The sequence below is a fragment of the Helianthus annuus genome, chromosome 12 (assembly GCF_002127325.2).
Source record: "Helianthus annuus cultivar XRQ/B chromosome 12, HanXRQr2.0-SUNRISE, whole genome shotgun sequence".
NCBI lineage: Eukaryota > Viridiplantae > Streptophyta > Magnoliopsida > Asterales > Asteraceae > Helianthus > Helianthus annuus.
The window spans coordinates 154,739,712-154,810,614 of record NC_035444.2 but is presented as its reverse complement, the minus strand read 5'-3'; the positions used below and the strand labels follow the sequence as shown (position 1 = coordinate 154,810,614).

Genomic DNA, 70,903 nt, shown 5'->3' with positions numbered 1-70,903 from the left:
ATGCTCTTCGGTCCCGAAATGTTTATGCCGGTGATCTTGGTTGTGTCATGTGCGAGTTTGGGGAGGAATCTTCTAACCATCTGTTGTGTTCTTGTTTTGTGGCGGCTGTTGTTTGGTCTCGGATCAATAACTGGTGTAAATGCAGCCCTATTTATGCATATACAGTCAAAGATCTTTTAGTGGTCCATGACTTCTCAGGCCTCGGTGGTCAAGCTAAGAAGATTCTAAAAGGTATCGTGATGGTTTCCTGTTGGTGTTTGTGGAACGCGCGTAACAAGAAGAGATTTGATAACACGGAAGTGAAGGCCGAGAAGATTGTTCAGGATATTAAATCGTTGGGTTATAAAAACAGATCTAAGAATGGTGGTGTTTGTAACAGCCCAGCGTAACCGCACCATGATGTTGTCCGCTTTGGCAGCCAGCACGCCCTCAGCGCCTGCCCCTCACGGTTTTAAAAACGTGTCATGATGGTGAAGGTATCCAGCCCCTTATAAGGAAGCCTTAGTTCCCTTCACAACCGATGTGGGATATCACGGTGTTAGTTGGGAGTCTTGGTGTAATTTTGATTTCTTGTAATCTAGTTGTCGTGGTGTTTCTGTCCCCATTTTGGGTGGCCTTGTAAATAATATACACTTTTCAGAAAAAAAAAAAAAATTAATAGGATGGTTCGATCATTTCAGTAAAAAGAAAATAATAAATGAAATCTTAACTAATATTTAAGTGCATTCCTTTGTTCATTTATTTATGTAAAGAGATGACAATTTTTTAAACAAGAGTAAATTACAAGTTTTGTTCTTTATGTTTACAACAAATTGCAGACGCTGTCCTTTTTTTCAGAAGTTTACAGGCGGTGTCCTTAACCTTCTAAAATCTTGCACGTTATGTCCTTTAAGCCACATCCAGTTAGATTTTTTGGGTTTGTCCTAAAGAACATAACGTACAAGATTTTAGAAGGTTAAGGACACTGTCTGTAAATTTTTGGAAAAAAGAGGACAGCGTTTGCAATTTGGTGTAAACATAAAAAACAAAACTTGTAATTTACTCTTTAAATAATTAAAATTATGTAAATCTCTTAATAAACATAATACTGAGTGATGCAAATTCAAGTATGATGTATATTAATGATCAAACATATTTTAAAATGCATGTCCAGTGGATCATAAGGATTGTGCTACAAAACTCAGTGGTTTTTTTTACTTTCTGGAGGTCTAACCAATGTTTATTGTGGTATCATGGTCTTAAGTTTTAACCATTAATAATTATAAGTAAAAGGTTAATGTGTAAAAACGTAGAAGAAGTGAATTAAAAAGATTTATCATATTATAAATAAAAGGCTAAAAACGTAGAAGAAGTGAATTAAAAGGATTTATCATATAAAAATGAAGTTTAACATTTCTAGAAAGTGAAGTCCATTAAGAAACATATATTTATGGTAGAAAGTAAAGTCCATTAAGAAACATATATTTATGGAAATATACATTTCCATAGCATATCTAGTCCAGTGGGTGCAACAACTATCAAAGTAGATTCATTGTATAAAATCTAAAGTAAAGCATGTAAAGTTATATGCTTGAGAAAAAGAACTCATCTTGTAAATAAGTGAAAAAAAGTTTAATCACCTAGATTGGTACGTAGAGTCAAAATGATATCAATTTAATCACTTTCAACAAGTGTCGATTTTGTCACTTTCAACGACTCGATTTTTTTATTATTAATACTATTATAAGGGTAGTGGGTGTGGTCATTAGTGATAAAATTCTATCACTCACAAGCATCCAATCAAGTTCCATCTTGTCATCAACCATTTTTCCATCACTCACAACCTTTTTTAGTGGCGTTGGTTATCACTCACAACACCCACAATAAACCCTCACAACCCCTCACATGTTCCATCACTAAAATCCCATAACGCGTTGAAAACATCACGGTCATTTGCTATCACTCGTTGAAAACTTCAGTGGCGGTGGGTTGTTTGTTCCCACCACGCGTGGAAGAATCACTATCACGGACAAAAGGCCACCGCCCATAGTCCCCTAAAAGGGTGTTGCTAAATGCATTCTTATTTTTTTTTTAAATTTTACGGTTTTACTCCCCCCTGAAGTTTGTAAATAAATACAATCAACCCTTTGTATTTTCTATTTTAAGTTGTGCTTAAGTGGCTGTAAAACAAAGGGAGCCACCCAATCATATCCATCTCCACTAGGCTATAATTCATATACACTAATTCAGGAGGAAACCCAAAAATCTCAGAAAAACCACCTTGTGGGAATCGAACCAGGACTTCGTGATCCCTAAGATTTATCACACCCCAAAATGACACTATGTTATATATCGAGTGAGTTCCATTTAAACTACTACAATCATAAGATGGTGACGTAAGAATTCAATAGTTCAGGCTTTCAATTGGTCAAAAAGGGCGGCAGGGGGTAATAGTGCCATGAAGTTGTCTGGCACTCCCCTATTGGCCCAACAAAATTACGATTTTGTCCCCCTTTAAAATTACGATTTTGCCATCATTTTAAATTTATGTTTTCGCCCCCGCTTAAAAATAAATTTACGCTTTTGCTCCCAGCTAAATATTTCAATTTTGCGCCCGGTAAAAAATTACGATTTTGACCCGTTTCAGTTTACAGTTTTGCCATTAGTTTTTTTCCCTTAAATTTACGATTTTGTCATCAGTTCAAAGTTATGTTTTTGCCCACGCTTACAAATAAATTTACGCTTTTACTCCCGGCTAAAAATTCTAATTTTCCCATCGGCTCAAAATTACGATTTTGCCCCGTATAAATTGATATTTTCGCCATTAGTTTTTTTTTCTCCCAGTAAGGTTACGATTTTGCCCTCAACTTAAAGTTACAGTTTCCCATCGTCTTTGTTTGTTTTCCTGGTTAAATTACGATTTAGCACCTAGTGTAAAATTACTGTCATGCCGGCAGCTTCCTGACACTTCCCCATTGGTCCATTTAGTTTACGATTTATCCTCGAATTAAAATTATGATTTCGCCCGTAGTTAAAAATTACGTTTTTCCCATCGTTTTTTTTTCAAAACTATAAAGGTTTTTTGTTTTAATTGGTTCACTACGGTCTTATCACCCCTAGCAAAATTATAGTAGTGTTTTTTAATTGGTTGAGAATTATTCGGCCATCGTCCCGCAATGCGGACGAGGAATTTACTAGTTGAAATACAAATTCAAGAGTATCATAAGAACACTTTACAAGTCATAAACCAATCACGTATGATCATTTTTAGCAAGGGAATAATATCTATAAGAACTTAAAGGTACACAACTTTACTTTTGGTTCCATCACGTATTTAGCGCTTTTACTTAGACTGGAAGGTATGGAGGAGGCAAGTCCTCTAAGGATGGGCCGTCACGTCACGTCACCGCCATGTAGGAGTGGCTTGGAGGGGATGGACCTAGGGGGTGGGGGATGAACCCCTTTGTGTATATATATGTATGTATGTATAGGTATATGTGAGAGAAGGAAGGAGAAGGAGGGCCGGCAAGAACGGCCGGGGGTTGCTGGTCAAGCCGGGACGGGCCGGGAGGGGCTGTGTGGGGGACCTACACCGGGCCTCGCCGGGCCTAAGCCGGCCCCCATACCTTCTAGTCTTAAAGTTCAAATCAAATCACAACTTTACTTTTGGTTCCACCACTTATTAATTTGTCACGATGAGCTCTGTGAAAACCACTGAACCCTGCATCCTTACCTAGCCGTTGTTGGTTGTAAACCTCCCCCAAGCTAAGCTACTGGTTTGGCGATAACTAACACGTTCGTTGGATTGTTTAGTTAATCACCATAAGATAAGGTAAAGCTACAACATCCTATATATATATATATGGTGTTCTAGAGTGGTGTATGCACGCCAACTGTTTGTGTATTTGCTTAAGTGTTTTATATATGTATTTCTTTGATGGTTTCGATTACAACTTACACGCCAACTGTTTAGTTGTTGAATAATGCATGATTGTTATGATTTTGGCCTTTGGTGTATTGGATTATAACATGTACGCCAACTGTTTGTGTTTATGCATCAATGAAAATTTTGTTTTTTATTAAGGCCCAAAAAAAAAAAAAAAAAAGAGTTGAGAGAGGCTGTGCACATAAGACTTCTCATAAGACAAACATTGATGTTAAGTGCATTTATGGTGATTACATGTTGTGTACAACCTATGCATTAATCAAGTCTTATTACACCTTGATTGGTTCTGGTCTTCTTACATAATCTAAACCATTAACGTAATCTTATTTAACCCAATTGGTATATAATAAGGGGTATCGAACAATCACAAGTTTCCGCACAAAGATTATGTTTGTTATGCTAATAAAAGACCAAGTAATGAAACCAATAATGTTTGTGTATTAGAGATGGGGAGACGAGGGGACTTCCGGAGGGGTGTAGATAACAGGCAGCTTTCGGCGGAAGACCAAGAACTTCGTAGACGGAAACAGGAAGAGGTCAGCAGAATCAAGGAAGGCAAGTATCATCAGGAAGAAAGGTGGCAGCGGATCCTTAGCAAGGTCGAGAAGAGAAAAGAGAAGAGATTCATCGAAAGGGAACATAGGCTCCGTAACACAACAACGTTTTTTGTCTCAAACTTACCGGAGGGATGTTCGAAAGAGAGATTGTGGGACGCCTTCCAACACTTGGAAAACCTTGAGGATGCCGTCGTCCCTTCTAAAAGAGATGGGGCGGGGAACAAATTCGGTTTCATCAGATTATCAAAAGCATGGGATGTAGATAAATGGTTGGTGAGACTGAAGGAGGTGAAGATTGACGGGGCAATAGTCGAGATCGATGTAGCTAAATTCAACAGGTATGGTTCCAAGGCCTCTGGTAGTAGCAGAGGTCCTATCTCTGTGTTCAACAGGTTGGGGGATGGGCATAAACCTTCCGAGGAGAGGGCGTATCGGCAGGTCCCTGCTGAAAGAAAGGTTGCTTCCAAACCTAACTCGTTCTTAGGTGCACTAAATGGTTCTAAGGAACGTGTTCTACAAAGCAATGTGATTGAGCTACCGCCAATGGATACGCAGGCAAAAAGAACGTGGGAGTTTAGATCCCTTATCGGGGAAGCTAAAGAATTAGAGACCCTGAACAATCTCAAATCGCTCCTGTCAGGAATCAAAGATAAATGTCCAGTTCTAAGGTATTTGGGCGGCTTAAAAGTGCTCCTTACGTTCAAAGATCAGGCGGAAGCTAATGAGTTTTTAAGGGACCAGGCGGAAACTTGGTCAGAATGGTTCTCTAGAGTGTATGTTTGGGAAGGCATCCCACCGGTTTTCGAGAGGATAGCTTGGATTCGGGTGATCGGTGTTCCAGTGTGCCTATGGGATAGGAATGTGTTTACCCGAATTGCAGAAAGATGTGGAAGGGTGTTAGTGGGCTCAGAAGCTCAGTTGGAAGACGACAATTTAGCGGTGGATAGAATGGCAATTCTTGTTCAGTCTGGTAAACGTGTTTCAAATGAGATTCTCATGTCTTGGAAGGAGCATGAATTTAAGGTTTGGGTGGAAGAAATCGATGGTTGTTGGTGCCCGTCTTTCCTTGACGAGCAGTTTACGCCATCGCCGGACATAGCCTCTCCGGTGGTAGTGTCCACAGAGGTCAGCTCTAGGAGAAGGGATATGAATCGTTGTTATAGGGAAGAGGAAAGGTTGGGCATGGGTAACGTGCACGACGGCATGCATGGGGCTCCAAGTATGTGCATGGAAAATCTAAATGACTTTTCATCCCCCAAGACCGATGAACACGTGCAGGAGGAGTTGCTTGGGGATCTGGATTCGCTGCAAAAAAGCATTCCAAATGAGAGAGAAGATGTGGGGCATGTCTCAGGTATCGTTCAAGAGGAAGAGCAAGATGGGCCTTGTACTATCAATACTAGGCCCAGTTACATCACATGCAGGCCCAAACGCGGTAACAAACTCAAGAAAAAGGTCCAAAACTTCATTATCCCTGATTTAAATCAGGAGCCGGAGATTTCAAACACTTCGGACCCTTTCAACCTCGAGGAGATCTTCCGTTTAGAAAAGGAGGTCAACAGGATGAGGGAAACTGTTCCAAGTTGTAGTATTCACAGGGAGGCGTCGGAAGAAATTGTGGGGGAAGAGCAGGTTGGCCTTAATTTTGAGGAAGAAGTCTCTCGTACATTGGAATTTGGGGTCTGTCTGGGGATAGGTGTGGATGGTTTTGAGAATCACGTGAAAAAATTGATTTGTGGGGAGATGGAGATGAACCGGGATCAATGAATTTTATCTCAAGCTATAGCAATGGGGGTTTGGTGTCGGTTTGGGATCCGGATGGTATTGGTTAATTTTGTTTCCGTAGGGCTGTTGTAATTGTCTTTGTGTTTCTGTCGTTTTTTTTCCTGTTTTGTTCCCAGTTTCTAGCTGGCTCTTTATATATATATATATATATAAAGTGATTTGCCGTTCAAAAAAAATAAGGGGTATCGAACACTCATGTTTTATAAGATGTCAATTCAATTAAATGATCATTTGAATAGTCTTTTATTTTAAACTTTGGTAGCAAAGGGTTAACAAGTGGAGGAGTACATCAGAACTGGGAATGCTTTAACAAAGGGAATGATTTTCGTGGGATCAACAGTTTATTAATAAAATGTGATTTGTTGTTTTCGTAAGTTAAGACATGATTAAACCTGATTGATTGAAAAATACACCTTTTGACTTTTTTAATTTTTAAAATAATTAAAATTACAATGTTAGGATCTATCATTTATTCATCTTTGTACATAAAACTGTTTTATAAACATGAGGTAGAAAGTAGTTAAACGAGTCATAAGCATGTTTGAAACTTATGTTGTGTGCACCGTCAGAAACCTGTTAAGACACGATTTGCCAGCCTTACGTAAGTAGCATGTCGTCAGTTGAAAATTCTATAACACTGACATGTTGTCATCAGTTGTTGGTTGAAAGTTCAAAATGACAACTCTTGATTTGATTAACTATTGTAACAATAACAAACAGTCATAGAATGCATGTTATAACATCCAGCTATCTTTTTTTTTTGTGTCTTCTTTTCCGTATGCGCTGGATGCTCTATGCTAATGGTTTTTGCATCTATGTTTCAGGTATTTAGATGGCATCATCTGCTCAGGTATGTACGAAATACGTTATGTGTTTGTTTTGTTGTTTATTTTAGTTGTATCGTTGTTGCTGTATCAGTTTATTTGGTAAGTTTTCAGTTAGTTAGAACCTTAATAGGATTAGCATTTGTGTTATGTCGACCTCACAAAAAAGACTTAATTAATGAACCAGTCCCTGCTTCTGATGCGTTTGCTTCAGGTGTTGAACGCCAGTCCTCTGCATTGCGTCATACTTCTCATCATTGTTCCAGTCGTCTCACTTTCAAGCAACGCTTTACCCAACAGCCCCACCAGTGACTGGAATACGTTATACAACCTCTCCGGCAGCCACTCCGGTCAAGAAGTTGCTGGCATCTCTAAGCTGAAATCCTACCTCAATCAGTTCGGATACATCACTAACAATAACAGTAACAATCAGCCCACCAAATTCAACGATTACTTTGATGACGCGCTTGAACACGCCATAAAAATTTACCAAAAAAGCTTCAACTTAAACACCACCGGCATACTCGACAGCTCAACGATTAACCAGATGGTTAAACCGAGATGCGGAGTGCCTGACATTGTTGATGGAACCGCGCGCATGTACGAGCATCCTTACATCGCGATTTATCCTGAAATTCCGGAAGCGAGAAATTTCACTTACGCTTTCGATCCGAAAAATAAACTTTCCAATGACATCAAGCGAGTTTTCGCTAACGCATTCAAGCAGTGGTCGAAGTGGTCTCAGTTAATGTTTATAGAAGACAGTTCCTACTTCGGTGCTGATATTAAGATCGGATTTTACGCTAGTGATCATGGAGACAGTGAACCGTTTGACGGAGTGTTGGGAACCTTAGCCCACGCGGATGCAAAGAGTGGTGTGTTGCATCTGGATAATGCTGAACAATGGATCATTGACGGTGATTTTGCTTCTGGTTCAGGGTCTGGAACAGCAATCGATTTGGAAACTGTTGTGGTGCATGAGATCTGGCATGTGTTAGGGCTCGGTCACTCGTCGGTGGAAGATGCGGTTATGTTTCCGACGATGCCTTCGGGTGTTCGGAAAGTTGAGCTTAATGATGATGATATTGGATGTGCTGCACATTTGTACGGTATGAAACCAATGGAGCAAACGTTTATTAACGCGGGTTACCGTTACTCGTTCGGGTTGGCCCAGATGTTATTGTTTATGACTCTTGGATTGTTTTTGCTAGATGTTTAAATGTTTAAGTTGTTGATATTTATGATGTTTAATCTTTACTTGATTTGTATGGTTCATGGTTATATGAAAATTTGATAGTTTAATGTGAGTTACTGTTATGTATAAAATCCAAAGTTAAAATTCATGTTTGGTGATCTTGCAAGTTACAAGTTTTACGATTAGATCGTGTGTAGTGGTCAAGCCTCATGGAGCCCTCAATGGGGGTTTGTGTGACAAGTGACAAAATGTGTAAAAAATAAAGGTTATATAACTTGAGTGTGTAGTGGGGGTTATGAAGATGTGGGGTTATATATGTATGTATATATATGTGTGTGTGTGTGAGATGTTTCTTGTTTGGCGCTGTTATACACATCGCGGGACTCAAAATTTTCACCTCATAGCGCTCGGGGGACGGTGTATCCCCGCGCTATGGTGATGTATGGCGCCGGATCAAGCCCGACTACGGGTGGCCTTTTATACCCTTACACTATTATTTATTTCCCTAAAATTAATCTCAACTCTCCAAATCTAAGATCAGTGGATTGGAATCCATCTCTTCTTCTTATTTATTTTGCCCTTTGTATTTGATCTTAATCCTAGATTCATCTATGATACAGGGAATACAATTTACGTAAATATAAACATGTATTTAACTAAACGGGTTGTAGCCTAGCGGTATATATGGTCTAAAGAAAATGTGACACTCTCTATAAGGTTGAGAGTTTAACTCCCACATTTTGCAACTATATAAATTTAAAAATAGAATTAACGAGTGATGTGTGGATTAGCCAGTAAAAAAATAAAATAAAAATTTAGGACGATTTAAGTCGGATATTAAAGGAAAAGTAGATTTACGATACAATCCAATTCTTGCATAACTCATAGCCATATGCTTTATAACACATTGAAAAATAAGAGTTCACAATTTTCTCTTGAACCACCAAATTTAACCTTTTTTAAATTAAAAAGAAAAAGTACATTTGTAAATCTAACATTATGTGGCTTTTACTATTCAATAAAACTATTTTATTTAGATATATTAATTATTTATATAAGAAAACCTTGAAATTTTAATACATTCGTGTCTTTTTCTACTAAAAACTTCATTTAATACTTGTCTTTACAAAACTAAGGATGAGCTCGGTACAATATTAGTACTGAAAATACTGATCCTGAAAATTGTCAAAAATGGATACCGCTATCGATACCGAAAGTGCTCACAGTATTGGTACTGAAAATACTGATCCTGAAAATTGCCAAAAATTGATACCGCTACCGATACCGAAAATGCTCGATATGGTACGGCATTCGAAGATAAAATATTGTACTGTACCGAACAAAAGTACCAATTCTAAAAAACGCCAAAAAAAATTAGGTACCAAAATACAATCGGTACCGAATATTTTTTGGTACCTTGTAGCTATGGCTCATCCCAAATAAAACCAACCATTGCTAATCCCTAATAAAACCAACCATTATTTGTAAGCAGCAATAATATTTAATTAACAAATCTAAAATAGTCTATACATAGATATGTTATTTAAAGTCAACTTCAAATTACAGAAGCTCCACACCGTCAACTTCTAAGAGCATTCACATCCTATCCATCATTTTTTACCCTATAATTACACTAAAAACAACTACAGTTTCTCTCTCCTGCTAATTAAATAATGTATTTTTATACGTTTATCATTACTTTTTCTCTCACCTCTACTCACAATCACTTTCAAAATATATTAAAAAATTATAGAGAGTGAACAGTGTCCCCTCAAATATACAGATGAACAGTAACATTTTCTCTCTCCTCCACTCACAACCACTTACAACCACTATTTATAATATAAAAACCCCTCTCTCAGAATTTGATGGACAGAATGTGAATGCTCTAATACTTCACTTTGAGTTTGAAAAAATATGGATTCTTATTTGCTAATTGTTTTGGCCCATCAATTAGAGGTCATTGAGTTTGAAAAAAAAAATGGATTCTTATTTGCTAATTGTTTTGGCCCATCAATTAGAGGTCAAGTATATGACCCTCGTACCTAAAAATGGGTCGATTAATAACATATCTTAAAATGAAACAAATAAAAAACTCTTATCCAAGAAAAATATAAAATGTTGAATACTATTCTCCTAGTGCCTAACCCGCCTGTTTGGGCCTGCTTACCATTCATTTAACATAGGTTCATAATTTACGTTTTCTCAAAACATTATTATTAATAATATTAAAATAAATTAAAAATAGGACTGTTGTAATCTTTAATTTAATCATCCTTGGTTACTTGTAGATTTAATCATCCTTGGTTAGTTGTAGATTGACAAAAGGAATAAACGGGAAAAAAAAACGATTGCTTTTATCGAAAATCAAGCTTTGCTTGACAGTGTTTGACCGTGTGTAGTAGAATAACTAAAAAGTGCAAAAGCTATTGCCACGTCAGTATTACATAGGCCTTGAGGCTATAGCTGAACCCAGGGGCGCAACTATTAGGAGGCCGCAGGGGGGGGGGGGACCCCCGAACTTTTCGCTCAGTAGTGTAATATATGTGGTTTTCGTATAGAAATATTTGCGTATATACGTTTTTGACACCCTCGTCGAAAATCTCAAGCTATGCCACTGGCTAAACCACACATTCACAAGAGTGTAATGGTTTAACTAACCACTCATCAAATAGCTATGTTCAACAGATCTTAATCAATACTTCAAATCTTAAAAAGAAACCAAGAAAACTTTTATGATGCGTGAAAGATATTCATAATATGATATTGAATTCAAGCTATGTTCAGAAAGGTGAATATTAAATTTGCTAAGCTTCCAAAGGGGCATCTTGGTGATATAAATAACAGATTTCATCATTGCAACAATGCAAAGTTTTATATAGAACTAGTTTAATACCCGTTCATCCGGGTATTTCAAAGTAAGGAAATGAAAACTGAAGCATTCTTTTAAACAATGTAACATAGCACACATATAAATCAATAAGTTTACAAGCAAAAAGAAAAAGAATAAAAAAAGTTATAAATGTATAAAAGTAGTAAATTGCCCTGCACGGTGCTGCGGCGTTTTGTAAAAATTTTACGTTAAAACATGGACCAACAGAAAACGTACAAAACAATAAACACGAAAACGTATTATATTTGACCCGACTCATTTCTGGAAAAAATTTCGTCGAAACGTAAATCAACTTGAATTTTTATACCCACACGTACATAAAAATTAACACGTAAACCTTGACTAATGCTAAAATTTAAGGAGTAAAAATATACAAACATATAAAAGGACAAATAAGAATAAAAAATGTGTCAGACAGTTGTTGGTAATTGTATTATATAGAATTATCATAGAACAAATTTAACTTATAACAACCATACACAACAGGAGTTTCCATTCTATTAAGGCTGGGTGGTGTGATATAAAGCTCATAGGGGCTTTATAGTGCTACATATGCGCAATATAAATGAAAGTCTTTATCGTTAACTTGCACGGTGTGGTGATTTGGTGGTTCGGGTATGCATCCAGTGGCGGATCTAGGATTCACGCCAAGCCGTAACGTTTTATAAATAAGCCGTAACGAAATCGAAAAAACATCAAATTTTTTCAAAATTTACACTAAAAACGTCAATTTTTTCCGAGCCAAGCCGTAGCGGAGGTTACCCCCCGGTTAAGGCTAGGTCCGCCCCTGTATGCATCCAACTCCGACCGTTATGAAGAAGGGGATATATTTGCTCGATTGAGGGCATCCCAAAATGTTTATCCTTTGATTTAGTTGGTCATTCAAAAAAAAAAAAAAAAAAAAAAAAAAACAACGTTACATTCCATCCAGCCTTTCATTCCAAAATACCACACACCACTTAAAAGTTGTCCCCAAGTCCACAACCCGTTTAACACTATGATAATATTTTTCTTGAATCTTCTTGTGTTGCATTCACACACACATCAAAGGGAACTCACCATGGAACGCTTATAGATCACTCGAATTATCGAACTTTCTTTGCATATTCAAGGTTGCTTCCTCTTAACATACTTGGTTTGAATATACCAAAATTTTTAAAGTTGGTGTGATCAACGAACCTACATTGCTTCTTCTTAGACCATAGGGTATGATGGGGCTTGGGTTGGGGCTTGGGTTGGGGCATTTGTTGACACGTGGAATGGGAGCCCCCCACCACTCAAACCCACGCCCATGGAGTATGGTGGGGCTTGGGTTGGGGGCATGAGTTTGGTTTGGCCATTGAGAGCCCACCATGTCACCTTACTAGCCCTACTAGCCTGCCCCACGCCCGACTTCAAACCCACGCCAATAGGGTCACGCCCCAACCCAAGCCCCCGGGGTGATGGCTTGGGCGTTTTCAGCCAACCCACACCCAACCCAAGCCCCATACCCCATGGCCTTACACCACTACCTACCAAATATAATTAATTGTGCGAGCAAACATTTAAAGCTATTCATATATGAGAATAAAAAAAATTAAAAAATTGCTTCTTCTTACACCACTACCTACCAAATATAATTAATTGTGCGAGCAAACATTTAAAGCTATTCAAATGAGAATAAAAAAAATAAAAAAAAGTTGTGTCAAGTTGACATACGATTTGGATTATTGTAAATGTAAGTTTCTGATTAAATGCCATGACAATTGACTAGTGGGCTGGTAGGGTTGCCTCCCTATTGTTAAATTCATCCCTCTTTCAAGTAGATCTTCTTTAACTACAACTACAAGACTAATTTGGAGTTTCAATCCATTAAAAAAATGGCTCACTTGAGAAAGTTTGAGCACCTCAAAATACAAATCGATGCTATAATATCCGCAACCAACAACTTCGCTGATGAAAGTTGCATTGGGAGTGGGGGATTCGGAAGGGTGTACAAGGGAACGATTGCGGGTTTTGATGGGCATCCGATGGTTGCTTTGAAGCGTTTAGATCGCCGTCTAGCTGGGCAAGGAGATATCGAGTTTTGGAAGGAGATCATGATGCTTCCACTATACAAACATGATAATATTGTGTCTCTCTTAGGGTTTTGTGATGATTGTGGCGAGAAGATCCTTGTGTACGAGTATGTACCCAACAAAAGTCTTGACTATTATCTCGCGAGTGATAATCTAAGATGGATTAGACGCCTTAAAATATGCATTGGGGCGGCTCGTGGATTGGCTTACCTTCATAGTCCAGTTGGAACCCAAGAAAGAGTATTGCATCGGGATATCAAGAGTTCTAATATTTTATTAGATCAAAAATGGAACGCCAAGATCTCAGATTTTGGTCTCGCCAAGTTCGTATCTGCCAATCACAAGTACACATTTTATTACTCTAATGCTGTAGGCACGCTTGGATATCTCGACCCACTTTACGCAGAGACTGGGTTATTAACAAAAGAGTCAGATGTTTACTCTTTTGGTGTTGTATTGTTTGAAGTACTGTGTGGGAGGTTGTGCTTCGCCAGCGAAAAAGATAGACGACCACCTTTAATAGGATTGGCGCGAGAGTCTTATGAACAAAACACAATAAACGAAATCGTTTATGGTAATATAAAACAAGAAATACATCCTGAATCTTTGCAGGTGTATGCAAAAATCGCTTACCAATGTTTGAAGAGAAACCGTGAAGAACGCCCATCAATGAGAGTCGTTGTGGAGGAACTTGAAACCGCACTTAGTTATCAAGTAAGTTGTTTTTTAGCAACCAATTCGGTTTTTGACAGAGTTGTTAATAGTATTATTAATAGTATGTTAGGGCTACGCGTCCCGAAGATATCGAAGAGTATGCTAGCTCTGAGGGTGGAGGGTGGCTTGTTGTTACAATCCATGAAGCAAATAATCTCGAAGGGAAACATCCATTCGTCATATTGCGTGTTGGAGATGACATTAAACGAACTACGGTTTGTGTTATGAACTAACTACATATACTATATAGTGTTTTTTTGTGACAATATTATTGTTTCAAAAGTTTTACATTTTTGTGCATTTTTGGGTTTTGCAGACTATAAAGAACAATCGAAATCCGGTATGGAAGGAAACATTTAGGTTTACCTTAGAAAAGCCTACAAAAGCAATTTTGCATTTGTTTGTTTGTTCTGCCAATTGGAATGGAAAGGTACAACAAATTCTTAAGATTATTCGGTGTTTCATTATCAATGGTTTTTAATTAATGTGAATAATTAATAGATGATGATTTTCAATTTATGATTAGTTGGTTCTGGGTGACGTGGAAATAAGTGTTGCTGACGTGGTAAAAGAAAAACAGATGAACAATAGATACAACATTGGAAATGGTCGGATTCACGTGGAGTTGCAATGGGAAAGTTCGGCATTGCCACTTAAAGCAAAGCCAAAATTGTTGCAGTTCATGAGTTCAGTTGCCCGTTTCATGGTGGCCGTACCCCATATTGACAAAAGTGGAAAGATATATATACGGGCCTAATACTGACTAAACCCAAAAATACGTATATCATCTGTTTTGTATAGCTGGACTTATCAATTTCTTCAAAAACAAGTTGTTTCATTTCTTATTTTGTATGATGAAAGCTATTAGTTATATTTTATACATAATAAAGTGGCATCCAACAATTTTCATTAGAACCTTCTTGTTTTGCATTAAGACACGCAAATTAATTGTCTAAAGTTATCCGAACTTGATAAGAAAAAATGATCGAAAGGGAATTCACAACGACGTTTTACAAAGTTCCTCGGTTTGGTGTTATCATCGAACATACATTGCTTCTTCCTACACTACTAGCTACCAAATATAACTATTGAGGTATACTATAACTGTTTTATCGTAACTAAAAAAAAGTACACTGCAATTTACGTCTCTATGGTTTAGGGACGGGATCACTGTTTGTCCTAATCAATACTTTAAATCTTAAAAAGAAATCAAGAAAACTTTTATGATACGTGAAAGATATTCATAAGATGATACTGAATTCATTCTATTAACCGGCTAAACACCTTCTAATTTCACTCCTTCACGACGTTACATTCCATCCCGCTTCTCATTCGATAGATCACCTAAAAGTTGTCCACATTATACAACTTTCTTTGCATACTAGTGCTAATACCCGCGAATTTCGCGGTGTTGACAAATGATATCTTTTTTTATTTTTAGAAAAAAAATAACGATTATACACCTGTTTGATTGGGCAATTGCTTTATTATTTATGGATGTTTCAAATCTTTATTGGCTATGCCTAAAAGGTTTTATACTATGTGAGTGTATGCATCCTATATGTGAAGATGTGAGCGAGGAACCAACTGTTTTGCAAAAAAATTACTATTTTAGCTAAGAACCCGGTGGAGACTCCTTGTAAGGTCGAGCCATGTATCCATGTTGTCTAGCAATATCCATAGCATAATATATACATAATACCTGGTTAACTATTTAAGCTCATTTTGAAAAGACACTCCCACCTAGTAATAGTTCTTCCATCTTTAAACCACCTACTTAAAGAAAAAAAAATATATCTTATACACTTCATTGAAGCACAACTTACACTTTGAATTCCTATCAACCCAATTTTGGACCAATTCTTATGGCAAGTGAACTGAAAAAACAGAACAAAGAATGTGAGTTGCTTCCATTGAGTTAAGTGAGAAAGGTCCATGACGCGAGGAACTTCTTAGTGCTGCAAGCTTATTTCCCAAAAAAAAATTACTAATGCTTTATGCCCACCACCAAATATGCAAAATAACGATGTGGGAAAATAAGAAGATAAAAAATACGAAGACCCGATATTTTTGAGATACCTCTACATCCAACTTTGACATTTTTGAACAATTTCCTAGATCTTTGGCAAACTTGTGAGGCAAATGTTTAATGCTTATAAGAAAGGGTGATTCACTTATGTTATCTCCTTTAAGTGTCAAACATATAAAAAAGAAGCTTAAAATGAAACAACTCAAACGGGGCAAAAGTTTCCTCAAGTTCGACAATTATTTATAGGATGTGTTTTCTAATTATTTAAAATTAGACAAAAAGCATTTCGGGTTATACTTACACAAAAATTACCGGCTTTGACTCATTACCTAACCCGCCCAACCAAGCCATTTTCCACCTCTACAAAAGCCTGAAAGTAGAGAGGACCTGGGCACGACCATTTGTTTCCTGTAATATTGATTTTCCTTTCCTAAATTCCAAGTCTATCTGCAAGAAAATTAATAATTTACTTATGAGAAGAAAAAAAACATGCAGTTACTATTTAATATCTTTATTATTTTTATTTACAATTCATTCATTTGATGCTTTTTTGATCCAAAACAAAACAAACTGAACCCACTTTTAACTCGGCTTGTCATCTGTTAAGTGACCCGACCCAAGTGCTTGATAGCAAAGTGCTCTCAAAGCAACGTGGGATAATACCTGCCTCTCTGTTAGCTCATAAATTACATCTAATAAACAAAAGAAACAATACATTTGAAAGAGATAATGTTTATCATCCTTACCGCGGAAACTCTTCTCTCTATCGATGCTTCAAGAATATTGTATCACTTTCTGTCTCTCTGCATCTGATTTGTAAGTTGATCGATCCAAAATTCCTACATACATAGCCATGAATCTTTATAAGTCTGTGGACTTTGATAAAATAGAATAAAAGGTTTTCAACACGACTAACCATTACCATTTGTTATAACTTCCGCACCATCAGCATAAAAGTTTTGATGAAAAACAAAATACCCGAGTTCTGTCAACGTACCAATTGTAACATATAAAACCTTCGGCATGCGTTTGCACCAAATACTGACTGGTGAGTAATTATTATCATTCCAGCTAACAACATCCAGTACGTCTTCTTTTATCGTTTAAGGTTGGTTCAAGTTCATAATATCTATCAGCAAGCATTATCTGATGAAGCCCAATTTGACCTTTGCTTTTTTTTTTTTACTATGTTCCACTTGCCTTGTTGACCCGTTAAGTATGTTAACCAAGCATAGAAAGTAGAGGACAAAATAATATAAGAAGCAAAGAATCATAAAGCTAAATTACTAAGCGGTCACATGCTTAACTTGAAAAGGCAATTAATAGCCCGTTCTTATTCTTCCCATGGATTGCTATGTGGGTAAAAAACCTAAAGCCTCATATAAATCAGAAGTAAAATAATTTAGTTATACAACATATAAGTGGCTGGCATGAACACATATACATACTCACTGTTAATGGTGTGTGAAAAAGCAAAACTCCATAAATAATGTAGAACTAAATAAAACACCAAACAATCATATGATCTTTTAGTTGAAGATATAAATCGGTAAAGTTTAAAGAACTTAAATACTCCCCTAAGTAGAAGTACTATCATATAATTTTTATCAAATTAGGCAATAAGGTCACTAAGTGGTTCAACACAAACACATTAAAATGTAATTGTATACAGTGACAGCTCGGATGAAGAACAATAAGTGGATTTTTAAAGGTGTTCAACGAAAAACAAAATAATTGGAAATTTACCTTCAACTTGACTAAGAAGTAACCCCCATTTCCGCCAAGCCCTGCCTGTACAACTGTAAAGAGTTAGGAAGACAAAAGTAAACCATCAGTGTAAGAAGAAATCACATAACATAGCTACAGGCATACCGAATTTGCGTATTATTGGAACATAAGAACTTTTTCCCCTTTCTAAACTCTTTTTTTATGACAAAACCAAATTAGAGACACCATATAAGAATCTCAAGTGTTTATAAAAAAAATTGAGTTTGTGCGTTTATAGAAAAACTTTTAAACAAAAAAAAGACACTCTGAAATAAGTTTAAAATGTGGATATTGAATATTAACAACAGAAGGCTACAACCTGCAATGTAAAAGAAAATACCTGAATTTCCATTCGGCTAAAAATCAACAAAAAGTTATGTGGCTTTATATCACAATGGAGGAAGCCTCCTGAATGTGTATATTAAACTCCATTCAACAATAAGAAGGAAAAAAGTTCGAGAGTTAACAAATATGTTTGATTAATCTCATTACAGGGGTTGAAATCATATGGGATCAACAATAAACATAGAAGGCATGAAGATTCAACTTTAAACATAATCTCAATCATGGTTTTTTGTATTTAAAGTGCATCACAAATCAAGAAAATGCTCTTAAGTGAGAATAACCAAAAGATGAAAAGATGGATTCAAAGTGAGTTTTTTAATAATAGTTGATATGATAAGTACAGATGTATCAAGTTAAAAAAAACAAATGGAGAAACATGATATTTTAAACAACTAAAAAAAAGAAAAACCAACAGAAATTTGAAAACAGGGGAAAGAAGAATATTCATTTTTTAGGATGTTAATTTTTACCATGATTTGTAGCCACTCTAATGGCATCCAACATCGTCACTAAAATACATGTATTTAATTTAAATCAGCTGAAGATTCAAGAAAGTTAATCTATGTGAATAAAATCAATAATTAATTATAGAAAAATTACCAGTGTCAAATTTGTTTGGGGGTGCAAAATAATGCCTCTTCCTAAAAGATTTCTTGTGACCAAAGCTCTAATTTCATCATCAAAACCCCTGCAATGATAATTTCACTAAACATGCAGTGTTGAAACAAACAATAATAAAACTACACACTACAAATAGGATTTCTAGATATAAAAAATTCAATAACCACATGAAACCTAATAAGATGAAAACAATTCAATAATCACATTTGCAACCTAATTTTTGAGCAAAAAAAAAAAACAACACCCACCACTCGATGTTAGACTATCGCCATTCTTACACCATACGAACCCTAGCCACCACCAAGAACGTTTTTAGTCATCACGAACGGCTGAAACAAAGATCTGGAAAAAAAATCTAAGCATAAGATCATCTAAAACGACATGAATGTTAAAAATCCCTAAATACGATGTTCTCCATCACAAAACAAAACATAATAAATCAAAAACCCTAGCGCAGCTGTCAAGAGAACGCGGCTACTACACCGTCGCTGCTGTTGTCATGGTTCTCCGTCACAAATCAGAACATCCACTATAATTGAAAATTGAACATTTATAAATTGAAAACTACCTATACAAATCAAAACAAAAACCAAAAATAAATCGAAGAACTAACCAATATCAGACTATGACGGCGCTGACGGAGAGGTGCCATAAACTTTAGAATTAGAGGCGAATTAGCAAGGCAATAATCGATTGTTGTAGATGATGCATGAAGGAGATGATGATAGATTTGATTAAGACGAAGATGATGAAGAGTGACTGCTGTTGTTGTTCGTAAAAAAACAAATCTTCAGAAGTAAGAAGGATGCCAGGGGAGAACATCAAGAGATGGAACGTCGATGGAGGAGCAAAGAATCTAGGGTTTGATCCTGGATAGTAGCAAAGAACATTAGAATAAATAATTATAGGTAATTAACAAATACAAACCTGCTGATTGAAGACGAATGAAGGATTGAATGTATGTCGCAGATGGATGGGATGAGAGAAAGGGGTTTCTGGAGAAAACCCTAGGATCGCGAGTGAAAATCAAATCAATTTAATCAAGGATTGAATGTTAAAGAATGATAAAATTATCATTTTTAATTGAAATTATGTGTGAACTAACCTTGTTCTTGAAGATTAATTTGAAAATCTTGATGAGCGGCGGTGAAGAAAGCGTATCAGAGAAGAATAGAATGGGAAAATTGATTGGTTTATTGGTTTAAATATGGACGGAAAAAGGAGGATCCGAATAGACTAAATGGATCCCATGTCAGGTTAATTCAAGGGAAATGAGGAGAATGAATATTTTGGCGGGAAAATGAGCTTTTGAGGCCCTAGGAGGGGGACATGTGTCCCCTAATTAAGGCTTTTATTAGGTTGTATAGATTCAAGGTTGCTTCCTCTCAACATACTCGGTCTGAATATACCAAAATTTTCAAAGTTGGCGTGCTCAACGAACCTACATTGCTTCTTCTTACACCACCACTACCTACCAAATATATAACTAACTGTACTAGCAAACAATATGAGAATAAAAAACTATTCATATTATGAGAATAAAAATAAAAAATAAAAAAACAATTTGTGTCAAGTTGACGTACGATTTTGATTATTGTAGATGGAAGTATATGATTAAATGCCATTGACAATTGACTAGTTGGCTGGTAGGGTTGACTTCCTATTGTTAAATTCATCCCCCTTTCAAGCATATCTTCTTGTTTACTTTTGTTTCAAAGATTAAATTCTCACTTTTGTTTCAAATCATCAAACTAGTGGCGTTTGAACGCCTCAAAATACAGCTAGAAGCTATAAAATCGGCAACCAACAACTTCGCCGATGGAAGTTGCATTGGGAGGGGTGGATTCGGAAGAGTGTACAAGGGAACCATTACGGGTTTCGATGGGCACCCCACGGTTGCTTTGAAGCGTTTAGATCGTCGTCTAACCGGGCAAGGAGATGTCGAGTTTTGGAAGGAGGTCATGATGCTTTCACGTTGTAAAAATGAAAATATAGTCTCTCTCTTAGGGTTTTGTGATGATTGCGAGGAGAAGATCCTTGTGTATGAGTATGTACCTAATAAAAGCTTGGACTTATATCTCAACAGCGATAAACTAAGATGGATAAGACGCCTTAAGATATGCATTGGGGCTGCGCGAGGATTGGCGTACCTTCATAATGAAGTAGGGACCCAACAACGAGTATTGCATCGCGATATCAAAAGTTCCAATATTCTATTAGATGAAGATTGGAATGCCAAGATCTCCGATTTTGGTCTCTCGAAGCTTGGACCAGCTAATCAAGAATACACATTTCTTTACTCCAACCCTGTAGGAACACATGGGTATTGCGATCCGCTTTACGCAGAGGCTGGGTTTTTAACAAAAGAGTCGGATGTTTACTCTTTTGGTGTTGTCTTGTTTGAAGTATTGTGTGGTAGGTTGTGCTTCGAAAACAAAGACGCTGGACAACCAGCTTTAATAGGATTAGTGCGACAGTCCTACGAAAACAACACAATAGAGGAAATCGTTTATGGTAGTATAAAAGAAGAGATAAATCCTGAATCTTTGCAGGTGTATGCGAAAATCGCTTACCAATGTTTAAAGATGAAACGTGAGGAACGCCCATTAATGAGTGACGTTGTGTGGGCACTAGAAACCGCACTTAGTTATCAAGTAACTTGTTTTTTTTAGCAAAACAATTTGGTTTTTGACAGAACTGTTGATAGTATCATTGATTACTTTCTAACACTTACAGGAACCCAAAAGTGATCAAGATGCAAACACTTACTTACCGACAAAATCACCCTCAGAGGTGACAAAACCGGATCCTGGGAAGTAAGTATCCCCCTGTATTTATTTTTGTTGCATAAAGACATTTGTAAAAAACCGGTGGCGGAACCAGCCTATTGGGTATCCCCAAAAAAAAAAGTTACTGTGCAATCATACAATATAAAAAAAAATGACAATAAATAAATAAATAAAGTAAAACAAATATCTAATAGATTTGTCATCTTCTTTTTTCATAGTTTCAACCGTTCCATCACGTCGTCCACTTTTACTTTATGAAAAAAATCCTTTTCGACTGCACAAACCATAACATTGTTCAAAAATTCCGGGCTCATTCGATTGCGTATAAAACAGGCCCATTGCCGCCCCCATAATCAGCATATAAATGGGCATGTTTTATTATTATTTTGGGTCTTGGGCTAATGGGCTAGCTTAATAGGCTATTAACAATTATGTTTGGGCTTGTAAAAAGAATTAGATTTACACTGTTATACTATATTTTTATGGTTAGGGGTATCCTCGTATTTTTTTAGGGGTATTCTTTGTATAAAAACAAAAAAAGTAACACTGCGAATACGGGGTTGAGTCGTAGCCGGTGCTACGGCTGCTTATATTGTTCCGCCTCTGTAACAAACCATTCAAACATCAAATTGTTAGGGCTACGCATCCCATAGATATCGAAGAGTATGCTAGCTCCGAGGGTGGAGGGTTGCTTGTGGTTACAATCCATGAAGGAAATGATTTAAAAGGGAAACATCCATTCGTCATATTGCGTGTTGGAGATGACATTAAACGAACTACGGTTTGTGTTATGAACTAACTACATATACTATATAGTGTTTTTTTTTTTGGTGACAATATTATTGTTTCAAAAGTTATACATTTTTGTGCATTTTTGGGTTTTGCTGACTATGAAGAACAATCAAAATCCGGTATGGAAGGAAACATTTAAGTTTACCTTAGAAAAGCCGACAAAAGCAATATTGCATTTGGTAGTTTGTTCTGACGCAAGGAGTAAAAAGGTACATCAAATCCTAAACATTAAAACGTGAACATTGACACCGTCTTTGTCACAAATGATATTAATATAAGTCGTGTTTGAGTTCAGCTATTTAACCTGTCTACACAAAATCTTTGTCATGTCAACCTGCTAACCCGGCATGATTTACACCATGTATATTATTATCTTTGGTTTTTAATTATTGTGTATAATTAATATTTATGATTTTCAATTTTTGATTAGGACATTTTGGGTGACGTGGATATAAGTCTTGCTGACGTGGTAAAAGAAAAACAGATGAACAATATGTACAACATTGGAAATGGTCGGATTCATGTGGAGTTGCAATGGGAAAGGTCAGATTTGCCACTAAAATCAAAGCCAAAACTGTTGAAGTTCATGAATTCAGTTTACAATTTAGCTGTTTCATAAGCCAATTATTCCATATATAAGTTTGCAAGTGTTTTGTGCAATCATTAGTTGTAACTTGTGTTTTGGGAGTATTTCAAAAAAAAACTTGATTTTTTAATTTTAACCCAAGGTTTTTACCTTTTTTCAATTTTAACCCTACATAATTTGTTTTTTTAACTTTAACCTAAAACTTTTCATTATTTGCAATTTAACTTTACAACTTTTGTCACTTATACTTTTTATCTTTCGCAAATTTTCGTTTTACGTATAGGTCTAATTTTTTCAAGTTAATACGACGCAATGTGCATCTGTGGTTCAATGTTTTTACCTCTATTTTTCCATGTTTGACAGGTTCGTCGCAACACGCATATCCTAGGTCGAGTCAGTGTTGGTGGTCGATGACGGTTGTGTGACATTAGTACTATTTGATACTGTTTTACGCCCCGCCGCAACACGGGGTGTGCTTTGGGATGTTTCAAAGAAAAATGGTTATGCATGTGGTTGTCATAACGTTGGCTTTGGGGGTTTTCTAAAAAAAATTGATTTTTTTTAACTTTTCACCCAAAAGTATTTCATAAATTACTTCTAACCCAAAACTATTTGTTTTTTTTTTACTTTTAACCCAAAACTTTTTATCTTTTCAAACCTATCCTCATAACTTTTTATTTTCAACTTTGATCGTTTATAGTTTTCATTTTCCGCAAATTTTTTGCTTTATGCTTGGTTCTAAATTTTGTGACGTAACACATCGCAAAGTGCGTCTTTGGTTTAACCTTTTTACATTTCGTTCTAAATTTTGCGAGTTAACACGACGTAGCATGCGTGTGTGGGTGAACGTTTTTATATCGTCTATTTTTCCCCGTTTGACAGGTTTAACATAACGTGCTGGTCCTTGATCGACTTAATTATAACTAAAGTATCCCCGCCGCATTGCGGCGGGTCGCAATCCTAGTTTTGACAAATTTGGAAATATGTATATGGGCCTAACATTGACTAAACCGAAAAGTATGTATGTGGGCCTTTCGAAATTGGGCTTTTTAAATTCTTCTATATCATCTATTTTTGTAACCCAAGTGAGTTGGATTGAATTGAAGTACTGAACTATTAACTTGTAAATATTTATGGAAAAGACAAGTAGCTTGTTAAATAGTATAAAACTTCTTTTTTATATATTTGAACGAAAACTTTGTATCACTGACGGACCACTAGAGTATCATACTATTATCATGCCACTAGTGGAACCATCCGATCATATTTATCTCCACTAGGCTATAATACATATACACAAATTCATGAGTAAACTCAATCTGGGAAAACCCTGTTGCGGGAATCGAACCCAAGACCTCATGGTCCTTAAGTCTTATCCAATCCCCAACATGTCACTAGACTATAATGCCATGGACTAAATAGTAGGGTTGTAAACGAACCGAACGTTCAGCGAACAGTTCGTGAACCGTTCGGTGGTGAGTTCGTTTATTTTTGTTCGACTAGCTTAACGAACGAACATGAACAGAAAATTTGGTTCGGTTAGCTTAGCGAACGAACACGAATACAGGTCTCATTCGTTCGACTGCGTTCGTGAACGTTCGGGATTATGTTCGGTTACGTTCGTTCATGTTCGTTCGTTTATATTAAAAAAATAAAAATAAACCTATTATCTAAACATATTAAAAACTTGAAACCCTATCTTTTTATGAGTTAGCTATAATTTGGACATTCTAAGACATTTTTTTGGGATAATTATGTTTAGGTTAGTTAAACTTTGAATAATAATGTTTAAGTTGGTTAAACTTGATTAATCGTTTGGTGGTTGTAGTAGACTCTTGTGTTTTGATTTATCATTTGATGGTTGTATTTAACTACTTATGTCCAATGTTTAAGGACAACAATGTTTTTGTTTTTTATTTTCAAGTTGAATGTTCCTTTACGTCCGTTTGTGTTCGAGGCCAGTGTTCACGAATTGTTCATGAACAACTAAATTTCCCTAACGAACGAACACGAACATAAACTTATGTTCGATAGCCGTTCGTGAACATGTTAATTTCCTTAATGAATGAACACGAACATTGTCTCGTTCGTGTTTGTTCGATTCGTTTATAGCCCTACTAAATAGTAAAACTTCTAAACCGGTGTTGCTACACCATATTCCGTCAAAATGACAGAAAATGGCGAAAACACCACCTAATTGTATATGTTTAGTGGTCGAAATATCAACATGTAAACTTTTAACTTTAACTTTCAAAAAATAAAAGAAGGAAAATTATCATTGTGTCAATATGGACGAGTCATACTTCGTCTTCTATTAAGGTTTTAAAACACCATGGAAAAGCACGTTAGAAAGGGCCTTTTGAGACCGCCCTCTGACGGTCAAGTCAGTCATGAATTGATCGTAATCGAAATGTGTATTAATGTGCATGCATCCTATATGACAGTGGTAGCGAATATGGGAAGTAATCATGTGTAGGACAAAATCTCCAGGTAGGAATTGTAAGGATAAGCTCTTTTTAAGTGGGTATATATTAACTATTAAGAAGAGTAATCTGCAATTTTACCCCCTGAGGTTAGGGGTCATTGGCATGTCTACCCCCCCCCCCTAAGGAAATAATTGCAATTTTAACCCCCACTGTTTGCTCTTATGTCGCATGTTTACCCCCCAGCGTCAAAGTGGGTTAACAGTCAACATTATAACCTGATGGTCAAGGGGTAAAATTGTTATTTTGCTCTTATGTCAAGCTTCTTTGATACAACACCCCCTATAAGTAACAGACCAAAGCATAATTACCCCCCACCTTCCCACCATCGTCCCTCAACCTTCTTCTCCGGCGACATAACACACCGGCGGCGATCAGTGTCTCTCCAGCGACATCTCCTCGTCCGATCATTCTTCTCCTCGTCCGATCACAACAACCACTGCCGCTATCTTCAGATCAGTGGAAATGCCGGTCTTTTGTTGGCTAATTCGCTATATCATCCGCCACACCAAAAGTATAATCGGCCAATGTTAGTTAATCAGGGTCAGATTTAGTCATTATCATGTTATAAACAGGGTTTAGGGTCTGATTTGGTTCACTGTTGGTTTTTTTTACAGTTGACCTGACGATGAGCTTATCAAGCTCATCTTTGGTGGTCCACCTGGTGGTCTCTGTGTTTGGGAGGCCTGTCCTCAACTTCCATCTACCACTGGAGATTTGAGCGGATGGATGTTTACTCTAGTAGTTATTTAGCTTTTATGTAATATGTAGGTTAACTTAACTTAATCGAACCTTTTGTGTAATATGTAGGTTAACCTAACTTAACTTATTTAGCTTTTGTTGACATTATGTTTGATAAAAATTAGGAGCACACTCATGTGCATTTTCAGGTTGTAGGCATAAGTGTGCTTAATCAGTTTGGGCATAACACACACTAGTTGATCACAGTTTGGGCATAAGTGCGCTTAATCAGATGCATAGAACACACACTGGTTGATCATGTCTACCACAGGTTGATCATGTGCTTAGCACAGGTTGATCATGTGCTTAATCAGTGTGCTTAATCATGTGCATTTGCAGGTTGTAAATAACACACACAGGTTGATCATGTGCTTAATCAGTGTGCTTAATCATGTGCATGTGCTTAATCAGTGTGCTTAATCAGATTCTAAAATGACAGCTTGCATGTGCATAAGTTCTAAAATGACACTGGAATGTCACTGGTTGATCACAGTTGCTGTATGTGCATAAGTTCTAATCAGATTCTAGAACACATTGTCTGAATGTGTTACAATGTCTGAATGTGAGTTACAATGTCTGAATGTGGTTGTTAGTGCAGCAGGTATGCTTTATTTTTTGAGTATAGAACACATTGCAGCAGGTATGCTTGATTTTTGAACAGGTATGCTTGTTAGGTTTCACATTTTTGGTTGACTTTTGAACACCTTATAGAAATAACTGATATTTGATATAAATGTGAACTAAGTGTATCAATATATCTGCAGCAAGTATCGGAGTGTGATTTGTTCACATTGGACCTGCAGTTCTTATAACAGATGCATAGAACAGGTTCAGAATTAGTAATTTACCAGTTTTGGAGTCTTTGCTTGTTAGGTTTCAGATTTTTGAACAGGTATGATTGTTAGGTTTCAGATTACGTGTTCAAAAATCAGAATTAGGTTTCAGATCAAAGAATAGGTTCAGATTTTGTATTATAGAATCATAGAACAGGTATTTGATTTTGGCGGGAAGGGTTTTGGAAGTTGCAGGGGGTAATATTGTGTCTTAACACAAAGTATAGGGGGTAATAACAAAGGACAAATAGTAATTTGCCAGTGGGGGATAATTGTGCGACTTAACAGGAATGTTGGGGGTAAAATGTAAGGGTAATATAGTCATTTCAACTTAGAGTTAACAGATTTGTTAGCCACTTTGACGCCGGGGGGTAAACATGCGACATAAGAGCAAACAGTGGGGGTTAAAATTGCAATTATTTCCTTAGGGGGGTAGACATGCCAATGACCCCTAACCTCAGAGGGTAAAATTGCAGTTTACTCTATTAAGAATGATATGAAGAGTCGAACAGTTCGTTCAATCCCGTGTTTTGCGTGTTTGATCAAGGGCCTAATTTCCAACAATTTTGGTTGTTTGTATTTTATTCTTATTCACTTTATGTGTAATGCATATATATATATATATATATATATATATATATATATATATATATATAGGGTAGGGATCCTAAGAGAAGTCCACCCTATATGAGAAACTTGAGAAGCATTCTGGACCACACATTTTTCTAAGCCTTTCGTAATATACACATATGTATAGTTTAAAATTGACTATATACATATATGTATATTGAGTTATACACATATGTATATAGTCAATTTTAAACTATACATATGTGTATATTACGAAAGGCTTAGAAAAATATGTGGTCCAGAATGCTTCTCAAGTTTCTCAACTAGCCTATCACTTCTCACATGATCCTTATCCTATATATATATATATATATATATATATATATAGGTGGACCAATTTTTTTTCATAAACGTAGATGTGTGTATTATAAACACATTTGTAAAAAAAATTCAAAAAAAAATGTCGTTTGCGTAGTTTTGAGCATCACAAGTTTGTGTTTACGGGTACCGTAAATCTTACCGGAAAAAATTACTGTACCCGTAAACACAAACTTGTGGTGCTCAAAACTACAAACACGACTTTTTTTTTTTGAATTTTTTTTTTTACAAATGTGTTTATAATACATGCATCTACGTTTATGAAAAAAAAATGTTGGTCCAACTCGCCCCCGATCAAGTAGTTCTCACGGTTCTTACAACTGGAGGTGGTTCTTATTTTAGCGCAATTATATATATATATATATATATATATATATATATATATATATATATATATATATATAGAGTAAGGTTAACATACAAAAAGCCTTATCATACATCACGTAGGAGACAATGGAAACCGTTGGATCAGGGGTATAATCACGCATGGGACCACATAATCACGCATGGGACCACATAATCACGCATGGGACTATAATCACGCACGTTCTATGATAATAACGCACGTTATATTTTTTGTCATGTATGTTAATGTAGGTTAAGCCTTGAAGTACATTATACTTTCTATATATATATATATATATATATATATATATATAGTGTTAGGTTCATTGGGGAAAAAAGTGGGGAACAGCGGGGAACCGACTCAAACGAACTCCGATTGGACTCTTTCCAGCGGCGTTGGAACCGGCTCGTCGAACCCTAACTAGGATCTTTTAACCCTAAACCCTAAATCATAACCCCTAAACCCTAAATATATTAGGGTTTGGCTTTTAGGGTTTAGCTTTAGGGTTTTGCTTTAGGGTTTAGTTTTAGGGTTTAGCTTTAGGGTTTAGGGTTTAGCTTTAGGTTTAGCCTTTAGGGTTTAGCTTTTAGGGTTTATAGTTTAGATTTTACGGTCTAGCTTATATTTTAGCCTTATTTTTTAGCTTTTTGGTTTAGAGTTTAGGAGTTAGGATTTAGGGTTTAGGGTTAAGAGATCTTAGTTAGGGTTCGACGAGCCGGTTTCAACGCCGTTGGAATGAGTCCAATCAGAGTTCGTTTGAGTTATATATATATATAACTATCATGACTTGCAATTATACGGTGAAAGTTTTGGTAAAACACATCCAAAATTCTTGTAATTCATGTAAGATTAACACAACCCAAACACTGGTAAGGGGACACGGGGCGGTAGCTTATAACGCGTGATGGGCAAAAGTATAACGCGTGGAAGTTTATTTTTCCCACCCCGCCTCATTTAGATAACGCGTTATATATTAACGAAAATCCATTTTCGTTATATTTTCAACGCGTGATGGTTTGGTTTTGTGAGTGGAATTGTTGGTTGGGGGAAATTGTTGGGTGTGGTGATGAGTGATGACCACCCCCACTAAAAAAGGTTGTGAGTGATGGAAAAATGGTCGATGACATGGCGGAACTTGATTGGTGCTTGTGAGTGATAAATTCTATCACTAGTGAACCACCCCCCTCCCCTAATAACTTCAAAACGACAATAAACAAGTTGAATCGATGGATGGTTTAAAGTAAAAATTACAAATAAACTATCTTTAAAACCATTCGACCTGTTTCACTTTTATTAAAAAAATATTAAATAAAAAATTAGATCGAGATAGAATGTAAACGGGCAACAAATTTTCAACGAATCATATACGTTCTTTTTGTTTTACTCTGCAAATAGTACCAGAAAAATACTTAGAAAGAAGAAACATGCATCCTACTAATAAGGCCACCTGTAGTGGCACGTTATATCACGCCAAAATGGTATATGACGCCCTCATAGCGCCGCCAACACCACTACGGCGGGCGCTATGGGTGTTTTTTCCTTCTCCCGTGAAAATCATAGCGGCGTGAGGGGGGATTATTTCATATACTAACTCACACACATAGATATACATACATATATAAAGCCCCATACATATATAACCACACTACACCCTCTTGTCATATAAAGCCCCATAAAGCCCCTCTTTTACGTTTTTCACCACTTGTCGCATAACGCCCCCTATGGGGCTTTATGACTACACATGGTGTAAAGGGTGTATGTGCTAAGATAGCCCCTTTATACTACTGTAAAATGATTGCTGAAGCTGTTGTATAAGAATGGGACTGAGAAAAGCATACTTGGCCACATCATGCAACCTACTTATTTATGGCTCTATTGAGATAATTTTTGATACTAATATTTGCTTGAAGCAGCAACTTTTCCTTGTTTGGCATGATAGTAGTGGCGAAGCTTGAGATTTCCGACCGAGGGGTCGGAAGTCACCAGACCTAAAAATAGCAAGCTCCAGCTTGTTTAACTGCAATAAGATAGGTCAAACTGCAATTAATTTTCTTGAAGCAAAGTTCTACAGAAAACCAATTAGTATTTTGTTTTTGAAAACTAAGCTTACTTGACACTGAAGTGCAGTTTCAAGTGCGCTCACAATGTCGGTCACTAATGGACGTTGTTCACGGTCACTATTCAAACATTGATAAGAGATTGTCGTAAAAACCTTCAAAGCCTCGGGATCTACTTCATCCTTAATTCTATCAAAAACAATATCATCTATCGTATTTTGTTCATAGGATTGACGTGCCAATCCTATTAAAGGTCGATGCTTAGCGTTGTTATTGTCCATGCACAACCTCCCGCATAATACTTCAAATAACATGACACCAAAAGAATAAACATCAGACTCTTTTGTTAATAACCCCGTCTCTATGTAGAGTGGGTCACAATAACCAATAGTACCTACGGCGCTGGTGTAAAGAAATGAATATTTTTTATTGACGGGACCAAATTTGGATAGGCCAAAATCTGAGATTTTGGCCTTCCAGTTTTCATCTAGAAGGATGTTGGAACTTTTGATATCGCGGTGCAATACCCTTTGATGGGTTCCAACTGAATTATGAAGGTATGCAAGTCCATGAGCCGCTCCGATGCAAATCTCTAGGCGTTGAATCCATGTTAGCTCAGTATTATTGAGATACATGTCAAGGCTACCATTATGTGCATACTCGTAAACAAGGATCTTCTCGCCATTATCATCACAATACCCTAAGAGAGAGATAATATTTTCATGTTTGTAAAGAGACAGTGTCATGATCTCCTTCCAAAATTCTGGATCTCCTTGCCCAAATACACGATCTAAACGCTTCACAGCAACCATTATCTGCCCGGTAGAATGGACAATCTCTCCCTTATACACACTCCCGAATCCTCCCATCCCAATGTAATTTTCGTTAGCAAAGTTGTTGGTTATTGACTTTATACCTTCTAGATGCATTTTGAGGTGTTCACATTGTTTTAGATGAGACATAGTTTTGATGATCTAACAAAACCACACCACAAAACTTAGTTAGAGGTCTAAAGATTTTTAGTTGTAGATCGATCTTTAGAGGTCAATATGGATTTAACGACACGTAAGTATCCCTTGTGGTCGCTTCCACATCGATCCAATCGTCTAGCCATGTATACTTTGTGTCTTTTCAAATTCACCTAACTTAGCATTGGTTTCATAAACAAGTTCGTTTCCTTATCAATTTGTATAATGAAAGCTATTATATTTTTATATTTTCAATATAATAATTTTGATTGTTTATGTAATAAGAAGCAATGTCATGCCAGTCGACTTTGAATATTTCAAAGTTCTTGTTTATTGATAACATCTACATTTTTGTTTCCAAATCGATTAGTTAAGAAAGTACATAGAGAGAAATATATGTTATAGAGAGAGAAATATTAAGGGCATGTTTGGCTAAGTTTTTTGAAATAACTTATTTACTTATTGGCTTTTTAAAAAGTAATAAACTTCAAAATGATGTTTGACAATAAGGGTGTATGTGAGGGGAAAAGCCAATAAGTCATTTCATACTGACTTTTCCAAAAAGCCAATAAGTCAATAAGTTGTTTCAAAAAGCTTAGCCAAACATGCCCTAAAGTGTTACAAGTTTTAAACTCTTGAACCCGGTAACTTAACTACTGTGAACTCTTAAGAAACCATCAAATTTGGGTTATACATGACCGTTAAAATATAATGTTAAACAATGTTACCTTAAATATACATTATTTTTGTCATTCTATATATACTATATAGATAAGGGTAGAGTGGACGAGTGGTAAACTAATTAAAAAAAGAGTTGATGGTCTTACATGTAATACAGTTTCATATAATAATAATATGGATAATTACATGAACAACAACTAACGACTTATGTTAATTTATGTTTGTTAACTATATTTAAAATTAAAATCTGATGTGACATGACAGGGCCGTTCTTACGTTTTTAGAGACCCTAAGCGAACTATGAAATGGGGGCCCTGATTTCGCCGATAAACTCTACTCCAATCCCTACGCCATGGGTGATTACCCTTACTTTTCGTCTAGTGATAGCCGATAGCCTTGAAATATAAAGCAGGTTGCGATGGAAAATGAGAACGATGATTGCGGTTGTATTTAGGGGTTTTAGGCCGCTAAATATTAATGATTAGGTCGATGGTTGTCATGTTGTAATAGTTGGAAATCAAGGCGAAATGGGTTTTGAAACTTGGCCTTTTTTGTTAAACAATATTTATTTGGGGTTCCTTTAATGAAAAAGCAGTTTCATATTAAAATAAACGTATCTATTTGGGCCTAATACATATATGATATATAAAAACTTTCTAAAAACTTGAAGGCCCTTATTTCTTGATGGCCCTAGATCCGTGCCTAAGTTACTAAGCCTATAGAGCCGGCCCTGGACATGACTAGATAATAAGATATTAATATTCCTATAAGAAATTTCAGGCTTAATTCACACACACATAAATTGTGATCAATCCGAACATGACCTATTTAAAGCTTTTGAGGTCATGAGTTAAGTACCAAAGACCAAAAGTGTTAAAAATTGGTAAACAACAAGGATCAAACATGTAATTTCTAAAAGCTAGGACTAAACCCGTAATTTGAACATGCCATAATCATTTATGTAATTTTTTCTATATTATATTAAAAAATAGTTGTATTAGAACTAATACTTACTAAATGATTCATAAGAAATTTCTCCTTTTCATAAATGCTTTGTTCCAGCTTCTTTTAAGTGGGGTTGTTCAAAAAGTCCACGCTTTGTGGCTTGCTCAAAGCTCGTTCGAAATATGCTAAAAAAAACCCGCTCGAAATTGACCCGGTTTTTAAACGATCTAGCCTGGCCCGACTCGGTTTATAAACAAGCCAAGCCCAAGCCAAAGTAAGCTTGACTCATGGCTCACTTGTTAGCTTGCTCAATTAGCTCGAATATAGTTATGCCTAATTTTTTATATGTATAAAAGTTATGACACAAAATTATTTTTAATGAAATAACTCTGACGATTCATATAATTAAAAAATATCAATAAACGAGACGGCTTTACAAGTCACGAGCTGGCTTGAGCTTTTAAAAATCCAAGCCTGAGCCAAACACTTTAGTTCAATAAAACACTAAGGCTCGGCTCGACTCATTTATAATCCTACTTTGTGAATATAATATCAGCATATCTTCATAAGATATTACACTAACTTGTTTTATGGTGATGCAATTCTTTGATTTGATGGATTCTTGTCGTTGTGCAGTTAAAACTGGCACATGTTAACAATGTCATCACAATGTTTCTTTTGTTCGTGTATCAAAATCTAAATTGGTGGAGGCCAGACTCTTAAAAATCCAATATTTTTCACTAAAAAATTCGGAAATTTTCGGTAAAATTAACACTACGAGCGAATAAAGCTTTGCCCAAGATTAGGAGCTGAGGCGTTGGCCTTTGCAACCAGGATGCGGTGCGCATGATCCAAGAAAAACGAAAGGATAAAGATACAGACTTCTTCCTAGATCATTTGGACAAACCACATCTAAACCTCTAGGTGTTACAAAATTAGAACCATGTAACTCAGCATACAATTAGAACCATGTAACTCACTATACAATTTTTTGACCTCAAAGATGTGACTAGGGGAAAGCCACATGACCATTTGTATAATTAACTTAAAAGGTATTATATGCATCACTAAATAACGTTAAACTTATTGTAGCAATTATTAAGTATATGGTTAATCATTGTTATTATATATAGTCGATCATAAACAATCATCGTTGCTAATTATTACAACACTAAACAGGCAGAAAGTCAGTTGACGATTGTAAATATGCTTCGCGATTTTAATAGCTATATATAGATGTAACTATTATTATAATCATTGCCATATATACTTGAAGAGCAACCTATCAAGATGAAGGTGTGGTGGTGGTGGTGGCGGCGGAGGTGGAGGCAACGCCACCGAAAGAGAGTCGTGTTTATTCCTCTCATGGAGCCTCCGAAGCCTCCTTAAGATTTGTGACTGATTTTTCTAGCTCACCCATTAGCATATGATCATGTACACTCCCAATGTCATGGTCATCACTTCCCTTAATCATTATGAAAGACGAGCTTCCTCCTCCATCTAAACCGCCCAAGTGGTCTTTATGTGGCCTTATCAGGGACGGGGTTTTGGGTTGTTTAATCGTGGGGTGATGCCCATGTGACGGAGAATGAGAACTACTTGAATTAACATCTAGGGGGAATGATGAGAGCTTGAGGATGTTTCTCATTATTTGCATGACTTCCTCACATGGAGATCTCTTCTTTGTCATGTGTGAAGTAATTTTGAGTAAATAAATTGAAACCCGCATCGCTATTTATTTATCGTGTTATAAAATCTCGTGTATGATAAGAAATCTTAAAAAAATGGAAATTATTCTGTGGGGTATATCATATGTCGGGCAGGCCCGTTAGGCTTACTAATCTAGGTACAGGCCTAGGGCCACCAAAAATCAAGGGCCTCTAATTTTTAGTAAAGTTTTATATATTGTATATGTATTAGGCTCAAATAAAAATCAAAACTAAACCATATTTTCTTAATACAGTTACACAGATAAAAAAATGTTTAGGAAAAAAGGCCCACATTCAAGGCCCAGATTCGAAATTAAACCACAGACACAAGTGCAGTCTGTAGCAACCATCTACCACTCGACCTCATCCGAATTCCGTGAATCAGCGCCAAAAATCCATAAAATTGAGCCGCAGTCATCGTTCCTACCTCCTATCGCAACCTACTCTTTCGATTTTCTAGGTTATCGGCTATCACTAACGGTAATCACTCATGGCGTTGGGTCTGTCGGGATTGGAAGAGAATTTATAGGCAAACTTACGGCTAATTAATAAACCTAGGTTAACTTTATCAGCTAATTTTTTTATTAATCTCTATATGTTTTGCCAAAGGGCCTCCACTTCGTAGTCCGCTCAGGGTATACAAAAACGATGGAACGGCCCTGATCATATGCTTGAAAGTGGATGGTATAAATAATGTGTTATCATTTTTGAGTAAGGTAAGTTTTTGGGTAACGGTTTGAGTAAGGTAAGTTGTTGATCTTAAAGTACCTGATTCCAACATTGGACTATGATGGGATTATTAAGTTGTCACATTGACAAATAACGACAAAGTAGAGAAAAAATGCATCAATTTTTCAAATAATTGAAACTTTATCAGAATAACTAAACTTTATCCGAAAAACACGCTTAGGTAATACCCGGTTTGAAGAACAAAAGTCATAACCTAAGGTGCTCAAGAATATCTAGCTATATGCCTAAGATACGTATAAGAATCGGATCAGATAAAAACCATAGTTTTCAAAGCAACAAGACGATTTTTTAGCTATGTGTTTTAATCCGAAAATTTGATCCGGGTATTTGTAATGAAGATGGTTTTAAAAGGTAATAGTTTTAAGGGTTTGGATATTCTAAAAACGCCCAAAACAGTAAAAACGTTAGGTGCTGATATGTTACAGACATTTTAAACTAGAAAGCAATGCGACATTTAAATTATAGTCTTTCGTTACAACCACAAATACATATTAAATAAAATCCGGTTTTTTAACAGATGAGAGAAAACAACCATGCATGGTGAAGTTGTAATTTGCTGAAAACTAAGTAGTATCAGCAGCTGCCAAACGCTTATAATCAACGCGAAAGTAGGAACACATTTTAGAATAGAATGATATCCGATACTCATTCCATCGAGTAAGCGTGGTCTGAGGAGGTAACCGCGGTGAGCAGATAACAAAACGTAAGATCTTGTTAATCTCTTTCTTCGAGAGTACAAAAGCCTCATCGTTGCTGCTAAGCTTCGTCTTGTGCTTAAACACAGGATTCTGCAGCCAAACCAAATAATAACAATTTATTTATTAAGCTTTAACTTGTTGGTTGATGGGATCTTGTCAACCCACTTAAAATATGGTCTTGGCACTAGTGGGATCTTGTCAACCCACTTACTGTTGTCACCAAAAACACAATATTATTAGTCAATAGAAAACTAACATTAACATTAACATTAACAATAACAGTAGTAGTAGTAGTAGTAGGAGTACCTGCGAGTCATCAAAACCACATCGTCCTTGGAAGCAGCCTCTAGATGCAGATAATCGATGCCAAAACAGGAACATAGTTTACAGTAGAATGACATCCAACTCCCACTCCATTCCATAAATTTCTTTGGAGTAGGCGTTATCCGTGAGTAAATAGTTCTCATAAGCTCAAAAACCATGCTGATAGATAGTCGTGCGTCATCATCAAACTCATTAACATACGGATATGTGAGATAGGTATAGCCTGAAATATCGTATTTAGGCAGAGAGGTGTCGTAGTCCGCAATAAGGGATGCTGCATTCTCCTTGTCGCTGCAAAACATCGAATGACAACAAGAATAAAGAGTAAAATGCCAAAATGGTACCCGAGTTTAGGCCATTGTTGACACTTTGGTCCAAAGTATATTATTTTAATTAATCGAGGAGTTAACAGAAAATTCCAACTTTAATAATAACAATAACAATAATAATAACAATACTAATAATAAAGAACGATGAATTCTTTTTTTTTTTTTTTTGAACGGCCAACAAACTCAATCCCGAGCACTCTCGGGGCACCGCACCCACTGGACAACCGGAGTACTCCGAGAGTAACCCGAGTCCACCACCAATTCCGGGGAAAACCCGGTAACCCACCCGCCCGTAGGCACGACAGTGAAATTACCGGTAAAACCCGTTTGGCTCAAGGATCCAACCCAGGTTTCCCTAGGTCTCCTATCATTGCCCACCAGTGCCTCACTCTGCACCAAGTGAGAGTCGAACCTGCATCTTTCAAGAGAAATGCAAGCCCTCCACCACTTGATTGATCTAGAGATCATTGGCAAGAATGATGAATTCTACTACATTAGATAAAAACTTACTATTTCCAGCCAACTGGCAGATGAGAATAGAAGAAGTCACAAAAGAAACTAATTTTTTTGTCAACTAGGGCTGAATCTAAACCTCTCTGCATAAGATGGACTGATTCCTTAATCAACAAGTATAGATGATATGGAATACGACGAGGTTCAGTCCCAGGAGCATAAAACCCGATTTTGAATGGTCTGGTAAACCTTGTCCGCCGGCTGGGGCGGACCTAGCATATAAGAAGGGGCAACCTCCGCTACGGCTTGGCGCTCCGGCGGTAGTGTAAAATTAGTGTAAATTTTGAAAAAAATTGACGTTTTTACGGTTTCGTTACGGCTTTTTTATAAAACGTTACGGCTTGGCGGATTTTCTAGATCCGCCACTGTCCGCCGGCGAATAAATTCCCTATGCTTTGTCTAAACAGAGAACTCGATTAAAACAACAATAATAGACGAAATATATATATATATAGTGTTCGATCTTACCTCGTACGTTCTTTCCGCACGGCTCATCTTACTGTTTGTTCAACAAAAACAAAATCATGAGAAAACAATCAAAAACATACATGGGATTCAATTCAGCTTACCGTTTCTTCTTGCGATTGCGATTGCGATTGGGATTGGTATTGCGACTGCCCATGATGCGATGCGAAACCCTAAGAACCGATCTGTTTTCAGATATTGATTTTTTGTTTTAGGGTTTCTGATAACCTCCTTAACGCTCTGTTCCCGAGTTAACTTAACGAGGGATAAGAAAAGAAAGTAAAAGTGAGAAAGGAAATGACGAGAAAGGAAGAAAAAAGATGTCTTTCCCACCATTTCCTCCCAAATCGGAAGGAAAGAAAAACTAAAGAATTTAGCCTAGTTTTCCTTTCATTTCTTATCTTTTCCTTCCTTAAATGAAACTCGGGAACACGACATGTTTTATTTTCCTTTCTCTTCCTTTCTTAAATGAAACTCTGGAACACAAAATATTTTTAGTTTCTCTTCGTTTCTTTTCCTTTCCTTCCATTAGTAAACTCTGAAACACAGTGTAAAAGAGAAGATGATAAGATGATAATTGGGCTGGGTTGGGTTTGACTCAAAACTGCATGCATATACATTCCAAGAAATATGTTTTTTTTTTCCTCTTATATATCTATTAACTAGGTTATCACCCGTGAATACTCACGGGTCGGGCATTTAAATTTTATTAAGCACAATTGTATGTATACTTTATAAAATGAAACATGTGTGACGAATAAGATACATTAATTAAACATTAACAACGTCTGAAAAACAATAAGTCAACTTTCTAGATCTTCTATTAGTCCATCTTGGGTCGTATAAATGAATTTCGTGCATCTGATCTAAATTATGACCGAACCTATTAACCAATTAAATACACAGTACAAAAACTCCAATATTGGACAGGCCATCCCACAACACATACATAATTGATATATTCATGCATGTGTAGATATGTATCTACATATACATACTGAGAAAATTAGCAGGCTTTAGAATAAAACAATCAACCAATCATACTTATATTTTTTGTTTAATAAATGGAAAAAGAAAAAAACTGAATATGCATGATATAATTTTTCTAAAAACAAAAGCTAAAGCTATTGTAATTTCATTTTCTACCATTTGTTGCTCATCTCTGGAATAATAAAGTAAAAGAGCTATAACACTACAAAACTCAAAGTCAACCTCATGTTCTCGCCTAAAAAAGTTAGTAGCATCTCTAATCTCTATTATTCGGGTAGGATTTAGTACTTCAGTACTCCAAACATCTATGCTTGCGATCGATATCTTCAATCCTGAATCAAAGTTATTTACCAACAATATTAGTCAAATAATACACTTTTGGAGATAACCCAAACCCAAACATTTGAAGCCCATTAATGTTATGCTGAGGCTCTAAAGCCTCATGAGCAAACTTTGCAATATCTTGATTAAGCATCTACAACACCAGTTTTAAACACAATATTTCTGACCACGTACCCAACCCTATAGTGTTTTCTTCGTAGATATTAATGATAAGAATAAAAACATTAACTTTTTGCCATTTTCTTCGTAATAAGTTACATCTAACCCTCCCCTTTTATGAAACATGGCTACTGTAGAGACATTAATAAAATAAAAATTAATCCAGTTTTGGGTAATCCCAACCACATACCCGATTAAAGCCAGTTTGTCTCATACCCGACCCATACCCGTCATCGTATCTATCACCGTATGTATCTTGTTTCATCCTTCGATCCATACGAATCATAAATAGTACACAAATTAAAAACAAAACAGGGAAATAAGGGTTTGAAGCAAAGAATTAGGCATAATCAATAGCTGATAAAAAAACATGAAAAGAATTGCTTGGTTTCTTGAATCTCGATTACAGGAAATGCCTAATCCATGAAGAAGAGAATGGTAAATCTACATTTTACAAAGCTCAAAAAACGAATCACAGAAAAGTAAGTTACCTTAATGAGAATTAAGGTGCAAGATTGTGGTGGTGTCTTGTGTTACATGGCTGTATAAGAAATCAAGCCCCATCATTTCAGCAACGCCAACAAACTATCCACTCCCGTTCACCTACATAATCACAAACCAAATCATTCATGTTAAAGTACTTATGTCAATTTTGACCCGTTAACTTTTGAACCGATTTGAGTATGTTCTATTTCTATCTTTCCCAAGTCAAAAGGGTTGAGAGGGTCAAACAGGTCAGATTCACCTAAAGTGTATTTTTAATGCATATGTAAACCTCCTAAACTATTTTATTCCAAAGATTTAGAACATTGATTAGATTATTAGTGAGATAAGGTAACTTTTGTAGTCATTTGTAACCTTATATATTTATGCAAAATTCAAAAAATTCGGACAAAGAAGTAGTTCAACCAAATCCATTTTAGACCAGTATTAACCCATAAACTTACCATCACCAAGAGAACATGAGTATATCCAACTCATAACCTTCCACTGGTATAGTTAGTTGAACCTCATACAGGTCATCACTTGCCGTTTGTCCTGTAATATGCAAAGGATTTCAAATATTCCACTTAAACGGGTAAAGTTGGTCATACGGATAAAAAGTCGCCAAAAGTGATATTATCTTTGAACCGTTCAAAATCAAAATCAAAATCAATATCCAAAAGTGATATTATATTGGAACCATTCAAAACTAATAAAGCTACAACCACCAATGTAAAGCAAATTAACTTGTCTCTAAGTGCGTGATCTAGGCTCTAACTCTAAATTCTTAATCCTCCATTCAAACTACCGGAGGAACAACTGTACCCCCCCCCCCAAGCGGTCCTATCCCACCTAAATTATTATTCCTAACCCAATCTGAAAGCCCGACCACAACACCATTCCTTGTCATTGACTGATTAGGTTGTATATATCCGAAAAGGCAAGGTTTTTTAATAGTCTCAACCTTTTGTCATTGTAGTTAAGCAAAGTCATTTTTATTGTGTAGATTGTAGAATACTCAGTTTTTTAGCAATTTCATATGCATTTCATGCTTATTCATGTGATAGTAGACCTGGTCATTGTTGCTCAAGCCATTAATTTATGATGAGAGTATTCAAAGAAATTAGTTTTGTGAACTCATAATCAATTTTGAATTGGACATTTTGAAGAGAAGTACCTTTAAAAAATTATGTTAACAAACCATATAGAAAGAACACATACCTGATTACGCAGAGGAGAATAAAAACAAACCGAGTTGGATAACTCTCTACTCGTCACAACATCATAAGTAGCAGATGCGGTAGAACCATTTGAGCCAAAAGTGGAACCAAAAATCGGGCCTTTTCTCATAAGCAGATCCTATAAAAATTGAGTCGATACGTTGATTCATTGGTAAACGCACAAAATTTAGCAAGCACATAACCTTCTACTTGAAACCAAGAGTCTTCATCCTATTGAACTGACAGAAAAAGGAAAATCATAAATAGGCTAAAACTAAATATGTTATAAGAGAAGTATCTTAACTTCTGTTACAACAAACAGAGTTGGATAAAGTTTCAACTTTTTTTGTCAGGTGCTTTAGATTGATACGATAGACCTACAAAACTAAGAATGCAAATAAATAACATGAATGACCCCATATACTTCTTGGAACTGAATTATGCAAGAACTTTGCTACTTCTAACCCACCATATACTTTTGTTTACTTATATCACTGCATCATTAGCATCTTTACAGGTTCAGCAGAGAAAGTAAACGACAAACTAAAATTTTATATTTGCATCACAGAAAGAAAGAGGGAACAGAGAAATAGGGGTTTGAAGCAAAGAATTAGGCATAATCAACAACTGATAAAAAAACATGAAAAGAATTGATTGGTTTCTTGAATCTCGGTTATAGGAAATGCCTAATCCATGAAGAAGGGAATGGTAAATCTACATTTTACAAAGCTCAAAAAACGAATCAGAGAAAGTAAGTTACCTTAATGAGAATTAAGGTGCAAGATTGTGGTGGTGGCTTGTGTTACATGGCTGTATAAGAAATCAAGCCCCATCATTTCAGCAACGCCAACAAACTATCCACTCCCGTTTACCTAAATAATCACAAACCAAATCATTCATATTAATGTACTTATGGCAATCTTGACCCGTTTACTTTTGAACTGATTCGAGTATGTTCTATTTCTATCTTTACCAGGTCAAAAGGGTTGAAAGGGTCAAACAGGTCAGATTCACCTAAATTATGGAACTGTCACACACATATGATATTAAAATTTATGAATTTCTCCAAAAGCTATAAACAGTAGACCGTTTGGCCGAATGGTATAAGCCTATAAGGTGCCAGATTTAGGTTTAGGCACTGGTTTGAAAGCGTGTGGGTTTAAATCCCAGAGCTGTCAATGTTTTTTCTTAATCTATCTTTCATTTATTGTTAACTTATTGTACTGTCCCATTTATATTCTAAAGTAGTTTCTTCAAATATTATAACCATGTGACAGTTTGGCCGAGTGGTCCAAAGCGCCAGAATTAAGCTCTGGTCCGAAAGGGGGTGGGTTCAAATCCCATAGTGGGCATAATTTTATATTAATCTATCATTTTCAAAAATTAATGATGAATCCTAATTCTATACAACTAATCAACAATTATCTAATCTGTATTAGGTAGAAGTAGACAGAAAAACAATTGATTCCCAACTATTATTCAACAAAATTTAAGTTCATTCAGGATACTATATGAGGTCATACATAAATCAAATACTTTAAAAATCAAAGCTAACTCAAGTTCATTCAAGATGCTTTATGAGGTCATACGTAAATTATATACTTTAAAACCAGACACATGTTGAGAGAACACATATAAAAAGAAGCAACATTGGCATACATAAAAAGCAAAACTGAAAAAACTTTTGAATAAAAGAACCGTAAGCAGGAGTCAAACCACTGCCTCCTAAAACGAAGGAATATGCATAACCACTAAACCAGAGTGTAGTGTAAACTTGATAAACCTACGAATCCAATATTTAGTAATACACTAACTAAACAGCAAGCAATTTGTCCATGTCATCTTTATACATGATGTCACAAAGAGGAAATGAAAAGCAACATAAACTCACCTGAAAACCGGCGATGACCTACGTTATCATCCCCGAAAATCCAAAAGCAATGACATGAGAACAATGAACAACTAATAAACACATAGAGAGCGAAAGTTAGAAAACGTGTCCTGTTCATGCAGCGAAATAAGAGACGCTAAACAAATATAATCCATTCAATGTTGTTCACATCTTCGAGAAGATTAACTTGTTGACCGTCTGTTAAGACATCCTTGTTGACAGTCAGAGGCTCTTCAAGATGAATTTCAACATTGTTCTGAACAACGTGTTGTGAAACTTCATGCATAGCATTTGGTGCTTGAACTGAAACTTCATAATCATACCATGGTCAAATATCATTGTCATGTAATTTGACTTAAAACATAGTCAAAGTAGATTTTATATAAGTTTACTAAAACAGACACACACACACACACACACATGTGGCCGTCAGATCTGTTCCATGAAGCTTTTATTACTCAGTGGCAATTTCGTAAGTAGCGTGAAAACACGTCAAGTCAAAATTTGATTCATTTGTATATAGTGTATTCACTGGTGAATACTGAATACACATGGTTTTACGTTAATTACGAAAATGTCACTGCACTCGAATAATGTGTTCACTAATACACTATATTGTTTTCACGTTGATTAGATTTTTATTGGTTCTTATTTGAACCGAATATATGTTCTGAATAAATTTACTGACCGCTGCTCTCTCTTAAAACTTTATCTAACGAAAGTTGACTTTTTTCCAAATCTGTTGTACCGTTGGAGATATGTGCGTTAGCTTCTTGCATTTGACGGATTTAGGTTAGAAGATAGAGAAGAGACTCCACCAGCATTATTTTTCATATCTAAACTCTGAACGGCTACTGAAACGTTAAGATCAGTGACATTATTCTCCACCTTTTCCAATTTAAATATGTTCGAAAACCAGCTTTTCTTTAAAGGCACTTCCTTCAGAGAAAGTTCACTTTTTTCTTCATTGTTTTTATTTCCAAAGCCGCGAAATAACTTAAACCCATTTCCTGCAACATCAAACAATTTATATAAAAACACAAAAACTGAAAAAAGAAAAAAAAAGATAGATAGATAGATGAGACTGATACCTGTGGGCATTAAAATGCTGAAGCATGACAAACATCTGAATACATATGGCTCTAGTTGATGATCATATTCATTAGGTGTTGGTGGTTGAACTTGATCGTCTGTTGAATTAGCTAAACCAACATTCGATTCAGAAGAAAGAGAAGAAACTGGAGTTTCCGTTTTGTTACGTTCGATTCATAAACACACAGCTCATTCAAGAACATAAAGAAAATAAAAAAGATCCCAGCAAGACCTCCACCAAAATTGTTTAGGACCTACCAAAGTCAAGCTCATCCCACCAGACGTACTTTTTGCTCCATCATTGTTATTTGACATAAATTCACCCAACATATAAAGAATTTCAAATCAACCCTACAACAGTTTCACACAAATAATCCTATAAACAATCAACAATCCACAAAAACCCTAAGTCCTAACTTAATAAGCAAGAACACGAAGAATTACATAAGGTGATGTAAGAAACCATTAAACCCCATCAATTTATAATACTGAGATACTCGGTCGATTACCCAAAGAAACATTTAGAAAAATTACCTGGATTGATGAGCAGATTGCTCCCACTTTTATTTTATTCCACTTCAAACATTCATCAAAATCGTACAAACTGTCTTATGTGCACTATTTAGAAACAATAGGTAAAAGTATCACCATGTAACACTAAGGTATAACACAAAACATTGAACTTTACTGTATAATCTAATAAAAATACAATATAATTAAAATAAAATAGGGAGATTACACCTGTCCCAGTACCAGATCTTGCAAGGTTGTCTTTCAAAACAAAAAATCCACCAGGTTTAAGCTTAAGCGTAGCCTGCACATAATGGCCATAATGATTTGTAAAATATTGGCATTTTCTGTTGGTGAATCTTTTGAGGTTTTTAATTGTACAGCCCGTAATAATTATTTCAACCAAAATTAAACCTAATTTAAACATCTAACAACTACAAACTCTCTTAATCTCAAACAAATAATCCAATTGTAAAAAAACATCTAACAACTCTTAATCTCAAAGCAATTAAACCCTAACCCCAAAGAAGGAAGAAGTGAATCGAGAGATAACTTACCAATCGGGTTTGGATGATGGATCAGTTTTGGATGATGAATCGGCGGCGAAGAATGAGAAGAACCAGCGTATTGAAGAAGAGAGAACATACCAATCTAGGGTTTGTCAAAAAAGTTTGTTTATAGGATTTATAGGATCCATATTACCCATAAATCCGACCCGAATTTAGTCGGATCCCGCGTCCAAATAGTGGTTTTTGTTTGTGTACAAAGAATAAAAGGAATTCCCTCCCAAAATCACCATCTATTCAACAATAAGTTGCCACATCATCAATTTGGCTTCACCATTCAAGGACAAATAGCCCAAATCATCTCCTTTATTAATATATATAGATTAGAGAATGGATATCGTACAATATTTGTAACTTTTATTGAACTAGGATTGCGACCCGCCGCAATACGGCGGGGATTCTTTAGATATAACTAAGTCAATCTATGACCCGCATATTATGTTAAACCTGTCAAACGGGAGAAAATAAACGATGTAAAAACGTTCACCCACACACGCACGTTGCGTCGTGTTAACTCGCAAAATTTAGAACGAAACGTAAAAACATTAAACCAAAGACGCACGTTGCGATGTGTTAAGTCACAAAATTTAGAACCAAGCATAAAGCAAAAAAAATGCGGAAAATGAAAACTATAAAGGACCAAAGTTGAAAGTAAAAAAAAAGTTATGAGAATATATTGCAAAAGATAAAAATTTTTGGGTTAACAGTAAAAAAAAAAACAAATAGTTTTGGGTTAAAAGTAATTTATGAAATACTTTCGGGTGAAAAGTAAAAAAAGCACTTTTTTTTGGAAAACCCCCAAAGCCAGCGTTACGACAACCATATGTATAACCACCCCGCGTTGAGGCGGAGCGTAAAACGGTGTGTCAGATAGTACTAATGTCACACAACCGTCATCGACCACCAACACTGACTCGACCTAGGATACGTGTGTTGCGACGAACCTATCAAACATGGAAAAATAGAGGTAAAAACGTTGAACCACACATGCACGTTGCATTGTATTAACTCGAAAAATTTAGAGCTATACGTAAAACGAAAATTTGCGAAAGATGAAAAGTATAAGTGACAAAAGTTGCGTAGTTAAGTTGCAAATAATGAAATGTTTTTGGTTAAAGTTAAAAAAAAAACAAATTAGGTAAGGTTAAAATTGAAAAAGGTAAAAAGATTTTGGTTAAAAGTAAAAAAATCAAGTTTTTTTTTTTTGAAAAACTCTTGAAGCACAATGTACAAGTGGTATTGCACAAAAAAGTTGCAAACTTATATATGGAATAATAAACGCTGATGTATAAGCTATAAATGCTAACAATATATTGTTCATAAAACTCATAAGATACTTTATGGTCATTTATGACCGTAATTGCACAAGTCCAAACTATTTGGAAAAAAAAATGTAATATTTCTGTAAATGGACACACAACAAATATTAAAAGACTAGGTTATAACCCCGTGTATTACACGGGTTAAATAAATGAATTTTATATACCAAAATTTAAAGTCTCCTTTATTGCACGGGTTGAAAAAATATAATTTTATATATTAAATAATAAAATAAGTTATATCAATAAGAAACATATGTATTGTACGGGTTGAATAAATGTAATATTATATATGTAACATTGTTTACCAAATAATAAAAAAAAATATATTTTTAAAAACCCCCGTGTATTACATGGGTTTAATAAATATGATTTTATATACCAAATAAAAAAATATATTTAAAAAACTAACGGAGTTTTTTATATTTAAAGTAGAATAAGATTGAATATTAATATTTATTTATTTCGTTAATATAAGATTGAAAAATCATATGATTGAATAGGTGGGAGGTTTTATTATGATAAATCGGTTAACCGTACTGAATGATAAAGATAATAGTAATTGTTGAACAAATTAATTAATCGAATTTAACACAAACATTTGTGATGTTAGGCGGATTTTTTTTAATTATTTGAAAGTTAACATCAACTTTGGAATTCATATGAATTTTTATTAGATTTGATTAAATATTATTGATAATAAAAATTTGTATTAGATTAGATTTTAGATTTGATTAAATATTATTAATAATAAGAGTTTATATTAATTTAGATTAAATATTATTATTTTTAGTATTATTAATAATTTTAATCAATTAAATGAGAGAATGACAAGTGTCTCAAAACACGTTTCTTTTATTATATAGTATAGACTAGTTTAAGAACCCGCAAGGTTCGCGGGTGGACTAAAACACAAATGAATAAGTTTAATTTATTGAAGTAATCGTTTGAATTAAATAACCGTTCAAGTAATAATAAATAGTAAACTACAATGAGACAAATAATGTAATATCTCGAGATACATGATGATGCAAATTTGTGTAATATTATGTTTATGGAAGATAATGGATAGCGAATTATAAGTGAACGTACTGTTTATTTATGTAGAATTTTAGGTTAATATTTAAGTGTGTGTATGAGTATACATGTTTTGTATTATGTTAACAAAATTGATTAAAAAACAACAAAAAATAAACATTAAATGACTTCAAAAAAATGTTATGGATCATTTTAGAGAACAGTTACATGGAGTGAATGATCAAACGATGAATGAGTACATGGAGATCACAAGTCACGAAATACTTCTTTGTAAACTACATTTGTCGTTTTATTAGTAGGTTTGCCGTCATTGTCGAAAATCAGAAGTTTAACTCCTTGTCTGGTTTTAACTCTCGATAAAGCAACATACAGCTGACCATGGGTGAAAACTGGCTGTTTCAGATACAGACCAACTCTAGACAGTGATTGTCCCTGACTCTTGTTAATAGTCATTGCGAAACAAACAGCCAACGGAAATTGTCTCCTTTGAAACTCAAAAGGAATTTTTTTATCAGAAGGTATCAAACTAATCCTTGGTATATAAGTGCGAGTGCCTATGTTCCCTCCGGATATTATCTCGGCTTCTATTACACGGTTATACATTTTTTTGACCTGTAGTCGTGTACCATTGAAAAGACCATTTTGTTGGTCAATGTTACGTAAGAGCATCACCGGCACGCCTACTTTTAGTGCTAGCCTATGATTAGGTAAGCCGGATACTTTAAGACCGTTAAGCACATCAGGAGAGTATAGTTTTTGTTGTGTAGCGTTTGGATTTTCAGACTGACAAAGACTGTCTAAACTAAGATATTCTCGTTCTTCACCTGGGAATAGTGACAACAACCGATCATTAATTTCATGCACAACCTCGTTCTTAGCTGCAAGTATAGCCCTCTCACTGAAATAATTTTGATTGTTGAAGTTTTCAAGAATTGAAGGATACACAAAATCAATTAAAGTTGAAATGGGGTCCGATGTATCAGTGATCAGAAGATCGCTTGGTATTTCAATTGATGCTTCTCCATCATTTGGACCACCAACATTTCCCTCACCTATATCCAAAAGCCATTTTGCAAATTGTTTTATTTCTTCAGCATCCGATGCTGAACTTCCAACTGTTAACCTCATGTTTTTTGTTAGTCTCAGCAACTTACATGTATTCCACAGATAAGACGAACTTAATGAGGCATTGACAATCTCTTGTCTTCCACCATTTGGAACAACAGGAAGGATCTGTCTAAAATCGCCTCCTAAAACAATAACCTTTCCTCCAAAGTGGATATTTAATCTGTTGGAAGTGTCGATATTGAAAATGTCGTTCATTGTTCTATCCAACGCTTCGAATGCATGCTTATGGACCATAGGCGCTTCATCCCATATAATCAAGTTTGTTTCGTGTAGTAGTCTAGCTACATCTCCATCAGGTTTTATATTACAAACTGAATCCTCTGTAAGATTCAATGGAATACGAAACCTGGAATGCGCGGTCCTGCCACCAGACAATAACAACGAAGCGATCCCACTGGAAGCAACGTTTAATACAATTTGACCTTTTGATCTGATTGCCGCAGATAATGTCTTCCATAAGAAGGTCTTCCCGGTCCCACCATAGCCGTACACAAAAAAAACCCCACCTTTGTTACCCTCAATTGCGTTGATTATTTGTTGGAAAACTGACCGTTGCTCCTCAGTTAGCAAATCCAGTTGATTATTAAATTCAATTTCAAGATTGGTTTGGTCGTAGATACGCTCCTCGTTAATCAAACGATTGTCTGAATCAGACATAGACGCATTATCTGGGTACGGCATTGTCTCAAATCTTTTGAGTGATGAGTTGTTTCTAGCTAAGAATTTTTCAACTTCACTCAAAACGTAGTTTTTAAGCTGCTCATCTGGAATTGATAAAGCTGTAAAAAATGAAAAAAAAATATTATGTAATCAAAAAATATTTAATGAACCAAACCATATATCATAAATGAAACACAAAACCATGTTTTCTTTAAACCGAAATAGTTTTTTTTTTTTTTTTTTTTTTTTTTTTTGTATCACAACCAAAAACAAAAAAAAGGGGAGAAGATCAACATTTTGTGTAAAAGAATTACCTGGAACTCGATGATATTTTCTAAGTCTGTAGATAAAGTCGTCTGTCATGTATCTCCATGTGCTTTCCCATACAACCTCCGGTCTGGATAACGTATTTGTTAATAGCAAAGTAGCAAATAAATTACGAAGATACGAAGGGGATCCTGTTTCATTTGCTTCCTTGATTGCCTCATTGTATTCTGTGTCATCGTCCAAAAGACCGAGTGCATAACATGCATCTCTAAATGTATCATATACCTTACCATCAACTGTTTTAATATCATCAAAAGATTTTGGTCCTTTCACTTTGTTAAGAAGAATTCTTAAAAAATAGGCTTCCCCAAGAGACGGACTTACAGCGTGAATTCTCCCAATTGACTTATGTCTTTGTCTAGGTTCCCAACAACGTTTATCAAGCTTCCATACATACCAACTTGGAAACTGAACATATGTAAGTGTACGGGCCACTGTGTCATTCGGGTCTTTGTTACGTTCCATCCAGGAAAGAAACATTGATGCTTTGACAGATGGTTTGTTAAGGACTTGATTAATATCCTCGTCGGGTCCAAAAACAACAGGTTGTTTTCCGGGAAGATGGAAAGGCAGCCTTATAACAGAAGGAGTCCTGTAATGCACATCGTAGGCGAAGATCCTCCAAGATGCCTCACAAGCTGAGAGATACCTACAATCATAATATTCTTTGACCTCGTCCTGTTCTAGTTCTTCATTGTTATTATCATGTTGTACAACAGCAACGGTTGCTCTATCAGGGCCTTTATTTATATATTTAAACAAATATTTAATTGATCCGGCTTGATTGCACCACTCAACATTTATATGTGCCTGGTACCGTTTCAAAAGTTTTTTGTTGTATGGCACAACACTTCGGTTGTCTAAGTCGATTCCATTTTTTACTACAGAAGCACCATTATCTCTTCTTCTATATATTGGGAATCCATTTGAATCCGGTGTAGTATGATCTTGAAATTTCTTTGGAAAACCCTTCGAACACTTATTGTCAACCATACATGGACAACTTAAATTAGCGTTACCACATGGACCATGAATCATATAGTCTTTCACAAGCGCATATAATTCTGCATCTTCATCTTCATCAGGGATTTCTGCAGTTATAAATGGATCAACATGGTCTACCGTCGGAAGTTTGGATTCATTTTCCAAGAATAAGCATAGGTGGGCATGAGGCAATCCTCTCTTTTGAAACTCGATTGTGTAATCAACTGTACAAAAAGAAATCATTAGTAGATTTAAATAATCTAATATGTATATAAAAAGCAATTTGATAAAATACCTGCTGCAACTTTTCCAAATAGATGTCGTTCTTTAAAATCTTTGCAAATTGAATCCAACTTTATTTTAAACAATCTGCTCAGTATATCGGGCCTATCTTCAGGTTTAAGATTTGTGTCTCTAAGAAACCTTTTAACCTCAGGCCACTTTGGATTGCAAGTGATGGTTATAAAAAAATTCGGATAACCAAACCACTTACAGATAGCCATGGCATCTAAATAATTTTGCATCATATATCTAGCGCCACCGGTAAACGAAGAAGGCAAAAAGATTCGTTTTCCAACCTTAGATATGTCTTGCTGGCCCTTATTTCTTAATTCACATAGACTTTCATAGCTATCTGACCTTAGATTCTTTTGTTGAAGTCGTATGTAGTTAAGCCTTTCGCTCTCAATCATAGTATACGCACCAACCAAGAATTGTTGGAAGAGTCTCCTTGAATTTAGAATCAATGAAAACTGATTAATTCTGCTTGCACACGATATGCAAAGAACTCTCTCATTGTACAATTTGGACGTTTCTTATTGATTACGTCTACGACACCTCGATGAGGGATGTCAATTATGTAACCATCATCTCCATAAGGGAACAAAATAGGATATTGAAGTGCAAGGTATGAAGGATGCAATTCACTAATTCGTTTCAAAGTACCCGTCTGCGTTTCAATAACTATATCTCTATTGTTGATTGTGTTGGCAATATCCCCCACAATTAGAGCAGCAACTTCACCACAGGTTGGTAAATTATACGTTCGTCCATCCTTTTCTCTAATACCAATTAGACGAAGCTTGAGATTAAGATCAGGGTTTTCATGAAAACAGTCTCTAACCATCCTATAAGCTTTTACCAACTGATTTTCTGAATCTAAAACACATTTTATATGTTCAATCAGTTTACTATCAAGTTCAGCCACACTTGAGGAAGAGGTATCCTTGGAACGACTGGTTAAAAAAAAGCGGAGTGTCAAAAAACATCAATATTAATAAAAAAAATAGGAGATGTAAGTCGTGATTTACTTAACAACTAATACATTGGTCACCATGGTCGAAATAATCTGTAAAGTTAGTTGAAGAAAAAAAGAATATTACTTTACGAAGTAATATAAATATAAAAATAATATATACTATTTAATTAATTCAATAAATAAAGTAATTGTGATTATACCTGTTGAAACTCCTTTGTAAATTGCCTCATCTGTAGTTTCCTCTGTCGTCAAGTCAATCATTGGTATAGGAGATGTAAGTCGTGATTTACTTAATAACTTACGTTTTCCTGGTGACATCCTCTGTAAAGAAGAACTTTCGAGAATAGTAGATGTGTTGCTAGAAGTTGTGATGTTTGAAGATAGAGAAAAACGACGAATGTTTATTGGAGTAGTCAAGTTGTTTGTAAGACAACTAACATTACCTAAATAACATAATATACTCGAACTTATTAACTCTTTAAAACATATATATTGTATTTGAAATTAAATTTGCATTATTCGGTAAATATAATTTTTACTTGTAGGTACAACCGACGTTATAGGAGTAACATTGTGCGTGTTGAAAGATATCAATATTAAATCAGTAAAAGATGATAAAGTATTGGAAGGGTATAATTTTCGTTGTTGTAGACTTGTAGATCTTTTACTGTCTAAATATAATTTCCTTAACCTCCGTCTCTCTTTGTAGTCATTTTGAAGAAGTCTCGGGTTAAAAACTGTAATATTATAAAAAAACAGATAATTAACATATAAACATTATCCAATTAATAAATAAAATTTTTGTTAAAAATAGTATCCTACTTTAAACATTTATTAAAGTTTTACCTCCATATTCAATGGACGCCTCTGTTGTAACATTGACCATGTCATGCGGAATGGATAATGAACCAGAAGTAGATGTTATAACATCTATTGATTGTGATGTACCTTTTTGCATGCTATAATGTTTACCATGGATGTATAATTTTCTCAGTTTACGCCTCTCCTTACTCTCATCTTGAGTAAGTTTAGGGATGAAAACTTACAGACAATGATTAAATATAAAACACATATAAGCTACATGAAATATTAATGGTACGGGTTAAATTGAAAATGTAAATATTATTAAGATAAAAAGTTAAATAATACCGTTTGAAATGTTTCCCAAAGGTGTTCGATGCTGGACATCTGAGATAATAGGAAATACATGTGTATAAATACAATACATGTGTATAAATACAATTTGATGTATAAATACAATTAAAGTATTCGAAAATAGGTAACTCTAATGTGTAATACAATGGCATGTTATTTGACAAAGGAGTAACAGAAATGAAGTTGTATTGCAGTTTGGTAGCATATTACAATCTGCAGTAGTTTGAACGACGACATAAAAAATGGATTGGGAATGGACCAGAACTGATATGTTTCTTTCTTTCCGGCAGTGAAAATGATTTGTAAGTTCTTAACTTATATATGTATTAGTAACATTTATATTTTATAGTGAATCACTGTAGAACTATAAATTCCCTGTTTCATTTTACTATAAAATAATATGTTGTAATTATTATTTTTTATTATAAATCAACCGGTTTTATATGTATAATTTAATTACATTAAGTAAACAAATAGATTTTATAGTGTATATATATAACTTTGCAAAAATTAAGTAAAGATAGGGATTATTTTTGTAAATCAAATAAAGTAAGAATTGTGTTTATAAATCTAATAGTCATATCCGATATCAGATATCTATACATATACAGTGATTCTTATCTCTTTCTATATTGCCCCTTTATATAATACCTAACTTCATAAGCATACAAACTGGTTCAGTTGTTCGGCATTCACATTATCAGCATAGAAAGAGAAATCAGTAACAGGTACGATTCCAACTGATGTTCTCACATAACCTAGATCTTTAATTGCATTAGTGTTACAGATTTGCGATCTAAGTTTGGGGATTTTTCATAAATCGACATGTTCTGTGATAGACAACATCTAGTATTTAACGGCATCCAGTTCGTCGTTTCATCAAATTCTATAGATTTGCGTTTGTTCTGAGCGAAATTACAGGTTTTCTGATCTTGATTTAGCGTTATTGTTCCAGTTATTGGTTTTGTTTTGTTTGTTTTATCGGTTAGGTCGGTTTAGGGTTTCGAATTGAACATATTTATCGTTGGGGCATTATTATTATTATTCATTGATTCTTTTCTGTACATCTGTTATTGTTTGTTTTAGGTTTTTTGGTTAGGATTGTTGTTGATATGTATATTCGTTTAGCATAAGTGTTACACACAATTTTTACTAAATTTGGGGATTTTTCCTAAATCGACATGTTCTATGATAATCAACATCTAGTATTTATCCAAATAATTATATGTAGTCAATGGCGCGTTCTTCAAATGAGCGAAAGAAACAAAAGAAAGAAAAGGAAGTGATACTGCTAATAGATTCGGACTCAGACGAATCTTTCACTTCGGAAGAAATTGACTGGAACGCACCAGAACCAAATATCATTTTCATGCCCTCCTCTTGTTCACGTTTTGTAAGTAGTTAGTTAGATTATTTGTATACTAAGTTAACTGTTGTTGTTCTATGGTGTCATTAGTCTCTTTATCATTACAGTCTGAATACTTTTTTGGCATTTTTAGCGGATACCGGTAAAGGTCGCAAAAGCCATGGGAATCGATCACTGCGGAAAGGTGACCATTCAAAATAGGCGTGGTGTCGAAACAAATTTGAACGTCATGGCTGAACCAAAAAGAGGAAAAAAGAAAAATAGGTTTAGTGTATTGGGATGGCAAGCATGGGTTCGTGAAAACAACATCAAGAAGGGTTATCTTTGCGTTTTAGAGTGGTATCAGGATATGCCTACACTCTTTGTTAGGGATGTAATCGAAGAATAATGGGGTTAGTACCATAGATGTAACACCCCAAATATCGAATTATTAAATTCGTTACCATGTTAGTAAAATGAGATACAATAACTAAGTTAATAAACTTAGTTAAATGTCTATTAGATAAGCTAAGGGATGAAACTTTTAACAATTATGATGGAATGTATACTAGAGGGACCAAAAACGTTAAATGGGAAACTTGATTTTATAAAACAAAATTAAAACACCACACACACATAGTGTGCGTGTGTGTGTCGATGATCAGGAAGGGAAAAGAGGGTCAAAACCCTAGTTTCTTCAAAATCTTCAAATTGAAAGGCAAGATGAAGCTTTAACTCATAACCGAGCATAGATTAATGATCACCTTCACAAGGGGATCGCAAGGTATGTCTTAAAAGTTAGATTGGTGATTATGCACGAAGTGGGTTATGTTGTAAATTGCAAATTTGTGTGAAACTGAGCATGAGTATGTGTTAGATTCATCATTTGGAACATGGATTATGCATGGTTTAGGTTAATTTGATGTTTAAGGGTGAAACCCGTTTGTTATGGTGAAGATGATGACATGGGTAAATCATCTATGTTTAAATTCTTGCTTAAAATTGATGTATTTTGATTTGTAAGATGGATTCTTAGGAGAGGAATTGAAAGAAATGTGATACTAGTATGTTTGATGTTTATGCATGTATGATTCATGTTGATTAGAAGGAAGAAATTGATGAATTATGTATGAGATTAGAAGGATATGCATGAACTAGTTGTACACTATGCTTACAAGGTAGTACACATATCAAAAGTATGATGAAATTATGAAGAACTTAAGATTAGATCACTTGTAAGTGATTAATAAGTAGTTATGAAGTGGGTTTTAGATGATGTAATGTAAATTGATGATTTACTTATGTTAACAATGTTTGGAATCATACATGTGTGTGAGTGTTTAAAGAAATTGGATAAGAAATGGTGAATTATTGTTAGATGAAGTGAACAAAATGTGATGATAATATGTATGATGTTTAATTTTAAATACCACATGTTGATTAGTAGAAGGATTTGATGAACTATGTATGAATTTAGAAGATTGTGCATGAATTAGTTGTACGTTATGCTTAAAAGATGGTACGCACCCCAATCGTATGATAAAATGTATGTATTGTCGTCCGTATAGTCGATTATGATGTTACGGGTATATAATGATAAGTCGAAAGTTAAACTAAATGAACCGTTGACTTCTAAAAGTCAACCGTGTATAAGAAGGATGGTTAGACGAGTTTTCATAATTGTAAGATTAAGGTAGGTTATATGGAGCGTGTTTGACGAATGTGTGTTTAATGCAATGACATGATGGTTTACATGAGTTTGAAATGATATGAATTTGGTCACATGTATTATGCTTGCTAGAAGTAACTAATGAAAGTCAAATAGGAATTATGCGATCGATATGATCGTTAACATGTACAATTATGTATGCTAATAAGAATGTGATTTCGATGACATGGAAGTATAGGAATCATGTCGAGACGGAATCAAGCACGGAAGGCTAACGGGTCAAGAAGTGGCGAAGAAACAAATATGAATACGGATGCACGAGGTAAGTGATTTCCGCAATCACTTTTAGTTGTTTATGTAAAGTTATTTGCAACTTAATTAAGTATGATAATTGAGGTCAAATAGGAATGAGTTGTATGAAATTGACGAAGTATTAAACGGATCTTAGCTTTGATCCGAGCAAGGTATGTGCGTTAGAGTTGTAGTTAAGTGGTAGGATTGGTTAAATATGCAAGGAAGTCCTTGGTTGTAAAGGATGGAGCAATGTTGACAAAAACGCCCTTGATAGGTATATCGGGTAAACAACCTTAAATGTCTATTGGAAACAAGCTAATTGATTAGAGTAATGTTTTGGTCAAGTATGAAAGCGAAGTATAGGGTTTTGTATGTCATAGTCCACTTAAAGCGCAAATACCCATAACGGGTCAAAAATAAGCTTTTGAGTGAAAATGGGTTAAAAGGACGCAAGACGTCCGAGAACTTAATCTTTTATGATAAGCGCCAATGAAATTATTAAAGTTCATATGAGATTGAGGTCAAATAAATAGATTATGTTGATAAATGCACGAACGGGTCGAATCATTAGAAAATGATAATATGTCGAATGCATGTAAGATAAGAATTTCCTTAATCCGGGGGTAAGATTTTAAGTTCATATGATAGAATGTGAATTTACAAGCATGTAGGAAGAAACGGGAGGTCAAACGGGTAAACGGTTCAAAAGTTACGCGCGTTTTAGTGCGTTCGGACGACGAAACGAATCTGCAGAAAACAGCAAAAACTAGAGGGCGTCGCCGACGGGTAGGGGGCCGTCGCCGACGGGCAAGGGAAAATCAGTTTTTGTGCTGACGGGTTAATTACCTGTCTACGGGTTTTTGGGCTACGGGTAAATGCAAGGCCCGTCGCCGACGGCCCTAGGGGCGTCGGCGACGGCCTCCCCAAGTCTCAAAAGCTAAATTCTTGTTATTTAAGTTGATTTATGTGTCGTAGGCTTCGGTTTGTTATCCGTGGACTACGATGGACTTTCCAAACATGATTTTTTTTTTACGGTTCCTTAGATGTTTATGGACTTTAAACCTAAGTCTAAGACCCTTGTGAATATTGTATGTAAAGATGTAGGAAGATATGTACGTATGTAGATGTGTGGGTATGTATGTCTAAAGATATGTATGAGCGTATGCATGTATGTAAAGATGTAAGAAAGGTATGTATGTATGTAGAGGAGAATGTATGCATGTAAGATGGTACGTGTGCATGATTTAAATACGTAGAGTTTTAACGTTACTAATTATGCGTTTGAGGTTGGTATGTAATGCAGGAACGAGAATATCGGATTCTTACGAAATTTAAGCTCTACCTGAAATAAGAGGATGAGTAAGGATAGTTGGATGAACTAATGTTAAATTGTCGAACGTTATTCAATATTTAATTATATGAGATTAATGTTATATGATGATGTCGTTGACTAATGACTAAGTTGTATGTGATGCCCACAGGTGCCACACGGACTTCTTCTGCTACTTAGAAAGTGAAGCGGACGTAGATCGAGTCAAGAGCAAGGATTGCACGGATAGATCGGTCATATAACTGAAGTGTATAACGTCTAGAAATGTAAATTTTAGTATGAATGTTGTGAATTCTTTTATAGAACGTTTAACATTTTTAGCATTTGGAACCTTTGCGAAAGTAATGTCGTTAATAAGGAAATAAATTTTAAAGCCCTTTTCCGCTGCGTCATTTTTTAAGGTAAAACGTGTTAGGGCGTAACAAGTTGGTATCAGAGCCCTGGTTTGAGAGAATCAAGTAGAAGGAGGTAAATACTTGAACTCAAACCGGTGTGCTCTTGTGACCAGAACCCGTGCAATCCAAGACTCGATCAAGGCCTAAAGGCAAAAGCAAATGTAAGTATGTATTAGATTATGTAATTTAAGGAAATTAATAGTATGTTATGTGAAGGGTAAGCGCAATTGTTTGGAAGGGATGATCCGTGGATGCGGTCTAGGACCGACATCAAGGCAAGTAACAAGGCGAATTGACCCCAGGTACGTAAACCTAACGTGTGGGCATATGAAATGGTATAATTAAGCAAGTGAAAGAAAATTTTTAGCAAAATATAATAACGACATGATAAATAAGTTTTGAAAAGGTTACACGAGCCGAAACTAAATTCTTCGGACATAAGGTGGCAATTACGCGAAGGCACGAAACTAGTACGTGGAATGTGTACCTGGCCAGTACACAAGAAACGTATGACGTTCGTGAGACCGTGATAATTATTACAGGTATGTCCGATAGAGTTTGGTAGCAGCTAGGCGTGTGGGTGAAATGGGTAGTAGGACTCTCGGGGGATTGAGAGTACCTTGTAGGAATGAAAGATGTGAATGCAATGCTTGAATCCGCGAGACGGATTCAAGGAATGAAATATGCGAATGCAATGCTTGAGTCCGCGAGACGGATTCAAGGAATGAAAGATACGAATGATGCAAATCCCTTGCGGATTTGGTTATGATAGCGAATGCTATAATAAGCCATGCAAGTCGACCGGTTCAAGTCGAGTAAGGATACGGTACCATCCGTTTAGAACGGGTGGTCGTGAATGCAATAACGAATGTATGAAGTTCAATCCGTTATACGGATAGAACGAAAGATTTATGTTGAAAGCAATTAACCCGATGTGACCGGGTCGTATGCGGTATGCTTGAATCTCATTATGAGAGTATATGCCATTACCCCTTTAATTGGGTAATCGAATGTGTAAAGGAATGAAAGTATATGAGCAAATGGAACTAAAATGTTAAGTATTGTAAGCGAAATAAGTATTATGACTAACTTTTAAAACGGGAAGGCAAGTGTTTGCGAGGAAACACTGGAACAGTGAAGCGATGAGATCGTAAGCATGTCTGAATTGAAAAGGAGTACAAACATGTACTTCGATACGTAGGTATATATAAATAATAAGAATGATATATTAAGTAATGGCCATGTATTGACCCGTTATGAATAGGTCTAACACACTAATGTCTTAAGAAGGAATTGAGAAAGTATTGATATATAAATGAGGTGATGTGATAAACAACATGTTTGAATGAGATCGAATGAAATGTGTAAATCCCAAATTTTATAATGAGATTGGCAGTAATCATGATGCAATAAAGCTACCTAGGACAGTGAAAGTATGCTCAAGAATGGAAGCTCATGTTACCAGATGGACAAGATCAACCCTGTTAAGATACGGGATCGTGAAGGAGCAAGTCAACTCGGGTTGTTAAACGTTGGCTCGTGCCAAATTAGCGAGGTTAGTAACTGGTTTAACTTGTGGATGTTAAATAGAAAGTTACATATTGAATAATACTTCTATGCGAACTAGTGGTATTGAAATTGAAAGCTCGTAACTGTGGAAATTCTGATAGAATATAAGAGACGGCAAGAATCGATAAGAAATGCTAACCTTGATGCTCGGCTTGTTGGCCATGTTCAATTGAACAAGACATTGTAGAAAAGATACGCATGACATAAATAACAATAGTAAGCATGGAAATAATGCTTAGTCTTCATGTTAAGTACAGATAAGTAGGTGTAAGAAGGTTGATTCTGGTTGTAATAATACGCCTTTGAATGATTGCAGTAGGCGTATGATAATATATCGACCCTTCCTATGAGCTTAAAGCTAATCAGAGGTAATGATAGTAATGGAATGTTTAGGATAGCTCATAGTGAACAAAATAAAAGATAGCATATGATGTATGAGTAGTATGAAATAAATTGATTTATTTTGATTAGTAGATGTATGAATGTAATATGGTTAAATAGGAAGCTAGAAACTAGTTGTGACCTTAGGTCTTTACGAGTAATAATTGTATACATTTGGAATAAGTTCAATGAATGAAATGCTAGTTATAGTATGTACTAGAAACTAGCAATATAAAGTAAAAGACACTAATAAGAGCTCTGGACCAGACCCTGACCTCGTGTGATTATGAAAGTAAATTACTAATTTAAGAAGATAAGGACAATGCGCACGATCATAATTATTCATGATTAAGATTTTTGCAAAGACCCCGAATGACTTATGTTGTAATGTGCCCATTGAATGAGTACAATAGAAGGGTAAGAGTAAGAACGAGAAAGGTTTCGGGGACGAAACCTTCTTTAAGGGGGGTAGACTTGTAACACCCCAAATATCGAATTATTAAATTCGTTACCATGTTAGTAAAATGAGATACAATAACTAAGTTAATAAACTTAGTTAAATGTCTATTAGATAAGCTAAGGGATGAAACTTTTAACAATTATGATGGAATGTATACTAGAGGGACCAAAAACGTTAAGTGGGAAACTTGATTTTATAAAACAAAATTAAAACACCACACACACATAGTGTGCGTGTGTGTGTCGATGATCAGGAAGGGAAAAGAGGGTCAAAACCCTAGTTTCTTCAAAATCTTCAAATTGAAAGGCAAGATGAAGCTTTAACTCATAACCGAGCATAGATTAATGATCACCTTCACAAGGGGATCGCAAGGTATGTCTTAAAAGTTAGATTGGTGATTATGCACGAAGTGGGTTATGTTGTAAATTGCAAATTTGTGTGAAACTGAGCATGAGTATGTGTTAGATTCATCATTTGGAACATGGATTATGCATGGTTTAGGTTAATTTGATGTTTAAGGGTGAAACCCGTTTGTTATGGTGAAGATGATGACATGGGTAAATCATCTATGTTTAAATTCTTGCTTAAAATTGATGTATTTTGATTTGTAAGATGGATTCTTAGGAGAGGAATTGAAAGAAATGTGATACTAGTATGTTTGATGTTTATGCATGTATGATTCATGTTGATTAGAAGGAAGAAATTGATGAATTATGTATGAGATTAGAAGGATATGCATGAACTAGTTGTACACTATGCTTACAAGGTAGTACACATATCAAAAGTATGATGAAATTATGAAGAACTTAAGATTAGATCACTTGTAAGTGATTAATAAGTAGTTATGAAGTGGGTTTTAGATGATGTAATGTAAATTGATGATTTACTTATGTTAACAATGTTTGGAATCATACATGTGTGTGAGTGTTTAAAGAAATTGGATAAGAAATGGTGAATTATTGTTAGATGAAGTGAACAAAATGTGATGATAATATGTATGATGTTTAATTTTAAATACCACATGTTGATTAGTAGAAGGATTTGATGAACTATGTATGAATTTAGAAGATTGTGCATGAATTAGTTGTACGTTATGCTTAAAAGATGGTACGCACCCCAATCGTATGATAAAATGTATGTATTGTCGTCCGTATAGTCGATTATGATGTTACGGGTATATAATGATAAGTCGAAAGTTAAACTAAATGAACCGTTGACTTCTAAAAGTCAACCGTGTATAAGAAGGATGGTTAGACGAGTTTTCATAATTGTAAGATTAAGGTAGGTTATATGGAGCGTGTTTGACGAATGTGTGTTTAATGCAATGACATGATGGTTTACATGAGTTTGAAATGATATGAATTTGGTCACATGTATTATGCTTGCTAGAAGTAACTAATGAAAGTCAAATAGGAATTATGCGATCGATATGATCGTTAACATGTACAATTATGTATGCTAATAAGAATGTGATTTCGATGACATGGAAGTATAGGAATCATGTCGAGACGGAATCAAGCACGGAAGGCTAACGGGTCAAGAAGTGGCGAAGAAACAAATATGAATACGGATGCACGAGGTAAGTGATTTCCGCAATCACTTTTAGTTGTTTATGTAAAGTTATTTGCAACTTAATTAAGTATGATAATTGAGGTCAAATAGGAATGAGTTGTATGAAATTGACGAAGTATTAAACGGATCTTAGCTTTGATCCGAGCAAGGTATGTGCGTTAGAGTTGTAGTTAAGTGGTAGGATTGGTTAAATATGCAAGGAAGTCCTTGGTTGTAAAGGATGGAGCAATGTTGACAAAAACGCCCTTGATAGGTATATCGGGTAAACAACCTTAAATGTCTATTGGAAACAAGCTAATTGATTAGAGTAATGTTTTGGTCAAGTATGAAAGCGAAGTATAGGGTTTTGTATGTCATAGTCCACTTAAAGCGCAAATACCCATAACGGGTCAAAAATAAGCTTTTGAGTGAAAATGGGTTAAAAGGACGCAAGACGTCCGAGAACTTAATCTTTTATGATAAGCGCCAATGAAATTATTAAAGTTCATATGAGATTGAGGTCAAATAAATAGATTATGTTGATAAATGCACGAACGGGTCGAATCATTAGAAAATGATAATATGTCGAATGCATGTAAGATAAGAATTTCCTTAATTCGGGGGTAAGATTTTAAGTTCATATGATAGAATGTGAATTTACAAGCATGTAGGAAGAAACGGGAGGTCAAACGGGTAAACGGTTCAAAAGTTACGCGCGTTTTAGTGCGTTCGGACGACGAAACGAATCTGCAGAAAACAGCAAAAACTAGAGGGCGTCGCCGACGGGTAGGGGGCCGTCGCCGACGGGCAAGGGAAAATCAGTTTTTGTGCTGACGGGTTAATTACCTGTCTACGGATTTTTGGGCTACGGGTAAATGCAAGGCCCGTCGCCGACGGCCCTAGGGGCGTCGGCGACGGCCTCCCCAAGTCTCAAAAGCTAAATTCTTGTTATTTAAGTTGATTTATGTGTCGTAGGCTTCGGTTTGTTATCCGTGGACTACGATGGACTTTCCAAACATGATTTTTTTTTTACGGTTCCTTAGATGTTTATGGACTTTAAACCTAAGTCTAAGACCCTTGTGAATATTGTATGTAAAGATGTAGGAAGATATGTACGTATGTAGATGTGTGGGTATGTATGTCTAAAGATATGTATGAGCGTATGCATGTATGTAAAGATGTAAGAAAGGTATGTATGTATGTAGAGGAGAATGTATGCATGTAAGATGGTACGTGTGCATGATTTAAATACGTAGAGTTTTAACGTTACTAATTATGCGTTTGAGGTTGGTATGTAATGCAGGAACGAGAATATCGGATTCTTACGAAATTTAAGCTCTACCTGAAATAAGAGGATGAGTAAGGATAGTTGGATGAACTAATGTTAAATTGTCGAACGTTATTCAATATTTAATTATATGAGATTAATGTTATATGATGATGTCGTTGACTAATGACTAAGTTGTATGTGATGCCCACAGGTGCCACACGGACTTCTTCTGCTACTTAGAAAGTGAAGCGGACGTAGATCGAGTCAAGAGCAAGGATTGCACGGATAGATCGGTCATATAACTGAAGTGTATAACGTCTAGAAATGTAAATTTTAGTATGAATGTTGTGAATTCTTTTATAGAACGTTTAACATTTTTAGCATTTGGAACCTTCGCGAAAGTAATGTCGTTAATAAGGAAATAAATTTTAAAGCCCTTTTCCGCTGCGTCATTTTTTAAGGTAAAACGTGTTAGGGCGTAACAATAGATCAAAACCGTACAACCATTTTATATGGTAATTTTGGCTAACAAACGGTTTTGGCAATAAGTATATAAGTATGTAGCAATGGTTTTTGTGGAACCTGTTTAAATATTTTGGTTTATGTTAGCTGTTGGAAAACTACTTTAGAATATTTTGGCTTATGTTACCTGTTTAAATATTTTGGTATATGTATCCTGTTGGAATGCTACTTTAATTTTAATGGTCATCTACCAAATACAACATCACTATACGATTATAAGTTATTACGGACAAAAGGTTTAGATATTTAAATGTTTAGGACGCGTTCGTGGTCACATTATTATTATTAATTCATCTAACTTTAAAACTATTACATCAAAGTACGTTCCTTTGAGAGTTAGATTTTGTTTACAACTATTACCTGAAGATACATTCTTAAGAGCGTTAGAGTGTGTTCGTAGGGACTGAGATTTCCGAGAATCCAAATACATTTTTCGTTGTCTTCGTCTCTCTTTCGCTTCCTTATTGGTATCAGGATTGCGAACTAAAAAAAATTAAAATTACAAATTACAAAGTATAAATAAAAAGCAAACAACTATAACAGCACGTTAAAAGATTATGCATATATGTGTGGATTATATGTATACCATTAGTAATGTCTGAAAATGGAATCCTTGATATGCAACCTGCAACATCAATAATAAAAGCATACAAAAAGTAGTATATTTCAATGGGTTGAGCCATGTATCTACCTAATAATCAATAAATTGAAAGATAAACAAAATGCTACCACTTGAATTGTTTATATTGCAAGGTTGGTTGCCGAAAGACGAAGACTCAATCTTTGACCTTTTCGACATGAGTATAACTGTAAAATGGTAGATGAAAAATTAACTAACCTGATCTCTAAATTTAGACTTTATTTCGATAAATTTATGAAATGGCACTTACGGTTTGCAATGTTCTCATTCTGTACATCTTGTAATGAAGAAGAAAATATTTCATTTTTCGATCTTTTTGACATCACCGGAAATGTGATTAAGGTTACTGCAATAAGAAGAAGAAGAAGATCCAATTGTTAAATGTATAAACCTTAAGTAAACCAACAAACATGAGGCTTATATAGGAAAAGAAATACGACTCTTCGTTCCAATATAAAGAGTGGTTTACATATTTTTGGAAAATTACAAATTACAAAGTATAAATAAAAAGCAAACAACTATAACAGCACGTTAAAAGATTATGCATATATGTGTGGATTATATGTATACCATTAGTAATGTCTGAAAATGGAATCCTTGATATGCAACCTGCAACATCAATAATAAAAGCATACAAAAAGTAGTATATTTCAATGGTTTGAGCCATGTATCTACCTAATAATCAATAAATTGAAAGATAAACAAAATGCTACCACTTGAATTGTTTATATTGCAAGGTTGGTTGCCGAAAGACGAAGACTCAATCTTTGACCTTTTCGACATGAGTATAACTGTAAAATGGTAGATGAAAAATTAACTAACCTGATCTCTAAATTTAGACTTTATTTCGATAAATTTATGAAATGGCACTTACAGTTTGCAATGTTCTCATTCTGTACATCTTGTAATGAAGAAGAAAATATTTCATTTTTCGATCTTTTTGACATCACCGGAAATGTGATTAAGGTTACTGCAATAAGAAGAAGAAGAAGAAGATCCAATTGTTAAATGTATAAACCTTAAGTAAACCAACAAACATGAGGCTTATATAGGAAAAGAAATACGACTCTTCGTTCCAATATAAAGAGTGGTTTACATATTTTTGGAATCAATTTAATACTATATCAAGTTAAATTGCAACAGATTATCTTGATTTATGGTTGATAAGTTTTTCCAAATTTAAAACTACATATATTTTCATGGTTTCCAAGTATACTTTTTGTATTTTTGGTATGTTATCAATTACAATAATCAAATCACGTATAAATATTATATCATCAATATTACACGGATAAGTAGCAAACATATGTCAATACAAAAATTGACACTAAATAGTATATTTAGTAGTAAAGCCTACTGGAATTTTGATATACATTTTTAGTTGTAGAAACAAACATAAACATAAACATAAACATAAACATTAAACATATACACAAAAGTTAGGTACCATACAAAAGTCTATTAAGAAAAAAGTCCATATAGGTACATGTTCAAAAGATAGTTACCAAAACAAAGACCAAACAGTTCTTATAAAGACAGTTTATAAAAGATAGGTGCACTTTTGCTTAGACATAGCGGACATTTTTTAAGATGAAGGTTTTCTTTGAAGTCACATAAGTGAAATCAAGCATGTCGCCATCATTCAAATTATTTTCCGCCATAAATACAGGCCAGTTTATGACTGAATAACGTAATGCACTTCCGTTTTTTTCCGGTTTGACTTCATAAGTACTAACTTGCCCCTGCAGGTTTTCAATCTTCAGTGTATGAAGCTTCTTTGTAAAACCAGCGCGGTTTGATACCCCGACCGGAAGACACTGCATGTAACAACGTTTATTTAACAGTTTAAATCTTAAACATCCAATAATAACGAAAAATAATGTAAATTTAAAGATTTATTGAGCAAAAATAATACCAGCCTGTATTCCCCTTTGCGTGTAAAGTTCAAAAACTCCGGATCTTCAGGAATAGTGTGTTCTCTGAATGTCACACCCCCAAAATTACCACCTAGGGAGTGTCCCTGTTAGGCGTGTGACGACTAGCAATGAGCCACCAATTACATTGAATCACAAGTTTGAAATAAAGCTTCGTTATTTAAAGATACTAAAATCCCAACATACGTTATTCAAAACCATACGTTTAGCGGAAGCGTTAATGTAGCGTAATATAAACGTTATCCAAACAAACATAATAAATAAAAGTCTGATAATATATCCCTCGAGCAACCATGACCACTCGCGCCCTCCAGCCAGCAAGTTCCTGCTTTCAAAGTACCTAAGGACCTGCGAGCATGTAACACACGTATCAGACAAAGCTGGCGAGTTCACAGTTTTAGAAAACGTTTGTTACCCGGTGTATGTAAAACAGTTTAATACCCAATGCAAGTAATATTGTTAATATCTCATTTCCAAACACGGACGGCTCACGGACTGCCCTTCCCACGTACTCCTATCTAGTACTGGGCCAGACTGGGTCATTAGTTCACCTCCGTCCTCTTCAGGCACGGGGTGAGGGTGCCAAACCTAAGTAGCGCTACTAACTAATACCCGATGAGGGACTTACAAAAGATGATAGGTGAGATCATTAACCAATATACTCGTTTTTACCCAAAGCCTTATTCCCCCCCCATGGAACACCCACTGACTGTCCCCAACCACTGGGACGCATGCTCGAATGTAGTGAACTCACCTTCGGGTTGCTCGGTTAGATTAAACGTCCGTTCACAGTTGGTAAATCAGATCCTAGTATGACCACCAGTGTTAATCAGTTTTTACGTTTACATAAATCATAATCTCTCGTGCACATAGAATAAATAATTATAAGTACGATTCATACAATCACATAAGTTGTAACAAATAGTTTCGTGTCCATAGGGTGCATTCAAGCCTTATGTCTATATCCGTTTAATTTACATACACAACTCATCATAGCATTACTAACATGTAACATAACAATCATGTAATCACATTTACCCCGGTTTGGGTCCTGGCCCAACCTGAATTTCGTGTAGCCTCGCGGCCCAGATTCAGCAAGTGTTGTGGACCGATCGGTTGGGTTGCCCCGATTCTCAATCCGCGATATATATTAAATCATGGCTTAATTAATGTTTCAAAGCATTTGGTGAACTCATCTTATAACCACAACCATTTAAGTCATTAGATTCTATTCTCATATACGATGAATTGAGGTGATCTTTGACATACAAACAGCCTACTCCAATCATCAAGAACTTCAACAACATCTAATTAACAACTACATAAATCATTTCTATTAGGTCACACGAACCCAACCCATGTACTCAGCCCAGTAACCGTACCATACAAGCTAGCCGACCGCTGACCCATGTTTCATCGATAATTCACGTAACCCAACCCAGTTGCGGTCCCGTTGATGTCCGGCCCACTTATCCGGCTCGATAATCCAATCAGCGAAATGGACTTGGCTGGTGACCCGAGGTCACGCAGCCGTCTACATGCTCATGGGTCAGCCTGTTATAATAGTTGGTGTGTTCCGGTTTCCGGTTTTTGTGTATACAACAATGATCAAAACGACAATTAACCATGTGAGCACATAAACAACTAATCATATCATCATGTGCACCATTATAATAGTGGTCCAATCATGTGTTATTGTTGTCAGCCAAGTTGACTTCATTGGTTTTTCTATGTCACCCAAGATCTTTAATTTTCAACTTGATTCCCCTCCCACATGAGCCGTCATTTTGGTCAAGATGGTCCAGCCCCATTGGACCGATTTTAAGCCACCAAACCTTACTATCATTATACTTACATATACCCAAATCCCAACACTCCACTTACTATTAATTTGCTAATCTAATACCATTATTTCATTGTAGTACACAAGTCCCAACCATGATCCACCGATTTGTCCCATCAAATAAATAAAGACATACACTAGTTCATGCATAACAAAGTTACAAACACACATAATATAAGATTATTGGGACAAGACAAATAAGAGAGCCACTAACCAGTAGATAACGTCACGGGAGAGAGGCCCTTGACTACTGCCGCCACACTTAGAGGTTTTAGGGTTTGAAGTATGATTATGCTAATTAAACGTAAACTATGGGTAATTATAAGCTAAGCCAATGTACTTGGGCTATACTAAACCGATTTGCACATTCAAATCATAGGGTGAGTCCGGTTTGGGCTTTGGTTTTCAACTTGGGCTCGTGTACCCAGTACAGAATACTTTGTGTGTGTGCGGCCCGGATTGGTGAACAAACAAGTGCGGCCCAAGCATGCGAGCAACGATTCTCATTTACTTATAGATTTAACAAGTAACAACTATCAGGCATTCACCGCGACGTGTAATAAAACGTAATGTAAGAGGGGTAATACAAGATTAACATTTACGAGGTTAGATGACACTAACCTTGAAAGTTCGGGTTGTCACACTGAATTTCTTTCCATGTAAACGCTTCTTAGAGTTGGAACTACCAACCGACCTTATATTTTCCTTTACCTTTATGATTAAAAAAATTGTTATCTTCAAAATGATACCATATTATTGTTAACAAATGAATACTATTTGTATAAATCTCTAAACTTACAAGTTCCTCCTTACTTGTTTTTCCAAGTCCCTCCTTCATGGTGATAGCATCTTCTTGCTGAATGCAAATATCCTGTTAAAATGCCACATTTTACATTAAGATAAATAATGTAAATGAGTACCTGTTATTGCTAAATATCAGATGAATTTTATGTAAAAATCTACATTTATAAAAATATACGATTACCTGGTGGACATTTGGTTCTTCATGTGAAAAAAAGAAGCCATAATCTTTACGTAAGGCCTAAAAAGGACAATATGCAATATAATTACTGCCATATAACCATTAATAAAAAATGTGTTTATAGATATTAGTAGTTTACCTCGTCTACTTTATGAACGAACTGATCACGAGATATTTCAAGAACCTCATCATCGGAATTGTCTCCCATTATGAACACAACCAGCAATTGAACTGAAAAAAGAGTTAAGTGAAAGTGAGCATTAGAAATATTATTAAATATAAATATAGATTCATCATACAACAAAATTTTAACCAAAAGAGAAATTACAGTTAAAGATGCAGTTTTGGAAAACATATACTACAAAAATAAAGAGAATTTTTTTACTAAATATGTTTCAAACAATATAACATGAATATCAAAAAATAATACATCAGTAATTCACAAAAATAGTATAAAATATATTCAACTATCTATAGATTACATCTATAATGACCGTAAAACAATAATCTAACACTGAATAAAAACAGTAAACTATGAAAACATTCATTTAAGATCTAACATTTAAAATAAAACAATGCATACTTCCGAGAGGATAGTAATCATGACATAAAAGATCCATTTTAAAGGTAAAACATAGTTTCGACTAAAGGTTAACCAAATGTAAACATGTAGTTTATGCCACTTATTACAAGACAAACTTCAAAAGACTTTCTTTATAAATAAGAGTCAAACAATCAAATCTGCAAATGAAACAATAATTTCTGACTATTCGGGATAAAATCCATTAATAAAATGACCAAATCTTATAATAACTTTATGTCATACAAATTTATCTTTTGAATGGAATACCAAATAACATCACAACTCTATAAGAAATAAGACAAATACATAAATTCAGGATCAGTTTTTTAGAATCTTATAGATCAATATGAAGACATGCATACTAAGAAAATAATAATCGGTTAAAAATATTATAAATAAATTAAAAAATAAAGAACAAAAACTCTCAAAAGTTCGGGTTAGATGACACTAACCTTGAAAGTTCGGGTTGTCACATCATCCCCAACTTGAAAGAAATTTCGTCCCGAAATTTGACAAGTAGGTACGGACAACGAAGTGACGAATCAAGATTGTTGCGGAATTTGCTCAGGTGCTACATCATCCCCAACTTGAAAAGGAATCTCGCCCCGAGATTCACCAGTTTTGCTTGATTCTGCTCTGTCTTTGGGAAAGAGATGAGGGTACTTTAATTTCATCTGATCCTCGCGCTCCCACGTGAACTCCGGTCCACGCCTTGAGTTCCAACGAACCCTCACAATAGGAATACGACTGTGTTTACGCACTTTGACCTCACGATCCATGATCTCGATAGGTTCTTCTACAAACTGCAGCTTGTCGTCGATCTTTAATTCTTGGAAAGGTACCGTTAATGGGTCGTCAGCATAACACTTCTTTAACTGTGATACATGAAATACATCGTGAACATTACCCAGTTCAGTAGGTAACTCCAACCTATAAGCCACTTTACCAATACGCTCCAGAACCTTAAACGGCCCAACATATCGTGGATTCAGCTTGCCACGTTTCCCAAAGCGCACAACCCCTTTCCACGGTGAGACTTTCAACATAACTCGGTCATTCACTTCAAACACTACCTCCTTGGCACGCTTGTCTGCATAGGCTTTCTGACGATCACGAGCAGCTGCCATACGTTCTCTGATTTTCACGATTTTCTCTGAAGTTTCGAGTACTATCTCAGGACCTGTGATCTGGCTATCACCCACTTCAGCCCAGCAAAGAGGTGAACGACACTTCCTCCCGTACAGTGCCTCGAATGGGGCCGCCTTGATACTGGTGTGGTAGCTGTTATTGTAGGAAAACTCGACCAACGGCAAATGCTTCTCCCATCCCTTTCCAAAATCAATA

The 70,903-nt window shown here is 35.4% G+C and overlaps 6 protein-coding genes and 3 long non-coding RNA genes across 31 annotated transcripts; 5 read left to right on the top strand and 4 right to left on the bottom strand.

Annotated features, from left to right (window-relative positions):
• Positions 1 to 3,321: 3,321 nt before the first annotated feature.
• On the top strand, positions 3,322 to 8,417 carry LOC110895968 (metalloendoproteinase 5-MMP). Of its 2 annotated transcripts, XM_022143361.2 has the most exons (3): positions 3,352 to 3,811; positions 7,092 to 7,117; positions 7,306 to 8,417. In XM_022143361.2, exons 2-3 carry the CDS (start codon positions 7,100 to 7,102, stop codon positions 8,308 to 8,310), a joined length of 1,023 nt encoding a protein of 340 aa, XP_021999053.1. In that variant the 5' UTR covers positions 3,352 to 3,811; positions 7,092 to 7,099; the 3' UTR covers positions 8,311 to 8,417. The 2 variants fall into 2 exon arrangements, with proteins under 2 accessions (XP_021999052.1, XP_021999053.1); XM_022143360.2 differs by lacking the exons at positions 7,092 to 7,117; positions 7,306 to 8,417 and adding an exon at positions 4,370 to 6,606 and having other exon boundaries at positions 3,322 to 3,811.
• Positions 8,418 to 12,922: 4,505 nt separating this feature from the next.
• On the top strand, positions 12,923 to 14,792 carry LOC110895967 (putative receptor-like protein kinase At5g39000). The gene is made up of 4 exons (XM_022143359.2): positions 12,923 to 13,950; positions 14,013 to 14,165; positions 14,267 to 14,380; positions 14,477 to 14,792. Exons 1-4 carry the CDS (start codon positions 13,039 to 13,041, stop codon positions 14,705 to 14,707), a joined length of 1,410 nt encoding a protein of 469 aa, XP_021999051.1. The 5' UTR covers positions 12,923 to 13,038; the 3' UTR covers positions 14,708 to 14,792.
• Positions 14,793 to 14,950: 158 nt separating this feature from the next.
• LOC110895966 lies at positions 14,951 to 20,040 on the bottom strand. 8 transcript variants are annotated; one of them, XR_004873829.1, is made up of 8 exons: positions 19,818 to 20,038; positions 19,326 to 19,719; positions 18,961 to 19,054; positions 18,087 to 18,779; positions 17,726 to 17,778; positions 16,902 to 16,964; positions 16,726 to 16,818; positions 14,951 to 16,426 (listed from the first exon to the last, which is right to left on the bottom strand). It is a non-coding gene; the product is annotated as an uncharacterized LOC110895966 (long non-coding RNA). The 8 variants fall into 8 exon arrangements; XR_004873827.1 differs by having other exon boundaries at positions 16,902 to 17,778; positions 18,087 to 18,154; positions 18,692 to 18,779; positions 19,818 to 20,035; XR_004873830.1 differs by having other exon boundaries at positions 17,726 to 17,770; positions 18,692 to 18,779; positions 19,818 to 20,026.
• Positions 20,041 to 20,362: 322 nt separating this feature from the next.
• LOC110895965 (probable receptor-like protein kinase At5g38990) lies at positions 20,363 to 23,304 on the top strand. Of its 3 annotated transcripts, XM_022143358.2 has the most exons (6): positions 20,363 to 21,366; positions 21,449 to 21,528; positions 22,138 to 22,282; positions 22,389 to 22,502; positions 22,724 to 22,836; positions 23,243 to 23,304. In XM_022143358.2, the coding sequence occupies exons 1-6, from the start codon at positions 20,674 to 20,676 to the stop codon at positions 23,265 to 23,267; spliced, it is 1,170 nt and encodes a 389-aa protein (XP_021999050.1). In that variant the 5' UTR covers positions 20,363 to 20,673; the 3' UTR covers positions 23,268 to 23,304. The 3 variants fall into 3 exon arrangements, with proteins under 3 accessions (XP_021999050.1, XP_021999048.1, XP_021999047.1); XM_022143356.2 differs by lacking the exon at positions 23,243 to 23,304 and having other exon boundaries at positions 22,398 to 22,502; positions 22,724 to 22,937; XM_022143355.2 differs by lacking the exon at positions 23,243 to 23,304 and having other exon boundaries at positions 22,724 to 22,937.
• A 6,300-nt stretch (positions 23,305 to 29,604) lies between these two features.
• Positions 29,605 to 31,246, bottom strand: LOC110893556 (putative receptor-like protein kinase At5g39000). Its single transcript, XM_035980453.1, has 2 exons — positions 30,341 to 31,246; positions 29,605 to 30,247 (listed from the first exon to the last, which is right to left on the bottom strand). The coding sequence occupies exons 1-2, from the start codon at positions 31,214 to 31,216 to the stop codon at positions 30,095 to 30,097; spliced, it is 1,029 nt and encodes a 342-aa protein (XP_035836346.1). The 5' UTR covers positions 31,217 to 31,246; the 3' UTR covers positions 29,605 to 30,094.
• A 4,522-nt stretch (positions 31,247 to 35,768) lies between these two features.
• LOC110895963 lies at positions 35,769 to 45,142 on the bottom strand. 13 transcript variants are annotated; one of them, XR_004873819.1, is made up of 13 exons: positions 44,914 to 45,142; positions 44,381 to 44,660; positions 43,846 to 44,197; positions 42,755 to 43,764; positions 41,624 to 41,735; positions 40,865 to 41,102; positions 40,108 to 40,198; positions 39,652 to 39,763; positions 38,882 to 38,991; positions 37,774 to 37,854; positions 37,673 to 37,703; positions 36,345 to 37,603; positions 35,769 to 36,248 (listed from the first exon to the last, which is right to left on the bottom strand). XR_004873819.1 is itself a non-coding variant. In XM_022143352.2 (3 exons), the coding sequence occupies exons 1-3, from the start codon at positions 37,291 to 37,293 to the stop codon at positions 35,813 to 35,815; spliced, it is 717 nt and encodes a 238-aa protein (XP_021999044.1). In that variant the 5' UTR covers positions 37,294 to 37,666; the 3' UTR covers positions 35,769 to 35,812. The 13 variants fall into 13 exon arrangements, 2 of the variants coding, with proteins under 2 accessions (XP_021999044.1, XP_021999045.1); XR_004873818.1 differs by having other exon boundaries at positions 35,769 to 36,128; XR_004873816.1 differs by having other exon boundaries at positions 35,769 to 36,128; positions 36,345 to 36,653; positions 37,774 to 38,207; positions 44,914 to 45,135.
• A 2,383-nt stretch (positions 45,143 to 47,525) lies between these two features.
• On the bottom strand, positions 47,526 to 51,070 carry LOC110893555. The gene is made up of 3 exons (XM_022140659.1): positions 50,674 to 51,070; positions 49,382 to 50,602; positions 47,526 to 49,186 (listed from the first exon to the last, which is right to left on the bottom strand). Exons 1-3 carry the CDS (start codon positions 51,068 to 51,070, stop codon positions 47,526 to 47,528), a joined length of 3,279 nt encoding a protein of 1,092 aa, XP_021996351.1.
• Positions 51,071 to 54,798: 3,728 nt separating this feature from the next.
• LOC110897122 lies at positions 54,799 to 57,663 on the top strand. Its single transcript, XR_002568463.1, has 4 exons — positions 54,799 to 54,920; positions 56,044 to 56,127; positions 57,403 to 57,458; positions 57,581 to 57,663. It is a non-coding gene; the product is annotated as an uncharacterized LOC110897122 (long non-coding RNA).
• A 2,821-nt stretch (positions 57,664 to 60,484) lies between these two features.
• LOC110897121 lies at positions 60,485 to 63,490 on the top strand. The gene is made up of 4 exons (XR_002568462.2): positions 60,485 to 60,606; positions 61,730 to 61,813; positions 63,089 to 63,144; positions 63,267 to 63,490. It is a non-coding gene; the product is annotated as an uncharacterized LOC110897121 (long non-coding RNA).
• Positions 63,491 to 70,903: the final 7,413 nt, after the last annotated feature.

Coding starts and splice junctions, on each gene's coding strand:
- LOC110895968 (XM_022143360.2), top strand. CDS start 4,372: ATGGGGAGACGAGGGGACTTCCGGAGGGGTGTAGATAACAGGCAGCTT.
- LOC110895967 (XM_022143359.2), top strand. CDS start 13,039: ATGGCTCACTTGAGAAAGTTTGAGCACCTCAAAATACAAATCGATGCT. Junction 13,951..14,012: donor AAACCGCACTTAGTTATCAA/GTAAGTTGTTTT, acceptor TATTATTAATAG/TATGTTAGGGCTACGCGTCC. Junction 14,166..14,266: donor ATGACATTAAACGAACTACG/GTTTGTGTTATG, acceptor TGGGTTTTGCAG/ACTATAAAGAACAATCGAAA.
- LOC110895965 (XM_022143355.2), top strand. CDS start 20,674: ATGATGCTTTCACGTTGTAAAAATGAAAATATAGTCTCTCTCTTAGGG. Junction 22,283..22,388: donor ATGACATTAAACGAACTACG/GTTTGTGTTATG, acceptor TGGGTTTTGCTG/ACTATGAAGAACAATCAAAA. Junction 22,503..22,723: donor CTGACGCAAGGAGTAAAAAG/GTACATCAAATC, acceptor ATTTTTGATTAG/GACATTTTGGGTGACGTGGA.
- LOC110893556 (XM_035980453.1), bottom strand. CDS start 31,216: ATGCATCTAGAAGGTATAAAGTCAATAACCAACAACTTTGCTAACGAA. Junction 30,248..30,340: donor AAACTGCACTTCAGTGTCAA/GTAAGCTTAGTT, acceptor ATCTTATTGCAG/TTAAACAAGCTGGAGCTTGC.
- LOC110895963 (XM_022143352.2), bottom strand. CDS start 37,293: ATGCAGAGAGGTTTAGATTCAGCCCTAGTTGACAAAAAAATTAGTTTC. Junction 36,654..37,201: donor CTGCCAGTTGGCTGGAAATA/GTAAGTTTTTAT, acceptor GATGTTTTGCAG/CGACAAGGAGAATGCAGCAT. Junction 36,129..36,344: donor GTGGTTTTGATGACTCGCAG/GTACTCCTACTA, acceptor GTTTGGCTGCAG/AATCCTGTGTTTAAGCACAA.
- LOC110893555 (XM_022140659.1), bottom strand. CDS start 51,070: ATGATTGAGAGCGAAAGGCTTAACTACATACGACTTCAACAAAAGAAT. Junction 50,603..50,673: donor ATTTGGAAAAGTTGCAGCAG/GTATTTTATCAA, acceptor CTTTTTGTACAG/TTGATTACACAATCGAGTTT. Junction 49,187..49,381: donor AAAATATCATCGAGTTCCAG/GTAATTCTTTTA, acceptor CATTTTTTACAG/CTTTATCAATTCCAGATGAG.